Below are 72,089 nucleotides of genomic sequence, written 5' to 3'. Positions count from 1 at the left end.
TTTTCGGGGTATATGAGTATATATAGGCAAAGGAAGTAGGTCGGTGGAGCCACGAGGGGCCCACGAGGGTGGGGGCGTGCCTACCCCCCTGGGCGCGCCTCCCTGCCTCGTGGCCGCCTCGTTGCTTCCTTGACGTCCACTCCAAGTCTCCTGGATTGCGTTTGTTCCAAAAATAACTCTACCGAAGGTTTCATTCCGTTTGGATTCCGTTTGATATTCCTTTTCTGCGAAACACTGAAATAGGCAAAAAAACAGCAATTTGTACTGGGCCTTCGGTTAGTAGGTTAGTCCCAAAAATAATATAAAAGTGCATAATAAAGCCCATTAAACATCCAAAACAGATAATATAATAGCATGGAACGATCAAAAATTATAGATACATTGGAGACATATCAATGGCCAGCTACCATTTCTTGGTACAGCAACTCTCTGACAACTTCGATGGCTGCCAACACACTGGCCAAGATAGGCTCCACCCGGCAAGCAATCCCATCCAGTGTCTCTCTCGAGCACTTGCGCAAGCCATACATCAAGCCGTCTCCAGACTCCGAGTCCATCTTCATCCCGGATGACCGCGCGGCTCTGCCACCCGGCCCTGAAGATCCCGGTCCGGCCCTGGGGGCTACCGATCCTAGCCCGCGGGCTGCCAGTCCGGGGGGGTTGCTGGCTCTGGGTTGGTGGCTACTGTCTCCAACCCGGCGGCTGCTGTCTCTGACCCGGGGGCTGCCGGCTCCGGCTCGGGGGCTGCCGCCCCGAATCCCGTCCAAGTGATCGTCTTCACTGTGGTGACGGCTCCGTCCTAGCCCAGCCAATCCATGCTTTCCTGGAGAGCTGAGCACTCCCCATGGACGAGACTGAAGCTCAGCAAGTGCAGCATCGAGTGTCCGCCTGCAGCATCATAAACCACGAGCTCGTCAAGCGCAATGCGATGAGAGTTTTGCAGCACTGTGTCGAGTAAGACAAGGGCATAGAGATCCTCCTCGACATCCACCAGGGCGAGAGCGGGCACCACGCCGCCTTGAGGTCCCTGGTGGCCAAAGCCTTCCGCCATGGCTTCTACTGGCCCAAGGCCCTCAAACATGCCGAGTCATTGGTCCTCAAGTGCAAGGGCTCCAGTGCTCCAGCAAGCGCACTCACCAGCTGGTTTCAGCCCTCCAAACCATCCCGATCACTTGGCCCTTTGTCGTCTGGGGTCTTGACATGGTGGGGCCCTTCAAAACTGCCCGAGGCGGCATGACACACTTACTGGTGGCCATCGACAAGTTCACCAAGTGGATCAAGGCGCGGCCGATCAAGAAACTCGACGGGCCGATGGTCGTCCGGTTCATTAAAGACATCACGGTTCGCTACGGCGTCCCGCACAACATCATCACGGACAACGGCACCAACTTCGCCAAGGGTGCGCTGGCACAATACTGCTCTGTATCCGGCATCCGGCTCGACCTGGCCTCCAATGCTCATCCTCAATCCAACGGCCAGGTCCAGCGGGCCAACGGCCTGATCCTATCCGGCATCAAGCCACGACTCATCGAGCCCCTTGTCCGCTCACCCGGCAGCTAGCTTGATGAGCTGCCGGCCGTCCTCTGGAATCTCCGAACAACGCCAAATCGTTCGACCGGGTTCGCCCCATTCTTCCTCGTCTATGGAGACGAAGCAATCATCCCGACCGACATCGAGTTCGACTCGCTGCGGGTCACCATGTACACGGAAGCAGAAGCCAAGGAATCCCGCGAAGATGGCGTCGACCTGCTCGAGGATGCGTGCCTACTGGCCCTCAGCCAATCGGCCATCTACCAGCAAAATTTGCGATACTACCACAACAAGAAGATCAAGCCCCTCGCATTCCGCGAGGGCGACCTCGTACTCCAGCTCGTCCAGCAGCAAGCCAGCCAGCACAAATTGGCCTCCCCTTGGGAGGGCCCCTTCATCATCAGCAAAGTCCTATGTGTTTGCAACGCCTACTACCTCATCGATGCACGCAAGCCGAACAAGCGCAAGAGAGACACGACCGGCAAAGGGACAAGCCGGCCCTGGAACGCGGAGCTCCTCCGACCGTTTTACAGTTAGTTGTATGCATGTATGTATCGCTACCTTTTGAAGTTTAATGAAAGTAGCAGGAACCCCGAACGACACTCGGGGGCTACCTTTTCTATCAAGTATCGTACCCTGCACACTTATAATTTCACCCCCTCCCGCCGGTTCGGTTCCTCCGGCTCGGGGGCTAGCCGGCTCGACCGCACACCGTCATCCCCCTTAGTCCACTTCGGCGTGTCCGAGTCGCCGAGCCCCCCCTCGCCCTAAGCCATAGTCTGGCTCCGGATGTTCAGTTGGCAAGAACCAAGGGCCAAATGCACCGGCACGCAGGAATCCGCTAAGTTGGACCGGCTGCGCGCAAGCCGGCTTCGCCGCCAGCCGTCAGCCGGCCCATTGGGTGTTTCGCTCGCGCTCAACATTTGAAAAAGCCTAAGTATTATGCGCCCCTTTTCCCAAGGGCGTACTCCTTGTCACAGACTAGAACCCGGCTGTTCGACTAGCATGAGGGAGGCCCGAAGAGAGGGCAAGCAAGAAAGGGCCTAAGGACGGAAAGCAAAAGGAAAAACACTTACAAAATATTTAGCTAACAAAAAGGCCCACAGCTGGAGTTTATTACATTCCTCTACACCCTCAGTGGTTGGTCTTGTCACTTAACATAAGTTCAAAGAAAAAAAGGCAGGTCGGCCTCAGGCGGTGGCTGTGTTGGGTTGCGCGCTCATCGGCTCCTCTGCAGTTGCTGCGCCGGCATCAGCTCCCTCCGGCTCCTCCGCTCCGGTCGCCGGATCCGCTGAGATGCCAGTGTCATCCAGCGCAGCCTCGTCGTCCGTGTAGGCGCCCGTCTCGGTGGAACTGACGGCCGGGTCATCCAAGGCGAGGCCGAAATCGTCGGGCGGGAGCTCCTTGTCGTCTTCTGTCTGCTCCGCACTGAACTCATCATGCGCGGTGAACGAAGCAAGGTAGCTGGCACGTCCGGCAATCCGGCGCGCCCGCGCCTCCAAGTCGGCCTCCGCCCCAGCTCATTGGGCCGCAAGCTGATCTAGGCTCATGCCCGGGTACCAGGACATGGCGAAGCACAGCGCCAGGTCTGTGCTAGCACGAGTTGCGGAGACTCGCCACGCGTGGAGCCGCGCCGAGCCGGCCTCCAGCCAGCGCGCCAGCTGCATAACACTGTTGGGCACTATCGCATCCGGCCAGAGGGCAGCCACCATGCCCAACCCGGTCGCGTGCAGCCTCGCCATCTGTTTGTCTAGGGCCTTCAGACGGGCTTCGGCGGAGAGCATGAGCTCTGAGAAGGTCCAGGCGGTGTGCGGGTCGACCGTGGCGCCCGCATCCACCTGAGTACACCGGTGCGCGCGCACGACGTCCTCTGCCGTCCCCTGCGTCTCCGGGAAAACTCCTGGCACAAGAAAAAAGGAAAACATGAAATGGTCAGCTATGCAAGGGTTCGGCCGGCTTGCAACCCGGCAGAAGTGTCGAAGAAACACTTACAGAGAAGGACTTCGTCCAGATGTTGCGCCTCACACAACATACAATTCCGCTCCAGGCCCCACGCACGGCTGCGGGCTTCCAGCTCCTTCTCAAGCTTGGCGCCTCTCGAAGGCCGCCTTCAGCTCCTCGGCCTTCGCGGTGGCCGCCTTCCCATGCTCGTCTCTCAGCCGGGCGAGCACCGCCTGGTGGGACTCTGCCGCCTTGGTGGCCTCCGCCTTCAGCCGCTCCACCTCGGCCCGGAGCTGGCTACTGTCGGTGGCCGCCTGGTCGCGGTGCTTGCCGGCTTCGGCAAGCCGGGCTCGAAGATCCGGCACCTCGGCCGCGGTGGCTGCGTGGCAAAACATTGAGTCGGATGCCGGAAGAAGAAATACCTTAAGACTCGACCCAACTGCTTCGCAGTTGGCCAGAATCTTAGGGGCTACACCCAGTGGGTGCGCTGGCGCGCCCCCACTAAAAGCACGCAGATCGTACCTTGGGCCAAGCAAAGTGCCTCCTCCTTAGCGAAGAGTTGCGCCTTGGCTGCACGGTACTTCTCCAGAAGCCGGTTGTGCATGCTGACTCGCAAGCCGTCCAGATGTTGTAAGAGGGAAGTGTTATCAAAAATCACAAAAGCGCATATAAGACCCAACCTGGCTGCTTAATCCCAGATGCTGACACCAGGGCCTCGCGCCCATGTAACATTACCATTGTAACCCTAGGGGTCAGCCTATATGACCCCCCAGGAGGCCTCCATGCAGCGGGGCGATCATCAGTACAATCCATACACCCACACCCACATAGGGGAGTTAGCGCATGAACTGGCATGTCTTCCTTCCTCCCTAGAACAACTCTAGGAGCAAGCCTATATCCAATTCATATAAACCATATTCGGCGGGAGTAGGGGTGTTATCTCTTCGGAGAGCCCCGAACCTGGGTATGTCTCGTGTCTCACACTTGCGCATGCCAACCTTGCCTCTGGAGCCCACCGGTGCCCTTGTGCCCGTCCCTCTTTTAGCCATCCCATGGCATTTGTCATGAGATCACCACGACACCTTTAGTCGCAAACAAGTTGGGGTAGACTAGAGGTGAAGCCCATAATATCTCGCAACCAACTCATCGTTCTAGCACATGTATAGCAGGCTTCCATGCACCCCCTATCCATGGCTAGTTTCTGATGATACTTCAGTCCTCCATATCTCTCTCTACGGCCTCCTCCCATGTCAAGTTCGGTGTACACCGACCTCTCATGACATTAGCAGCATGCTTTAGCCGTCCGCTGTGCACTGATGCTTTTGGAGGCCTATGTTGAATATGCCCAAACCATCTCAGATGATGTTGGACAAGCTTCTCTTCAATTGGTGCTACCCGAACTCTATCTCGTATATCATCATTCTGGACTTGGTCCTTCCTTGTGTGGCCACACATCCATCTCAACATGCGCATCTCCGCCACGCCTAACTGTTGAACATGTCGCCTTTTAGTCGGCCAACGCTGAACGTCATACAACATTGCGGGTCGAACCGCGGTCCTATAGAACTTGCCTTTTAGCTTATGTGGCACTCTCTTGTCACAGAGGACGCCAGAAGCTTGGCACCACTTCATCCATCCGGGTTTGATTCAATGGTTCACATCTTCAACAATCTCCCCATCCTTCTGTAGCATTGACCCAAGATATCGAAAGGTGTCCTTCTGAGGCCCCACCTGCCCATCAAGGCTAACCTCATCCTCCTCCTCCTCCTCATGCCTATTAGTACTGAAACGGCACCTCATGTACTCGGTTTTAGTTTACTGAGTCTAAAATATTTTGCTTCCACGGTTTGTCTCCATAGCTCTAACTTCCTTCCTGTTGACCCCCGTCTGACTATCATCGACTAGCGCCACATCATCCGCAAAGAGAATACACCATGGGATATCTCCTTGTATATCCCTTGTGACCTCATCGATCACCAAAGCAAAAAAGAAGGGCTCCAAGCTGACCCCTGGTGCGGTCCTATTTTAATCGGGAAGTCATCAGTGTCGCCATCACTTGTCCGAACACTTGTCACAACATTATCATACATGTCCTTGATAATGGCAATGTACTTTGCTGGGACTTCGTGTTTCTTCAAGGCCCATCGCATGACATTCCGCGGTATCTTATCGTAGGCCTTATCCAAGTCAATGAACACCATATGCAGGTCCTTCTTTTGCTCCCCATATCTCTCCATGAGTTATCATACCAAGAAAATGGCTTCCATGGTCGACCTCCCAGGCATGAAAACAAACTGATTTTTGGTCACGCCTGTCATTCTTCTTAAGCGGTGCTCAATGACTCTCTCCCATAGCTTCATTATATGGCCCATCAGCTTAATTCCACGGTAATTAGTACAACTCTGAACATCCTCCTTGTTCTTGAAGATTGGTATTAATATACTCCGTCTCCATTCTTTTGGCATCTTGTTTGCCCGAAAAATGAGGTTGAAAAGTTAAGCTAGCCATACTATAGCTATGTCTCTGAGGCCTCTCCACACTTTAATGGGGATACAACCAGGGGCCATCGTCGTGCCTCCTTTCATCCTTTTTAAGGCCTCCTTGACCTCAGACTCTTGAATTCGCCACACAATACGCCTGTTGGTATCATCAAAGTAGTCACCCGGTTCAGTGGTAGAGCTCTCATTATCCCCATTGAACAGTTTGTCAAAGTACTCCCGCCATCTATGCTTAATCTCCTCGTCCTTCACCAGGAGTTGGTCTGCTCTGTCCTTGATGCATTTGACTTGGTCAACATCCATTGTCTCCCTCTCTTGGATCTTGGCCATCTTATAGATGTCCCTTTCGCCTTCCTTGGTGTCTAACAGGTCCTCATATGTCCGACTCCTTGCTTCACTCACAGCTCACTTTGCGGCCTTCTTTGCCATCTTATACTTCTCTATGTTATCTACACTCCTATCCAGGTATAGGCGTCTAAAACAATATTTCTTCTCCTTAATAACCTTCTGGACATCATCATTCCACCACCAGGTATCTTTAGCTCCACTTAAACTTCACATGGACAATCCAAACTCCCCCGAGGCCACCTTACGAATGCAAGTTCCCATCTTCGTCCACATATTGTCTGCATCACCTCCTTCCTCCGAAGGGCCCTCCTTAATGAGTCTCTCTCCTTGAACGCCTGGGCTACCTCCCCCTCGAGCTTCCACCACTTCATCTAGCAACTCTGGCACGCTTATCCCACCAAACACAAATCCAAAAGTGGAAGTCAACCACCACAAGCTTATGCTGAGGGACAACAATCTCTCCAAGTATCACCTTACAATCTAAGCACGCACGCGTGTCTTCTCTTCTCGAGTGGATGAAATCAATCTGGCTAGAGTGTTAACCACTACTAAAAGTCACTAGATGTGATTCTCTCTTTTTAAAGAGAGTGGTAGCTACGATCATGTCATAGGCTATAGAAAAGCTTAAGAAATCTTATCCTTCTTGATTCCTGATGCTATAGCCAAGGCCCCCATGCACCCCCTTCAAAACCTGTGGTAAATGTACCCACATGGCCATTGATGTCTCCTCCTATGAAGAGCTTCTCCTCAATTGGTACACTCCTAACCGCGTCCTCCGAACCTTCCCATAACTCCCTCTTACTGCTCTCATTGTGGCCTACTTGCGGTGCATACGTGTTGATAACATTCAGAACTAAGTCCCCAACTACCAGCTTGACCAGGATAATCCGGTCCCCGTGTCTCTTGATGTCTACCACTCCATACTTGAGGTTCTTGTTGATCAAGATGCCTACTCCATTTCTTTTCGCGGTTGTCCTTGTGTACCACAGCTTGAAGCTCTCCTCCACCCCCTTCGCCTTCTCTCCCCTCCGTTTGGTTTCTTGGATGCAAAGGATATCAACACCTCTCCTCACCGCTATATCAACTAGTTCCTGAAGCTTACCTTTCAGGGACCCTACATTCCAGCTACCTAACCGGGACCTCCTAGGCTCGGCTAGCTTTCTTACCCTTCGCACTCATCGAATCAAATGTGAAGACCCTTGCTCATTTTCCACTACACTCAGAGTCAGTGTAGCGCGCCACTAAGGATGTGAGGACTCGATCCTTGCTCACTTGCCACCATATCCATACCAAGATACGGTGCGTCACTGGGGGGACGACGACCTGGCCCTTGCCCATTTGACACCACACCCGGGTTCTGATGTGGCGCGGCACTGAGGGGGTTACACCCCAAGAAAAATCTTTTGAGTTTCATCTCCATAAGAGTGGCTGAGTTTTGACGTTGGCTCGCCAAGCCTATCACAACCCTCCTCCTTCACCCGGGCTTGGGACCGACTATGTTAAGACAACATAGGCGGAGTTGCGTGCTTTTTGCGTGCTTTGATTAAGCATGACATAGAAAATGCATAGGCTAGTCAGTTGTTTTAAGTTTGTACCTACAATTTTGGGTGCTACGGCCACCATACTCTATGGCTGAAAGAAAAAGGTGAAGAAAAGAAAAAAAACTCAGACAGGCCTAGGAAACTTTACATGTTTTAGCTAAAGTGTAATAGAGAATAATATAGCACGAGTGCATTCAGTGGCGAGAGGTGTGTCAAGGATTGTATTTTCCTTTAAATCTATAATAAATGAAGATCTTTTTTTATTGACTACTGTAAGGCAGCAGCCTCACAGTCCTTTATTAAAATAAAGCAAGCAAAAAGTCTCTAGCATCTAGGTTACAATGGAAGCTTACATAAGGTTACATGGGGTGTGTGCACATACCTATATGCAACAAAATCTGTTCACAAAAAGTAAGCTAGTGTAAAGAATCTATCCATGCAAGAAGAGCAGGTCTTGAACCTATGGGCCAGCAGGGTAATATCATGGATGAACTTGCATCTCCAAGCTGCAAAAGTTGGCCTCTCATTTCTGAATATCTTGCCATTTCTGATTAACCATACATTCCATGCTGCTTGGTATACCACTTCAAAGAAAAACGGGTGCCCAATGTCCCTCTTGGTTGTCAAAAGCCAATCCTTAATTGACAGGTTGGTTGCCCATTGAATTTGCAAATAATTCCAGACCCTGGTGCTGAAGAGACAGGTGAAGAAAAGATGACCCCTAGGCTCCCAAGCTTGCGCATGACATAAATGGGCATGTATTATCCTCCTGCATGGACCTCCATTACCTCCTTACAAGCATATCTCTGGTGTTTAGCCTATCATAAAGTAGTAGCCATGCAAACATTTTAATTTTCATTGTAGATTTACTTTGCCATATTCATTTGCATGGTTCATCAATTGGCAAGTGAGCATGCATCATGGTAGTAGCTCTTGGCTGAGAATTGATCTTTTCCTGGTACCCAATACCAAACATCATTCTCACTAACATCTCTGTGCAAAGAAGATAAACCATTTTGTATGTCTAGCAGTTCTTGCATAGCCTCTTCCGAGAGAGGCAGTTGGAAGAGGGTGGAGAGCTCCCCTTCCATTATGAAATCATTGACAAATAGTTTATCATCCAGAACAAAAGAAAATAACCTTGGGTACCTCTCTCTTAGAGGTACAGAAGAGTTGAGTATATTCCATGAATCATGCCAGAACAAAACACAATCACCTGTGTTAACAGTTAGAAGCGAGTGCATTCTAAAAGTGTCATTGATCCTCATGATATCCTTCCACCAGTATGAACCGCATAAAATGGTAGCATGTGGGACCACACCATCATAGTAAGTGTTCCAGATTAACTGAACCCATGGAATATTAGCCTTGCTGTAAAATTTGAAAAGGTGCTTGCTAAGGAGAGCTCTATTTTGAATGCTCAAGTTGATTATGTCCATGCCACCGTTCTGCTTTGGTCTGCACACTAGAGGCCAAGCAGCTAGGGACTATTTAGGAGTATCAAAATTACCTCTCCATAGACACTGTCTCATAATCCTTTCAATTTGTTTTATTATTCCAGCTAGCAGGCAGATGCTACATAGGAAATATATAGGCATTGAGCAGAGAACAGACTGTAACAGTTGGAGCATTGCCCCTTGGGACATCAAGGAAGAACTGGCAGTTAGCCTTCTTTCAATTCTATCCACCAAAGGTAATAGATCTTGTATTCTTGGCCTTGTTGTTCCAACAGGCAGCCCAAGATATGTAAAAGGCAAAGATCCAACTTGGCAGCCAAAGATAGTTGCAAGACTTGCAGTCTCAACCTAATCCACATTAATTGGTAGGATACAAGATTTGTGAAAATTAACCTTAAGGCCAGTGGACTCAGTAAAATCATGGAACATCTCCTTAATTGCAAGTAGCTGTGATTCCTCAGCTGGAACGATTAGTAGTGTATCATCAGCATACTGGCTAATTGGGAAATCGGAGTCATGAGATGGAATTGGCAGAGACAAGATTCCTCTTCTGAGCATATCATTAACAATTGTTTGCAAAAGGTCTGCAGCCAGAACAAAGAGCTAAGGTGACAGAGGATGACCTTGCCTGACACCTCTTTTACAGATGAATTGCTTGCCAGGAACTCCATTTAATAAAATAGATGATGTTCCAGAGGCCAGAAGCTCCCTAATCCAACCAACCCACTTGTTATCAAATCCCTTGTACCTCAGCATTTGCAAAATCAGCTCATGCTCTACTATGTCAAAAGCTTTTGCAAAGTCTAGCTTCACAAACAAAATTGGTTTCTTTGAAGCATGGCATTGATGGATGTATTCTAGAGCCCAAGCTATGCAATCCTGGATAGATCTGCACATTAGGAAACCATATTGGTTTTTATGTATACATCTGAGAATAACCTTCTGAACCCTATTGGCAAACAGTTTAGTCAAGAACATCATACAGGTATTGGTGAGTGAAATGGATCTGAAGTCATCTGGTCCTTCTGGAGAGAGGATTTTAGGGATCAAAGTTACTGGAGAACCATTGATACTTGCAAGACTGACTTTGCCACTGTAAAAATCATTTATCGGATTAATGAAGTCATATTTAAGAATGGGCCAACATTTTTGACAAAAAGCCCTTTGAAACCATCAGGGCCAGGAGCTCTATCAGTTGGAAAATTCTTGAGGACTTCTTCCTCTTGGCTAAAAGGAGCAGATAGCTCTTCCAAGTCGGGTACTTTGTCAATCAAGGAATTTAGATCAAATTTCATATTAATTCCTTGTGCCGCACCCATTCTTTCCTTGAAAGCCCCCCAAAGCATACCAGCCATATGTTGGTGATCTATAATTGGTACTCCTTCATCATTGTGCATGCAATCAATGGTATTTTTCCTAAACCTTTCAGTGGCCATTGCTTGGAGAAGTTTGAAATTTTCCTCTCCACTTTTATCCATCTTATGGTGCATCTCTGCTTCCAGTGCACAAATTGGAGATGAAGAAGTTTATCAAGGTGGAGTTTTTACCACTTTTCTGAAATTAAATTCAGGCCTGTAAAGGGCCCTCATTTCCTCTAGATTATCAAAAGCAAGAATCACAGAGTTACAAGCCTGTATCAAAATCTTTAGCTTAGATAAACATGTGTGCCACTTTTTCAAGTCATATCTCAACTTCTTGAATTTTTCAGTCAAAATTCCTGCAGATTTTTTTTAAGGTTGGTGCATTCTAGGAGGCCTCAACACAATAAAAAAACCCAGGCATATCAACCCAATAGTTCTCAAATCTGAAAACCTTTGCTTTTGGTATTGAAGTGGCAATACTAACCACACATGGCACATGATTAGAGGTGGTTCTGGCCAGTGGCAAAACCATTGTGTTGGGGTAATCAAAGATCCAGCTGGAGGAGCTATAAACCAATCCAATTGCTCTAAAAGAGGATTCTCTTGCATGTTAGACCAACTGTAGGACCTTCCTTTAATGGGAAGCTCTAACGGCACAAGGTGACCAATAATCTCATTAAAGAGGAAGATATCATTCACATTCCCCCCGGGCAAATTTCTTTTTTCAGGTGATCTAACAAAGTAAAAACCACCAACCATGAGCCATAAATCATCGGTTTAAATGTTCAAGTGATATAGCCAATTACTACCTCCGTCCTGGTTTATTGGTCCCCTCGGCAATTTGTGCCAAATTTTGACCAAAGATTTAACTAACAAAATATTAATCCATGTTAACAACAATTATATCATTGAATTTTTATTTAAACTTAACTTTCAATGATATAGTTCTTGGTGACATGCATGAACATTTTGTTAATTAAATTTATGGTCGAAACTTGGCACAGAATACAACGGGGACCAATAAACCAGGACGCAGGTAGTAAAAAATTCATCTCTTAGCTGACCTTGGCAGGGACCATAAATAGTAACCAGAGTCCATTGACTTGATTATGCATAGAGGTAAAAGATATGATTATGCCATAACTTTTAATTTGAATGACATTGCCTGAGAAAACACTAGAGTTCCACAGAACTTAAATCCCACCAGAAGCCCCAACTGAAGGGGAATAAGGAAATCTGTCAAATCTTCTTGGACAGAATTCTCTGATAGATCTCTGATCAAAGAAACCACATTTAGTTTCCTGAAGACAAATGATTGAGCCCTGGGATTCGTCAATCTTTGCTCTTACTGCCCTATGTCTAGCTTTAGAATTTAAACCTCTTACATTCCTGCATGACACTACCCAATCTCTAGTATTGTGTGCATCCATATAAACACAAATATAACAACCAGAGATAGAGCTCTAGTACATAACAGTAGAGAGTCAAAATATAGTAATAACCAAGTGCATAGTCTAGAAGATCCCAAACAAGGCAAGAAAGCAAAAACTAGCATGACAAGGGACATGCCTCCCAATAATACATAAACGATGTTTATACATAATTGGAAACATTAGCATCTGTAGCATTTCCTGGAGATGCCATAAACTTCTCCACAGTAAGCTTTTCTTGTGGAATTCCAAGAGAGGCACCCAGCTGATGCACTATTGGGATTCGAGTTGGAGGAACATCATCTGGCATAGCTTGCTCCTTCTCAATTTTCTCAACATGAGGAGTATCATTAGATACTGGTATAGATGGTTTCAACTTCTTGGCCCTGGGCTGTCTGAGTGGCTTCTATTTAGCAGCAAGAGGAGATGTAGGTTTAAAGCCCATGAGCTTAGCCAAGCTCCTTGTCACCTTATGTCAGAGAAATCAGCAGGTGCCTGATGACCCACAAGTATAGGGGATCTATCGTAGTCCTTTCGATAAGTAAGAGTGTCGAACCCAACGAGGAGCAGAAGGAAATGACAAGCGGTTTTTAGTAAGGTATTCTCTGCAAGCACTGAAATTATTGGTAACAGATAGTTTTATGATAAGGTAATTCGTAACGGGTAACAAGTAATAAAAGTAAACAAGGTGCAGCAAGGTGTCCCAATCCTTTTGTAGCAAAGGACAAGCCTGGACAAACTCTTATATAAAGGAAAACGCTCCTGAGGACACATGGGAATTATCGTCAAGCTAGTTTTCATCATGCTCATATGATTCGCGTTCGTTACTTTGATAATTTGATATGTGGGTGGACCGGTGCTTGGGTACTGTCCTCCTTGGACAAGCATCCCACTTATGATTAACCTCCCTCACAAGCATCCGCAACTACGAAAGAATAATTAAGGTAAACCTAACCATAGCATGAAACATATGGATCCAAATCAGCCCCTTACGAAGCAACGCATAAACTAGGGTTTAAGCTTCTGTCACTCTAGCAACCCATCATCTACTTATTACTTCCCAATGCCTTCCCCTAGGCCCTGATAACCCACAAGTATAGGGGATCGCAACAGTTTTTGAGGGTAAAGTATTCAACCCAAATTTATTGATTCGACACAAGGGGAGCCAAAGAATATTCTCAAGTATTAGCAGTTGAGTTGTCAATTCAACCACACCTGGATAACTTAGTATCTGCAGCAAAGTGTTTAGTAGCAAAGTAATATGATAGTAGTGGTAACGGTAACAAAAGGAACGGTAGCAAAAGTAATATTTTTGGTGTTTTGTAGTGATTGTAACAGTAGCAACGGAAAAGTAAATAAGCGAAGAACAATATATGAAAAGCTCGTAGGCATTGGATCGGTGATGGAGAATTATGCCGGATGCGGTTCATCATGTAACAATCATAACATAGGGTGACACAGAACTAACTCCAATTCATCAATGTAATGTAGGCATGTATTCCGAATATAGTCATACGTGCTTATGGAAAAGAACTTGCATGACATCTTTTGTCCTACCCTCCCGTGGCAGCGGGGTCCTAATGGAAACTAAGGGATATTGAGGCCTCCTTTTAATAGAGTACCGGAACAAAGCATTAGCACATAGTGAATACATGAACTCCTCAAACTACGGTCATCACCGGGAGTGGTCCCGATTATTGTCACTTCGGGGTTGCCGGATCATAACACATAGTAGGTGACTATAGACTTGAAAGATAGGATCAAGAACTCACATATATTCATGAAAACATAATAGGTTCAGATCTGAAATCATGGCACTCGGGCCCTAGTGACAAGCATTAAGCATAGCAAAGTCATAGCAACATCAATCTCAAAACATAGTGGATGCTAGGGATCAAACCCTAACAAAACTAACTCGATTACATGATAGATCTCATCCAACCCATCACCGTCGAGCAAGCCTACGATGGAATTACTCACGCACGGCGGTGAGCATCATGAAATTGGTGATGGGGGATGGTTGATGATGACAACGGCGACGAATCCCCCTCTTCGGAGCCCCGAACGGACTCCAGATCGGCCCTCCCGAGAGGTTTTAGGGCTTGGCGGCGGCTCCATGTCATAAAACGCGATGAATCCTTCTCTCTGATTTTTCTCTCCCCGAAAGTGAATATATGGAGTTGGAGTTGAGGTCGGTGGAGCGTCAGGGGGCCCACGAGGAAGGGGGCGCGCCCAGGGGGGCAGGCGCGCCCCCACCCTCGTGGACAGGGTGTGGGCCCCCTGACATGGATTTTTCTTCCAGTATTTTTCTTATTTTCCAAATAGATGTTCCGTGGAGTTTCAGGTCATTCCGAGAACTTTTGTTTCTGCACATAAATAACACCATGGAAAGTCTGCTGAAAACAGCGTCAGTCCGGGTTAGTTCCATTCAAATCATGCAAGTTAGAGTCCAAAACAAGGGCAAAAGTGTTTGGAAAAGTAGATACGACGGAGACGTATCAGGCCCAAATAATGGTGAAGTTTCATGTAGTCGACGTTCACATAACACCACTAGAGGAAAGACAACATACATCTCATCAAAATATCGAACGAATACCAAATTCACATGACTACTTATAACAAGACTTCTCCCATGTCCTCAGGAACAAACGTAACTACTCACAAATCATATTCATGTTCATAATCAGAGGGGTATTAATTTGCATAAAGGATCTGAACATATGATCTTCCACCAAATAAACCAACTAGCATCAACTACAAGGAGTAATCAACACTACTAGCAACCCACAGGTACCAATCTGAGGTTTTGAGACAAAGATCGGATACAAGAGATGAACTAGGGTTTGAGAGGACATGGTGCCGGTGAAGATGTTGATGGAGATTGACCCCCTCCCGATGAGAGGATCGATGGTGATGATGATGGTGACGATTTGCCCCTCCCGGAGGGATGTTTCCCCGGCGGAACAGCTCCGCCGGAGCCCTAGATTGGTTCTGCCCAGGTTCCGCCTCGAGACGGCGGCGCTTTGTCCTGAAAGCTTCCTTTTGATTTTTTTTCCAGGGCAAAAGACACCTTATACCAGAAGATGGGCATCGGGGGGCTTCCAGGTGGCCCACGAGGCAGGGGGCGCGCCCAGGGGGGTAGGGCGCGCCCTCCACCCTCGTGGACGGTGGGTAGCCCCCTCTGGCGCTTTCTTCGCCCAATATTTTTAATATATTCCAAAACTAACTTTCGTGGAGTTTCAGGACTTTTGGAGTTCTGCAGAATAGGTCTCTAATATTTGCTCCTTTTCCAGTCCAGAATTCCCACTGCCGGCATTCTCCCTCTTCATGTAAACCTTCTAAAATAAGAGAGAAAAGGCATAAGTATTGTGATATAATGTGTAATAACAGCCCATAATGCAATAAATATAGATATAAAAGCATGATGCAAAATGGACGTATCAACTCCCCCAAGCTTAGACCTCGCTTGTCCTCAAGCGGAAGCCGATATCGAAAAATATGTCCACATGTTCAGAGATAGAGGTGTCGATAAAATAAAATACGGACATGAGGGCATCGATCATTCTTAAAACAGCAGGATATATATATATATATTGTCATATGATTTCTTATGCTAAAGTAACAATCTATTCACAATGTCAAGTATGAATCAGAAACTTCATTGAAAACTAACAAACTATAATCTCAGTCATTGAAGCAATTGCAATTTATCATAACATCGGAAAGAGTCAAAATAAGAGCTTTTCATCAAGTCCACATACTCAACTATCATTTAGTCTTTCACAATTGCTAACACTCACGCAATACTTATGAGTATGAAGTTTTAATCGGGCATAGAGAAAGATAGGGGCTTATAGTTTTGCCTCCCAACCTTTTACCTCAAGGGTAACGTCAACAATAATGCTTTATGAAAACCCACATCCAATTTGATATATCTATCAGGATCTTTCCAACACATAGTGCTTGCCAAAGGATAAAGTGTAAAAAGGAAAGGTGAAGATCACCATGACTCTTGTATAAGGTATAAGACAAAAATAAAAGATAGGCCCTTCACAGAGGGAAGCAAAGGTTGTCATGTGCTTTTATGGTTGGATGCACAAAATCTTAATGTGAAAGAACATCACTTTATATTGCCACTTGTGATAGGGACCTTTATTATGCAGTCCGTCGCTTTTATTTCTTCCATATCACAAGATTGTATAAAGCTTATTTTCTCCACACTAATAGATCATACATATTTAAAGAGCAATTTTTATTACTTGCAGCAATGACAACTTACTTGAAGGATCTTACTCAATCCATAGGTAGATATGGTGGACTCTCATGGCAAAACTGGGTTTAAGGATGTTTGGAAGCACAAGTAGTATCTCTACTTGGTGCAAAGAATTTGGCTAGCATGAGGGGGAAAGGAAAGCTCAACATGTTGGATGATCCATGACAATATACTTTATTTCGGATATAAGAAAACATAACACACTACGTTGTCTTCCTTGTCCAACATCAACTTTTTCGCATGTCATATTTTAATGAGTGATCACAATCATAAAAGATGTCCACAATAGTATATTTATATGTGAAAACTTCTCTTTCTTTATTACTTCCTATTAATTGCAACGATGACCAAAACTATGTTTGTCAACTCTCAACAACTTTTATTCATCATACTCTTTATATGTGAAGTCATTACTCTCCATAAGATCAATATGATCTTTTTATTTCTTTTTATTCTTTCTTTTATTCCCTAAAGATCATAGCAAGATAACCAAGCCCTCGACTCAAGACTAATCTTTATTATATATAGCTCACGGACTCGATTACATAGATAAGGATCAACACAAAAACTCAAAGCTAGATCATACTAAAACTTTATTCTACTAGATCAAGATATAACCAAAAGGATCGAACTAAGAAAAACGGTAAAGATAGAAGTGTGATGGTGATACGATACCGGGGCACCTCCCCCAAGCTTGGCAGTTGCCAAGGGGAGTGCCCATACCCATGTGATTATGTCTCTTTCTTCGGAGGTGGTGATGATGGAGTTGTTGATGATGTAGTGTCGCACATCGAGCGTAGGAGATCCTCCAATTTGTGGATAATGCCCTTGAGTGCGGTGATATGCTCCTTCAACAAAATATTTTCACGTGTGAGATACTTGTTTTGTATGCGAGCTAACTCAATCATCTTGAAAGCTTCAATCTCAGTTGGGGTGAGATGATTGTAGTGAGGTTGAGAGAAGCCTTCTTCTTCTACTGTTGGTACTTGCTCCTTTGCGGCCTCCTTGATCTTGTCACCTTCCTTGATTTCCCCGATTTCTTCTCGCTTCGTCTCTATCTTCATTAGCCAAGCATCGTCGCCCACATCGTTGGAGGAGGGGGACGACATATTGCTCTAATCTGCGACAGAAACAACTCAAAACAAAAACAGAGGAATTTTTCATGGTACGGTGGTCAAAACCTTCAGGAGATTATATAATGATTTTTACCGACCAAAAGAAGTATCATGCAAGAAAATGGAGTCCGGAGGGCACACGAGGTGCCCACGAGGCAGGGGGCGCGCCCTCCACCCTCGTGGATGCCTCGTGTCCTTCCCGGACTACTTCTTATTTTCCTATTTTCTTAAATAATCCAAAACGGAGAAAAATTGCTATTAGAACTGTTTCGGAGTCGGTTTACTTACCGTACCACATACCTATTCCTTTCCGCAGTCTAAAACGTTCTGGAAAGTGTCCCTTATGTACTCCTCCGGGGTTACGGTTTCAATAACATTAGTTTCAACATTTATGGGATTACCTGAGATATAATGTTTGATTCTTTGACCGTTCACCACCTTCGGATTTGTGCCTTCGAAGTTATTGATTTTTATGGCACCGGAACGATAGACCTCCTCGATAACGTAAGGACCTTCCCATTTAGGGAGAAGTTTTCCTGCAAAAAATCTTAAACGAGAGTTGTATAACAAAACATAATCACCTACATTGAACTCACGCTTTTGTATCCTTTTGTCATGCCATCTTTTAACTATTTCTTTAAACAGTTTGGCGTTCTCATAGGCCTGGGTTCTCCACTCATCAAGTGAGCTAATGTCAAATAGTCTCTTCTCACCGGCAAGTTTGAAATCAGAATTGAGCTCTTTAATGGCCCAATATGCCTTATGTTCTAGTTCGAGAGGTAAGTGACATGCTTTTCCATAAACCATTTTATACGGAGACATACCCATAGGTTTTTTATATGCAGTTCTATAGGCCCATAATGCGTCATCAAGTTTCTTGGACCAATTCTTTCTAGATCTATTAACAGTCTTTTGCAAAATTAATTTAATCTCTCTATTACTCAATTCTACTTGACCACTAGACTGTGGGTGGTAAGGAGATGCAATTCTATGATTAACATCATACTTAGCAAGCATTTTACGAAAAGCACCATGAATAAAATGTGAACCACCATCAGTCATTAAGTATCTAGGGACTCCAAACCTCGGAAAAATAACTTCTTTAAGCATCTTAATAGAGGTGTTATGATCAGCACTACTAGTTGGAATAGCTTCTACCCACTTAGTAACGTAATCAACAGCAACTAAAATATGTGTATACCCATTAGAGGAAGGAAAAGGTCCCATATAATCAAAGCCCCAAACATCAAATGGTTCAATAACAAGTGAATAGTTCATAGGCATTTCTTGACATCTACTAATATTACCAATTCTTTGACATTCATCACAAGACAAGACAAACTTACGGGCATCTTTGAAGAGAGTAGGCCAATAAAAACCGGATTGCAATACCTTATGTGCAGTTCTATCTCCAGCGTGGTGTCCTCCATAAGCCTCAGAGTGACACTTGCGTAGGATCTGTTCCTGTTCATGCTCAGGTACACAATGTCTAATAACACCATCTACTCCTTCTTTATAAAGGTGTGGGTCATCCCAGAAGTAATGTCTTAAATCATAGAAAAACTTCTTCTTTTGCTGGTATGTGAAACTAGGTGGTATAAATTTAGCAACAATGTAATTAGCATAATGAGCATACCATGGACCAGTACGAGAAGCATTTATGACAGCCAATTGTTCATCAGGAAAGCTATCATCAATAGGTAGTGGGTCATCAAGAACATTCTCTAACCTAGATAAGTTGTCTGCAACAGGGTTCTCAGCTCCCTTTCTATCAATAATATGCAAATAAAATTCTTGTAGCAGGAGAACCCATCTAATAAGTCTAGGTTTAGCATCTTTCTTTTCCATAAGATATTTAATAGCAGCATGATCAGTGTGAACAGTTACTTTGGAATCAACAATATAAGGTCTGAACTTATCACAAGCAAATACAACTGCTGAAAATTCTTTTTCAGTAGTAGCATAATTTCTCTGGGCACTGTCTAGAGTTTTACTAGCATATTGGATAACATTTAATTTCTTATCAACTCTTTGTCCTATAACATAATTGCAAAGGGTAAATTCCAATAAGGTGGCTGAACTATAGGTGCAGAAATCAAGGCTTTCTTAAGTATTTCAAATGCTTCTACACAATCATCATCAAAGACAAAAGGAACATCTTTTTTGTAAGAGATTAGTCAGAGGCCTAGAAATTTTAGAGAAGTCTTTAATGAACCTCCTATAAAAACCGGCATGACCAAGGAAACTTCTTATACCTTTGATGTCCTTAGGACACGACATCTTTTCAATAGCATCAACTTTAGCTTTATCAACTTCAATACCTCTTTCAGAAATTTTATGCCCCAAGACAATACCTTCATTAACCATCAAGTGGCACTTCTCCCAATTCAAGACAAGATTAGTTTCTTCACATCTCTGCAAGACTCGATCAAGGTTGCTTAAGCAATCATCAAAAGAAGTTCCATACACGGAGAAATCATCCATGAAAACCTCAACAATCTTTTCACAAAAGTCAGAGAATATAGCAGTCATACATCTTTGAAAGGTAGCAGGTGCATTACATAAACCAAAAGGCATACGTCTATAAGCAAAGGTACCGAAAGGGCAGGTAAAAGTGGTTTTATCCTGATCCTCTTTAGACACAAGTATTTGAGAGAAACCAGAATAACCATTTAGAAAACAAAAATGTGTATGTTTGGATAATCTTTCTAGCATTTGATCAATAAAAGGTAAATGGTAATGATCTTTTCTATTAGCTTTATTTAATTTGCAGAAATCAATTACCATTCTATAATCTATAACAATTCTTTGTGGGATCAATTTCATCTTTATCATTAGGAACAACAGTAATACCTCCCTTCTTAGGGACACTATGGACATGACTTACCCACTGACTATCAGCAACAGGATAAATTATACCTGCCTCCAAAAGCTTTAGTATTTCATTTCTTACCACTTCCTTCATCTTAGGATTTAACCGTCGTTGGTGATCAACAACCGATTTAGCGTCTTTCTCCTATTTTATTTTGTGCTGGCATAGAGTGGGACTAATGCCCTTAAGATCATCGAGAGTATATCCAATAGCAGCACGATGCTTCCTCGGAGTTTTCAATAATTTCTCTTCTTCCTGCTCTGAAAGGTTAGCACTAATAATAACAGGATATATCTTCTTCTCATCAAGATAAGCATATTTAAGAGTATTAGGTAATGGTTTAAGCTCAAACACGGGATCACCCTTAGGTGGAGGAGGATCCCCTAGAATTTCAACAGGCAAGTTGTGTTTCAAAATAGGTCCCTGTTTAAAGAATACTTCATATATTTCCCTTCTTTCATTCATAAACATATCATTTTCATGGTCTAGCAAATATTGTTCTAAAGGATCATTAGGAGGCACGTCAATAGAAGCAAGACCAATAATTTCATCTTTACTAGGCAATTCTTTATCATGGGGTTGTCTATGAAATTTAGCAAAATTAAATCATGAGACATATCCCCCAAACCAACAGTAACAATATCATTTTCGCAATCTATCTTAGCATTAACAGTATTCAAGAAGGGTCTACCAAATATAATGGGACAAAAGTCATCTTGTGGGGAACCAAGAACAAGAAAATCAGTAGGATATTTAACGTTCCCACACAAGACATCAACATCTCTAACAATCCCAATTGGTGAAATAGTATCTCTATTGACAAGCTTAATTGTAACATCAATATCTTCTATCTCAGCAGGTGCAATATCATGCATAATTTCTTTGTATAAGGAATGAGGTATTGCACTTGCACTAGCACCCATATCACATAAGCCATGATAACAATGATCTCCTATTTTAACAAAAACAACAGACATGCCAACAACAGGTTTATGTTTACCCTTAGTATCGGGTCTAGCAATTCTAGCAGCTTCATTACAGAAATAAATAACATGCCCATCAATATTATCAACCAAGAGATCCTTAACCATAGCAATACTAGGTTCAACTTTAATTTGCTCAGAGGGTGTAGATATTCTAGCATTACTCTTACGAACCATAGTTGAAGCCTTAGCATGATCCTTTATTCTAACAGGGAAAGGTGGTTTCTCAATATAAGCGGTAGGAACAATAGGATCAACATTATAAGTGATAGTCTTTTCTTCAACCTTAATAGGTTCAAATACTTTTACTCCAATGGGAGGATGATATTTAAACCACTTCTCCTTAGGGAGATCGACATGAGTAGCAAATGATTCACAGAAAGAAGCTACTATCTCATAGTCAAGTCCATATTTAGTGCTAACTTCACGAAAAACATCGGTATCCATAAAAGATTTAACACAATCAAACTTAGGTGTTATACCTGACTCCTTACCTTCGTCGAGTTCCCAATATTCAGAGTTGCGTTTAATTCTTTCCAATAAATCCCATTTGAATTCAATAGTCTTCATCATAAAAGAGCCAGTACAAGAAGTATCGAGCATGGAGCGATTGTTGAGACAAAGCCGAGCATAAATTTTTTGAATAATAATTTCTCTTGAGAGCTCATGATTGGGGCATGAATATAACATTGACTTAAGCCTCCCCCAATCTTGAGCGATACTTTCTCCTTCGCGAGGCCAAAAACTATATATATAATTACGATAACGATGTACCAGATGCATAGGATAAAACTTCTGATGAAATTCCAATTTCAATCGGTTGTAGTTCCATGATCCAATATCATCACATAGCCTAAACCATGTCAATGTCTTTCCCTTCAAAGATAAAGGTAAGACCTTCTTCTTGATAACATCCTCGGGCATACCTGCAAGCTTAAATAATCCACAAACTTCATCCACATGGATTAGGTGCATATCGGGATGTAATGTTCCATCTCCTGTAAAAGGATTAGCTAGCAGTTTCTCTATCATACCCGAAGGAATTTCAAAGTAAACATTTTCAGTAGGTTCTGTAGGTTGAGGAGCAACTCTTTTCTCTACTGGTCGGGGTGAAGATACCCCGAACAAGCCCCTCAAAGGATTATTTTCCATAGTAACAAGTGATAGTAAATTTCAGCATACTATATAAATTTTCCTTACCAAATTCCACCTACCAAAGGCGCTTCACTCCCTGGAAACGGCGCCAGAAAAGAGACTTGATGACCCACAAGTATAGGGGCTCTATCGTAGTCCTTCCGATAAGTAAGAGTGTCGAACCCAACGAGGAGCAGAAGGAAATGACAAGCGGTTTTCAGTAAGGTATTCTCTGCAAGCACTGAAATTATTGGTAACAAATAGTTTTATGATAAGGTAATTCGTAACGGGTAACAAGTAATAAAAGTAAACAAGGTGCAGCAAGGTGGCCCAATCCTTTTTGTAGCAAAGGACAAGCCTGGACAAACTCTTATATAAAGGAAAACGCTCCTGAGGACACATGGGAATTATTGTCAAGCTAGTTTTCATCATGCTCATATGATTCGCGTTCGTTACTTTGATAATTTGATATGTGGGTGGACCGGTGCTTGGGTACTGCCCTTCCTTGGACAAGTATCCCACTTATGATTAACCTCCCTCACAAGCATCCGCAACTACGAAAGAATAATTAAGGTAAACCTAACCATAGCATGAAACATATGGATCCAAATCAGCCCCTTACGAAGCAACGCATAAACTAGGGTTTAAGATTCTGTCACTCTAGCAACCCATCATCTACTTATTACTTCCCAATGACTTCCCCTAGGCCCAAATAATGGTGAAGTGTCATGTAGTCGACGTTCACATAACACCACTAGAGGAAAGACAACATACATCTCATCAAAATATCGAACGAATACCAAATTCACATGACTACTTATAACAAGACTTCTCCCATGTCCCCAGGAACAAACGTAACTACTCACAAATCATATTCATGTTCATAATCAGAGGGGTATTAATTTGCATAAAGGATCTGAACATATGATCTTCCACCAAATAAACCAACTAGCATCAACTACAAGGAGTAATCAACACTACTAGCAACCCACGGGTACCAATCTGAGGTTTTGAGACAAAGATCGGATACAAGAGATGAACTAGGGTTTGAGAGGAGATGGTGCTGGTGAAGATGTTGATGGAGATTGACCCCTTCCCGATGAGAGGATCGATGGTGATGACGATGGTGACGATTTCCCCCTCCCGGAGGGATGTTTCCCTGGCAGAACAGCTCCGCCGGAGCCCTAGATTGGTTCTGCCGAGGTTCCGCCTCGAGACGGCGGCGCTTCATCCCGAAAGCTTCCTTCTGATTTTTTCCCGGGCAAAATACACCTTATACCAGAAGATGGGCATCGGGGAGCTTCCAGGTGGCCCACGAGGCAGGGGGCGCGCCCTCCACCCTCGTGGACGGTGGGTGGCCCCCCTCTGGTGCTTTCTTCGCCCAATATTTTTAATATATTCCAAAACTGACTTTCATGGAGTTTCAGGACTTTTGGAGTTGTGCAGAATAGGTCTCTAATATTTGCTCCTTTTCCAGCCCATAATTCCCGCTGTCGGCATTCTCCCTCTTCATGTAAACCTTGTAAAATAAGAGAGAAAATGCATAAGTATTAAGACATAATGTGTAATAACAGCCCATAATGCAATAAATATCGATATAAAAGCATGATGCAAAATGGAAGTATCAGTGCCACAAGCAAGGGCTTGTTGGACTTCTTGTCTCTGTGCTTCACAGCTGGTGGTGCAGTAAAAGTCATTTGCATTTCAGGTAGGTCACTTGGAGCTTCAAACAACAGACGCCGAGCCACACGACACGCTAGAGAAATAGCTGAAGTTGGCATTGGAGAAGAGGGTCCAGTGAAAACCTTATATAGAAGTGTGGACACAAAAGCTTGTGCCCGGTTTCTCTTCAGTGGTGTGGGCTGATAAAAAAAACTTCAAAGGCCTTGGTACTTCAGCAGTCAGGGAAGAAGCCATGAGGGATTGAAAATCCCTGCTCCATATCATATCAGGGGGAAAAACAAGGTCCATGTAGATTCTCACCAACCCAATCTTAATGGGCTGCTAGGGTGCAGCAATTGGGTTATAGGGCACAATGGCTAGCTCATTATCCTGCTCGATTTTAGCAACCTCCTGTTGCTGGGCTGGCTCTGGCTGCATCGCTTCCACCTGGGGCTATTAGATTTGAGCATCAACCATGATATGAGGGCCATCAACTACTTGCAGGTTAACTGAAACATTAGAACCCAAAGAGGGGTTCTGAACCATTGCTACTTCTTCAGCTTGCATTGGTTTTTTCCCTTGAAGAGGAAAGGGTGATGCAGCAAAATAGAGATAAGTATTTCCCTCAGTTAAGAACCAAGGTATCAGTCCAGTAGGAGAAGAATGCGCAAATCACCAATACCTGCACAAACACTCAAACACTTGCACCCAACGCGATAAAGGGGTTGGCAATCCCTTCACCGTCACTTGCAAAGGTGAGATCTGATAGAGATAGATAAGTAAAACTAAACAAAAGATAAAATATTTTTGGGTTTTTTTTGGTTTATATATCTGGAAATAAAAGATTGCAAAATAGTAGATCGAAAACTAATATGATGGAAAATAGACCCGGCGGCCATAGGTTTCACTAGAGGCTTCTCTCATGAAGGCAAATAATACGGTGGGTGAACAAATTACTGTCGAGCAATTGATAGAAAAGCGCAAAGTTATGACGATATCCAAGGCAATGATTATGAAATATAGGCATCACGTCCGTGTCAAGTAGACCGACTCCTACCTGCATCTACTACTATTACTCCACACATCGACCGCTATCCAGCATGCATCTAGAGTATTAAGTTCATAAAGAACGGAGTAACGCCTTAAGTAAGATGACATGATGTAGAGGAATAAACTCATGCAATATGGTGTAAACCCCATCTTTTTATCCTCGATGGCAACAATTCAATACGTGTCTCGCCACCCCTACTTTGTCACTGGGTGAAATCACGCAAGATTGAACCCAAAGCTAAGCACCTCTCCCATTGCAAGAAGAACCAATCTAGTTGGCCAAACCAAACCGATAGTTCGAAGAGATACAAAGATACCAAATGATGCATCTAAGAATTCAGAGAAGATTCAAATAATATTCATAGATAAGCTGATCATAAATCCAGAATTCATCGGATCTCGACAAACACACCACAAAAGAAGATTACATCGGATAAATCTCCAAGAACATCGAGGAGAACATGGTATTGAGAATCAAAGAGAGAGAAGAAGCCATCTAGCTACTAGCTATGGACCCGTAGGTTTGTGGTAAACTACTCACGCTTCATCGGAAGGGCAATAGAGTTGATGTAGATGCCCTCCGTAATCGAATCCCCCTTCGGCAGGATGCTGGAAAAGGCCCCAAGATGGGATCTCACGGGAACAGAAGGTTGCGGCGGTGGAGAAGTGTTTTCGTGGATGCTTCTGGTGCTTTGGGAATATATGTGAATATATAGGAAGCAAAACTAGGTCAGGGGGGTCACGAGGGGCCCACAAGGCAGGGGCGCGCCCTCCCCCTTGTCGCCGCCTCGTGGCTCTTCTGACTTGAACTCCAAGTCTCCTGGGTGTCTTCTGGTCCAAGAAAAATCATCGCCAAAGTTTTATTCCGTTTGGACTCCGTTTGGTACTCCTTTTCTGCGAAGCTCAAAAACAAGGAAAAATAGAAACTGACACTGGGCTATAGGTTAATAAGTTAGTCCAAAAAATAATATAAAATAGCATATTAATGCATATAAAACATCCAAAACAGATAATATAATAGCATGGAACAATCAAAAATTATAGATACGTTGGAGACATATCAACCATCGAATTAGCCTCTTGCACTAAATGTTGTTGATCTTCAGGCTGGTCATGCTAGGCCTCCCATTGTTGTCCCCAACCATCTTGAGCATCTGTTTGCTGCTGCTACGGCTCATCTTGAGCGTCTGGTTGAGGAACATCATTACAGCCCAGAGCTGGGTATGGAGGAACTGCCAAAAATGCTCAGGCGGCTCCAACTGCCCTAGCATTGGGTGTGGGTTTCCATCCAGTGGCATAACATCCTCATCAAGTGGCAACTGATCAGCAAATGCAGCCGTGAGGATGTAACATGCAGCAGTCCAAGACACAACAACACCCCCAACATTTGCAAACTGACAAAAAACAACATCACGTGGAACTAGTTGATTATCTGGGAAAGAAGCATAGACGAGAGATCTGACAAGCCTATCATCTTCAGAGTTCCAATACTAAAACTGGCCAAAAGTACCCGCTACTTCTGCTAGATTAACTTCATTGCGACAATCAAGTGGAACACCAATAAACATGAGTCAACCTGATCGATGCCCTTGAAGTGCACGGAACCCCCCCCCCCATCATCATGATTGATGAATCTGACGAAAAGCTCATTGCCATGCTGATCTAGACCCAGAGGCCATGGAGGGTGATTGACTAAAGCGTTGTGAATGCCTGGGTCTTGCATCTCATATATCCCAACTCCTTGAAACCAGGTTTGAGCAGGGTGTACCGGGAGTTCTAGCTCATATGTGATGAAGGACAACACCTGTTGTCTTCGGGTGGCAACATCTTCAACTGGTGGCGCCTGTTCGACAATGTCGATCATGAAAGACTCATGGTGGTTGGGTGGAGCTTGCGCTGGAGTGTAGAAAGTCCCGGGACCCGCAGCGGCCCGCCATCAACGATGTCGTGGCCTGCCAGGAGGAAGCGCCGTGGATCAAGCTCAAAATTTTCCATAGGGTCCGGCGATGCTTTGGGTGGCGGCGACGGGCTGGTTGTCGGCGATTGATCCGACGACGATGGAGGAGGGTTTTGTTGTGGAGCAGAGGAGCAAGAAACGTCGTGGCTATCTAGCCAGGGATCAGGGGGAAACGCAGAGTCCGGGCTAAGTTGTTGGTGGGCGCAAGACTTGATGTTTTTGGGAACCCAGAGTTTAATGGAAGGAGATGACCTGTTGTAGCCTTTTTTAACGTGACCGAGTCTGAAACATTTACGACAGTGAACCTTATTAGTGCCATTTTCCAAAATATGCCCCATGCCAAGGCACGTCTGACAGTCCCAAAACCATGCGGCAATATCTTCAACAACCTCATCTAATCCTTCTAGGTCATGTATAATATCTTGTGGTGATTTAGCCGAAGATATCGGAGATGCATCTTGAGATACCAAAATAATCGACGAGCTGCGTTTTGGAGATCGTGGGCCCAAAGGGTCACCGCCTTCATGGGTTGGCCCATCGGAGTCGTCGTCAGATATTACAACTGGATCTTGGGCCGAGCCAGGAAAAGCACAAGGCCCAACATGAAGATTTGGCGAGAAAATTATGCTCGAATTCCCTCCAACTTCCAAAACCCTTGGAGATCGTCATGCTGGTGAAACACACCCAACTGAATTGTCGGGGAAGCTGGAATAGCCACCGGCAGTGAGCTTGCCAATGGCGGTGAGGCTGTAACCATCTCTTGAAGGTCAAGCACACGACCTGCATCACTAGAGACAGTCAAAATTTCCTGAGAGGATGCACGATAACGATACCCTTTGCAAGCATCATAGTTAAGAGAAGTGGCAAAGCGCAGCTTCTTAACTTGTTGGGTAGGATAGGATGAACGCATAGAGGATTTAACCGGAGGAACTTTCATTGCTTCCATCCCTAAACGTGCTCTACACTTAGAAGGACTAACTAAGGTCCATTCTTCTTGACATTCAGACTGCCAAGAATTAAACTCCCGCAACCAATTGGACCCCCATGTCCCCATAGATGATAGAAACACTTGAATTGAGAACAAACAAAATTCCTCTGGTGCAAGACGAAAAACCTAACTTCTTTGCCAGACACATGAAAAGAGAAGACACGGTCATTGAGGCACGATACCTTGAGATCAGAACAATTCCAATTGCGGATTCCAAAGCCAATGAAACATTATCCTTAGTGAGATGAAACGAGTGCCGCGCAAAAGAGACAACCATGATGAAATGCACAACTGATGGGTGCACCGTGCGGCGAATAGATCGCCAAACCTCCTGTGCAAACCCCATCCCTGGAGAAAATCCATCCAGAGGGAGGTGGATGCATGAACCGCCATTGAGATGACAACCAGTTGGGCCGGGGAGGATGGGTGGGTTAGATGGCAAAACCCACGGTGGTATGTGGAGATCACCGGGGTGCTAGGTGGCTAGGGTTTCGGTGGGGGTGGGAGGTGGGAGTCACCATACTTCCATTTACTTGCACCTATAAATGAAGATCTTGTGACAGTGCCTAAGCTGAAACCATGAAAAAAAACTGCCTTCTAATGACCTCTCTTGATTTTGAGCTCCAATTTTTTCTAAGGATGGCGGTAAAGAAATGTATACAAGCATTGTTTCCCAAGCTCCCAAGGTTGCATTTCACTGGTGTGATGACATATAATGGTGTTATTCACAACATGAAAGCATGCGGTCATTGGTGATTTACCAACATGGTGAATTTTGCTTTCACAATACTTGATCTTCTTCCTGGGTAAAGGAAAGTGCTTTTGTATGCATATATTATTTTATTTATATGAATCATTGATTAGTTTGGATATATAATCCATTTACAGTGTAAATATTTATGTATAAATTTCATCGAAGTGTGCTAATCCTTTCATCCAGATGTGCGGTTTCAGTACTATTAGGTGCAAGGGGGAGGAGTTTAGCCTTGATGGGCAGGTGGTGCCTCAGAAGGACACCTTTCGATATTTGGGGTCAATGCTGCAGGAGGATGGGGGTATTGATGAAGATGTGAACCATCGAATCAAAGCCGGATGGATGAAGTGGCACCAAGCTTCTAGCATTCTCTCTGACAAAAGAGTGCCACAAAAGCTAAAAGGCAAGTTCTACAGGACGACAGTTCGACCCGCAATGTTGTATGTCAATGAGTGTTGGCCGACTAAAAGGCGACATATGTTGAGATGGATGTGTGGCCGCACGAGGAAGGATCGAGTCCGGAATGATGATATACGAGATAGAGTTAGGGTAGCACCAATTGAAGAGGCTTGTCCAACATCATCCAGATGGTTTGGGCATATTCAGCGTAGGCCTCTAAAAGCTCCAATGCATAGCGGACGGCTAAAGCGTGCAGAGAATGTCAAGAGAGGTCGGGGCAAAATTTGACATGGAAGGAATCCGTTAAGAGAGATCTGAAGAATTAGAGTATCACTAAAAAACTAGCTATATATGAATAGGGATGCGTGGAAGCTTGCTACCCATGTACCAACCAGAGCCCTAAGTTGGTCGCGAGCCCTAAGTTTGAACTCGGCATTAGAGACTAAAATTCTGAAGAAAAAAAATTGGTTAGGGCTTTTCAAACATTGGTGTTCTCTATTTTGTCCCGCAGAAGATATTTTGTTGTGATCTTTTATCCTTTACTTCGGAGGGGAAGTGATCAGTAGAAATTCATGATTTATACTCGCACGAATTCCACGTGCATCGGTTGTGACGTGTGTTGGACGTGCAAGTTTTTACTGATAATTTGTGCGGGAATCTAGGTTTCTTATGGAAACACTTCATTTTTTCCGTCGATGGAAGTATCTTTCCATTGGGGGCGACTTAATTGCAAGCTGATGCCTGACGCACCGCACGCTCAGTGCATTGTGCACATGAACGAAATATAGAGTCGAATCTCAGGAATGCCCACACAGACCGATCTTATCCATGTTGCCCAGCAGTCTCACAATTAAATAAGAAAGTCAGCCGGCGGGAGGGGTTGCTTCGGGTGAAAACCTGGCTGGTGCTCGCCGGCCGGCGGTGACGGCACCCACGGGCGTCGCTAACCTTCTTGGAAGCGTCGTCAAAAATCTACACATCCCATACTCCCGGATCAAGATCTTCGGGTGAAAGCCAAGATCCTGCTGTAGGGTCGGACGGTGGCGTCGTCTTCACCGTCGTTTATCCTTCTTTAGGGCGCAGTCTTGAAGATCTCGATCCCCATTGGTGCTTCCTTCGGGCTGGACGTGCATGGTGACTTCTGTGGCAACGATGACGAGAGGAGCGATGTCAGAGACTTGGCATTGGTCGAGGTAGTCGGCTCTTCTCCGGCGTGTCCGTGGAATTGCCTGGCTGTTTTGTTGTTGTGAAGTCAAAGCTGCGGTGGTTGAGCCCCTGTGGCATACGATGACACGCGACGGGTGGTCCGTTCGGTGATCTTCTGCGACGCCAACTTTGCCCGGTTCTCTGTAGCTAACCGTCGGAGTCGGAGCTGCGTTGTCGTAGTTGGTGATCCGCCCTGTGAGTGTACTGTGGTTCTGTCGCCAAGAGGGCTGTTTTTTTTTCTTCTTTGATCTTTGGATCTTCACCATGTTGTTTTTCCGCTGCTTTCTGCTAAATCAATATTAAGCCAGCAATTTGCTGGATCTTTCAAAAAAAATTAAATAAGAAAGACACAAAGTAACAAAACATGTATAACTACATATGTTTAAAAAAACTTTATCAAGTAAAATGTCTGGGGTACAAAAATTGAAATGGATTTAGATGACTGCTTTCTGAAATAACATTTGCAAGGACAGGATGGAAAATGCATAGCACTTTGCATGTTACAACTTACAACTGACAGAGGCCACAAAGGCACACTAGCAAGCGCTAGCAGGAAAGACAGTATAATGGAACATAATTTAGCCCGATCTCATCTCATAATTCAAAGATACAGGTGAGGGTGAAACTATGGTGAACCAACTACAATGTACATCAAACATTACCGTCTAAATTTGTTGCTCTTATTACAGAATGACGCTAATCAATGGTACATAAGGCAAAGAGATGGATGGAAACACACAAAGACACTTAAAACTACTCCGTATATGTTAAGAGGCAGAGAATATCACAACCATAGTCATCTAAATGACAGAAAAAGGCGAAAGAATAGTTCGCTTTGTGCTAAAAGATAAAAGAAACCGTTTCGAAAAAGAAAAAAATGACAGAAAAATACTGACAATGGAGGTATCATATCGAATACAGATATCACACCATCTATGTGACCTTCTTCAAGAATTGTACCTTCTCAAACTCTGGGGTGGCATAACTCTTGTCCACCTCCCATGCATGATGAGCCATCATGTTGAATGACGATTTCACCGCCTTCTGGTCAGAGACCTGCCTTGAGAAAGGTATCCGAACAGCGAAGATGCCTTCCTCAGAATGAACGTGCAAGTCAAAACCAAGTCTGTCTACCCAAATCATCTTCACATCCAATGCCTATTACCACACATGGGACACAGTTAATTCTACTGTAGCAAAACAGTTCAAAAGCTTCCAGTAGTTGCATATGGTATCTTATAGGAAAATAAATGAGGTCTTCTAAAAAAATGAAATCAGAAATTTTCTACACGGCTAAATTTCTGTTTCTTCTAAAAAAGAACAAAAAAGATGCTCAATTTATATCCATCTTCAATTTCTTAACTCATATGTCTGATGCACAAGTTAGTTGTGCCTTTTTGCTTTGAAGTGCAAGAAGCTGAATATAAATAACTCTACAGCTCTATGTTAACTTTCCAAGGAAACAAAATATGTGTTTCCATTAGGTTTTCTTTTTCCCAAGAATTGAGAAACAAACCAAGGATTAACAGAATAAGTTGAATACTACCTGAAAATCTGATTCGGCATAAATATTGTATATCCTATGAACATCTTCAGAATGTTCACTGTTCATTTCCTCAACAACGCTTTCAGCAAAGTTTCGAAGCGGATCTGGTTCTGCATCACTGTATTCTGACGGGACTACCCACACACGGCCCTGGATAGAAAAAGTATGCAACATCACCATCTTGATCATTAGCAAATTCCTAGTGCCAAATTGCACTGGCAAAATCCAAGTACAGAAAAATTTCAGAGCATTAATCATTGATGCAAAATGAAAACTACAATGTTCTAAGGTATTGTAGACTCTTCAACATGTATCTATGAGCAGAAAAAAAAATGAATTGAAACACAAATCAGTAAATTCATAACATGCTAAAGATGGATCTTAAATATATGATACTAAAGGCAATTAGCAAAATAGAAGGCAGTTGAGAAACCATTTTTGGTAACCATATAATATTCAGTTAGCATCATTGTTATGTGCGGAACCATATGGTCGGTGGGCCCCAGCCCTGGCCGCACCACCCCCTGGTCCAGCCGAAAGTGGCTAGGATTCTTGTACTGCTACAAGTTATTACGATCAGATTTGTATTAGGTGTAGAGTCCAGATTAGTTATTAGGTTCAGATTCGTATTATGTACAGAGTCCAGATTAGAACCTGTTTCAGAGACCAGATTGTATTTCCTTCGAGTCAGCTTGTCAGCCAAGCTATTCCTCCTATATGTTGGTGCTTCTCCCGAGATTAATAAATCATGAGAATTCAGACTATTACTATCTATTAGGCCGAGTAATTAGAGTTTGTTCCATCTGGTATCAGAGTCATCTACGACGGCGGACGATGACAAAGTCGAAGGTGGCAACACCAACCTCATGCTCAAGGAGCTAACGACCCAGATGAAGGAGGTGGTGGCGCAACGGACCACTGATCAGGCCTTCATGGAGGGCCTCGTCCAGCACCTTGACGCCCTGGAGCAACGACCAGCACTCCACCACCTTCTGCCCTGGTCGACCCTCGAGCATTGGCGCTCAGCTTCACTGACCCACACGCGGTGTTTCACCTGGCAGCTAGCGACTCCTCCGCCTCCTCCACTCTGGCCCATGCCACCACCACCACCCTCGTGAAAACAGGATCTAATCCACGCCTTCCCCCACCATCGTCACTACCACGCTTTCCAGCCTCCCAGTTCTTTCCACAGCAAACTGGCCCTCCGCCAGCCCATCACCAACCCCTTGTTTACCCTCCGTTCAACCCAGCTTTCCACCACGCATCTCTGCCACCGCTGCCCTACCAACAGCCACCCACCAATCCTAATCACCCACTTCCTCAACCACTACATACCCAGCCCACAAATGCAATCTCAAAATACCTCACGCCAATTGCCCCCCTCCCATACCAGCACCTTGGTGCTGGCTCCGGCTCGTTGTCCCAAGCTTCCACAAGCTCGACTTTCCAACTTTACCATGGTTCCGTCGATCCACTCGGCTGGCTTCATAGGTGTGAGCAATTCTTCCGGGGTCAGCGCACGGAGGAGGCTGACAAGGTATTCTTCCGGGGTCAGCGCACAGAGGAGGCTGACAAGGTGTGGACAGCTGCATACCACCTTGTCGACAATGCTCAGTCCTGGTACCTCCAGTTTGAGCGTGATCACGGAATTCCCTCCTGGCAGCACTTCAAAGAGGCGTGGCACCTTCAGTTTGGGCAGTCTGTACACGCCAACCCCTGGGCGAGTTGGCTCGGCTTCCACACCTCCACCATTGCCGAATACGCCAGCAGATTTATAGCGCTGCTGCGCAGGACCAGCTAGCCCTTAAGCTCAGTGCAGCAACGTTTCTTGTACACACCCGGGCTCCCCGAGGGCCTCAAAGTCAATGTCGAGCTTCAGCAGCCGATGGACCTCCACACAGCAGTCTCCCTCTCTAAAGCATATGAACAATGCCATCCGTTCCCAGCACCAATGCCGCGTGGAGGCCGACCCCGCTGCCTGCTGCTCTTCCCGCACCACAGGCCGTTCCTGCTGCAGCTGCTGCCCCTACACCAGCTCCTTGCGCTACACGTTGCCTCACACCCACCGAGACGGCAGAACGACGCCGCCAAGGCCTCTGCTACAACTGCGACGAGCAGTATGTCCTGGGTCACCGGTGTGCACACTTGTTCCTCATCAAGCTCGACGACTTTGCGCCTGGGGATGCACCTCTGGAGGATGAACCAAAGACACAAACTTCATTTGTGGTAGAAAGTGAGGATGTTATATGTCACTGAAATGATGCTGATACATAAGCATTAGGTCTTTGTGGTTGTTTGACACATTTTTCACTCCTGTAAAAACTATACCAATTCTAGAGAAGTGGTCGACCACACACTCTCCACCCTCATTCGAGTGCTCATCAAAAGGAATATTAGAGAGTGAGAAGATTGCCTGCCCATCGCCGAGTTTGCCTACAACCTGCAAGACACTCAACAACATTCCAGTCTCCGTTCGAGGTTGTCTATGGGTTCAACCCACTTTCACCCTTGGACATCTTATCGGTACCTCGCCAAGAGCTCACAAATATGAATACAAGTGCCCGCGCCGAGTTCATGAAGATAATGCACAATGACACAAGACTCACCATTGGGCAAAAAGTTCAACACCACGCCAACAAGATCAACTTCACTTCTCGAAAGAGTGCAAGTTCAAGTTACTTCCATGAGCCGACGGTAGCGACAACGCATACAAGATTTACATCCCGTTGGATAAGTACTCGGTGAGCGACACCTTCAACTTCAACGACCTTGCGCCTTTTCATGGTGATTAGGATCTTGATACGAGGACGGATCTTCCCCAAGGGGGAGATGATGTTGAGCATCCCATGGACATCACCATGGACCCATCATCAACCCCACAAATTCCAAGTGGACCGATGACATGAGCTCGCGCATGAGCCATTGAAACCAAGGTGAATTCATTACTCTCTGAGCTCCCCATGCATTATCTGAGACATTGCTACTACCTCAATCCGAGATCTGGTGCATGCTCTGATACCAAGGAACCACCCATGAAGAAGCAAGGGAAGAAGTCTGAGCCATGTAGAAGGGAGAAGAAGGGGAGGAAGAGTCACCACAAACAGGCAATCGAACAGTCGGGAAGAATCATCCTGGAAAGTCCAGTCACAGTCAGAGAATCGCAAGAGAGACCGGCCAACTGTCAAGCTCTCACGCCCTGGATATCCGAGAGCAAAAACTCAAAGCCTGACAAAGGCCGAACTGTCAGGGCTTGACGTCGGACTGTCTGACCACTTCAGTCCCGGACTGTTCGGCCACCGAGTTTGCCAGTCCGTTGACGCCCGCGCCATCTAGGAGAAAGGCACGCATTAAGGCCCGGACTGTCCGGGCTAATTTCAATTGGACTGTCCGGCCAGCTGCCTACAAGCAGGAATCTGGCTGAATGACAATGTATCTCTCCTTCCCACCTACCCCTGCGTCTGTAGACTAAATAAACCGTACCTTAGGCCAGATCTAGGGTTAGCAAAGTATAAACTAAGAACTTGAGAGAGCTTAGTTATTCCAAAAAAAACTTGAGAGCTTTGGTCGATCTATCTCCTCTAGTAGGTGTCGTGGATGTAAGTCAGATGCCCTACATCTGAGCCCAGCTACGACGCAGTTGTTACACACAGATTTACGAGTTCAAGTCCCTCATGGTGGAGGTAATAGCCCTACGCCTCGGTGCTCAGGAGCTGATTGATTAGAGTGTATAGATTAGAAAGATTGTGAACTCTCGCTATGGAGCTGGGGGGAGGCTTATATAGAGTGCGCCTTCGCCCCATGAATGCTGCCATTACCAAGGGTTTATGGGGGGAGTTTAAGGACGGCCGTCACTGGTAACAGGTGCATTAACTACACTTGATGAGGGTGAACACACGTCCTGACCGTTGTAATTCCGAGGAGTCTCCTGGTCTTCTTTGTCCGAGTGCCGACGGGTTCGGTCGAGTGGAATGCTTCCGTCCAAGTGAACGTTCTGACTGACGTGCATCTGAATGCTATCCTGGCCCTGGGGCCCAGTATAAGGTGTATGGTGTCCTAGGGTAGGGTCTGTAGGTCAGGACCGTTACCCTACCCTTAGTACATTACCCCATCATTAGCCCCCGAATCAGTCGGGGTTAGGAGGGTCAAGTCGGAATGAATTCCCAGGTGAGCCGAGTGCTATGTAACCGCTCGAGGGCTCTTGCTCGTCATTCGACGGTCTCGACCTTGCACGACGCCTCGACGGATTCGGGATCATGTGGCGTCCGAGTGAGGGCTCTGCTCTAAGGAGCCGATTGAGGGGTATCACCGTCCGAGTGAAATGAGCCTTCGTGCGTCGAGCGGCTGGCCAGGCCCGAGCATTTTTGGAAGGGCTTTAAATGACGAGCAATTGGATTGTCGGATCCCGGATTTCACGGGATTCGAAATTGGGAATGTGCACGCGCACGAACGGTTGCGACGCGGTGAGTGGGGGAAGTGGGGCGTGATGCCTCGATTTTCGCCACGTATCGCAGGATCTCCGCCAGCGAGATTCGAGGAGATCCGCGGGCCCGAAAGCCAACGGTGAGGATCAGCGGGCGGAGGGACCAGTGCTATAAGAGGGGCCCCGCGTCAGGGGGGAGGGCACCAGATCACCTTTCTCCTCTTGCCCCCAGTCCTCTGTCTCCTCTTCTCCACTCTGCGTGAGCCCGCTCGGCACCAGAGTGCTACGCGGCGATGGCGAAGGACAAGACGGCGAAACTGGAGAAGGCGAAGAAGGGGAAGAAGATGTCGAGCTCCAAGGTCGCGCCTCCGACGGGCTGGGGTCTAGGGTGATTGGCTCCCGCCGACCACCACGGCAAAAGATCTCAGCGGACTCGTCATCAACGGATTGCTGCCGGAGGGGAGTTGGAGGCTGCCGGAGGAGGGAGAGGTCAAGCTTGCGTCGCGGCCAGGGGAGCGCGTGCTCCTCGTCACCCACGTGGAGCCAGGTTTCTCTATGCCACCCCACCCTTTCTTCCTTCGTTTCTTGAATTACTTCCGTGCTCAACTCCACCACCTTCCTCGAACACCATAGCGTACCTTGCCGCATTCGTTTCCATGTGTGAGAACTTCCTGGGTTGTCAGCCGCATTGGGGGTTGTTTAAGCACATCTTCACATGTCGCTCTCAGTCGGTGAAAAAGGCTTCTCCTGATGGAGAGAGAACCCACGTGACCCAACTGTGTGGTGGATTAGGGATCCAGATGAGGGGTAGGAACGCTTTCCCGACGATGACCTTTCCTGATTCGGTCAGAGGTTGGCAGTCGACGTGGTTCTACTGCAATGATATCCCTTGCACCGGCTTGTCGACTGGTCTTCCCCCTTATACGACCGAGAGGGTCAATCTTCCTTCGTCACTGACGATGGACAAGGAAGTAAAGACGAATGTGGGGATCCTGGTGACCGCTGTAGTCGGGCTGATTCAGGGCGGAGTGACGGGCCTGGATCTGCTGGAGGTTTTCCTCTGACGACGGATTCAGCCTTAGCAGGAACGGCCTCACCCCATGTGGTTCTATAAGGGTCCCAACGATCCGACTCGAGTAGACTCCGAACACGTGGACGAGAAGGTCATGGAAGGGTGGCTCATGAGCATCACCGGCACTCGCGACAACCCTCGGTGGTCGAGGCGGATCCCACTGTACGACAACGAGCACCGGCCAATGGAGGTAAGCTTGTATTTCCGACTGAATCATTTCTGCATAAGATATCCGAGTGACTTCGACTGATCTGACTGTTTGCGTTTCTCGTGCCTCGCAGGAGTTCCAGCAAATGTTTTCGCCCGTGCCGAATGGAGACCACATTCTTGGGAATGTGGAGAGTGACCATGGCAATGTTGATAGTGAAGAGTACAACGAGGAGGAGGAGGATGACTCGGAAGAGGGGGCGAAGCCGAGTCTTCCCCATCTGCTGAGGAGCGCATAGAATGCCGCACCAAGAAGTCCCACGATCCGAGTGGGCGCCAGACCAGTGACGCGGCTCCGAGCACAAGGAATCCAAAGCGCACTCGGACGGCGACGCCGGAGCCAGCAGAGAAGACTGCCAAGCAGCCCAAGGTCGCAACCCCCAAACCTCGGAAGGCCGTGGCCCTGCCTAGAATCAAGGTGACTGTGCCCATCACGTCGGCGTAAGTATTGCACTTTCCTCTTTCGCTTCAGGGAACTCCATTGATTCTTCTTGACCGAGTGAATCTATGAACCAGAGCTGCAACTTCAACGACGTCGCTGATGCAAGTCGACGAGGAATGCGTCGAGGCTGAGTCCGGGGATGTGGCCACTTCCTAGAAAGGTTCAGGCTGTTTCCTTCTGTTTTGCCTTTCGATCCGGCTAAACTGTGAACTATGGCTGATGATGTCAAGTGAACGCAGCGCCCGCAGAGATCATCCTTGTTGGGGACGACGACAAAGAGCCGCCACAGAAGAGCGCCAAGAAAAGGGAGCAAGACGTCGACCGACTCGAGGACCGCTGCTCGGAAGACGCCACCGCGCCAAGTGCCTCAAGCTCTGCCCGAGTCCAGTGCGACCGCGCCACAGAGGCCGAGTGGCTCTTCCCATGCTGGTACTGATCCCATTGCAGCCGCACCAACTGCCCTAGCTCTGACGCCTGTCCCTGCCGTCAGCTTGTTCAGCTTGCATAGTGCCGGAGGACCAGACATGGGCCAGCAAGGAGGCAATGATCCAAGCGGAGCTGATGACCCAGCGCCTGAAGGAGGTGTATGATGCCAGCAAGGTAAGAGGGTACTTGAGGATCTGGTACTGGTCTAGCTTGTTCTTTCCGGGAGTGTTGATCTTCGAGCACTCGGAGTACCTTTTACCGTCGACTGACTCATTTTTTTGTACTCCAGAGAACTTGCGAGCTCGGAGCTCATTATGTGTCACTGGAGGAGGAGAGGTGGAGAAGGGGAACGCAGCCCGTCCGCACGCGGAGGTGCGGACCATGAGAGGTAAGTTTCAGCAACCGAGTGTCTTATTTTCATTTTCTTCCTTTCTTTGAACCGAGTGATTTCACTCGAGCAGATGTGCATAGTGAAAACCATCGACTCCAAGTGCGACTCAGGAACTGCATTTCTTTAGAAACTATGAAGCAGGCCCTTGTCGACAAGGACAATGATCTGGTGGTAGCACAGAAGGTGACGAGAGAGAAAACCGAGGCTGTCGAAGAGAAGTTGGCCGTAGTCGAGAAGCTTGAGGAGGAGAACAAATCGTTGAAGACTGCTGCTGAGGAGGCGAAGGAGATCGCCGAGCTCAAAAAGCAACAAGCCAAGTGGGATGACAAGTTCAAGACCCAGGCGATTGCTTTCGAGCAGGAGAAGAAGACTTTAAGCGAGAAAATCGCCCAGCTTACCCAAAAAAGGGACTCTCTAGAGAAGTACATACAGGATTCTACCGGGAGATGCGCGCCAAGCTCGAAGGTATTTTATACCGGCCGGGTGAACTTTGTTTATTTCCGAGTGAACCTTGTTTGCACATGCTGACCTTTATCATATTTTTGTTTGGCAGAATACTGCCACGACCTCGAGTTGGAGACTGAGAGGATTGAGAGGGATCTGGATCCCACCAGGTCACTTGTCAGGGACAAGACAGCCCTGGGCATTCTTCGACTGGAAGCTCGTCTCGACGACGCCTTGGGGTACATCATTCGTCTGCGGGGCGCGATGGGAAGGATCGACAAGGAGTTGTGGCCAGAGGAGACACTCCATAGTGACTTGGAGGCGATGATGGCTCGCCTTAACGAGCCCCCCCCCCCCCCCCGCCGAGTGCAAGCATGGAAGAGATCCGCCGCCCGCTGTGGAGCCGATGTGGCGATTTCCGTCGTCCGCATCCACTGCAAAGACATGAACGAAGAGAGGTTGAAGTCTCTCAAGGTCGCCAACACGAAGAAGCTCAAGTTCGAAGACTTCATTGAGACATTCATCAAGGCCGTCACTCGGATCGCTGATGGCATCGATCTGGACACCTTTGTTGAGCCTGCCAGTCCCTCAGACGCGTGAGAGAACTTTAAACTTCAACCATTTGCCTCGGTATGCCGAGTGAATTTGTATCCGCTTAAACTCTTTCGGGTCTTGAGGCCGGGCACTTGCATTTGCTTTTGAACTACTGGAGTTATTCGAATGCTTTCCCTTTAATGTCTTTGACTTAGGCGAAAGCTGGTTCACATCTAAGCCCTCGAGTGAGAGGGAAGCCTTCACTCAGAGTGTTTGTTTTAACTTAGGCGAAAGCTGGTTCGCAGCTAAGCCTCCGAGTGAGAGGGAAGTTCATCACTCGGAGTGGTTGTTTTAACTTAGGCGAAAGCTGGTTCCCAGCTAAGCTCCCGAGTAAGAGGGAAGTTCGTCACTCGGAGTGGTTTCTAACTTAGGTGAAAGCTGGTTCGCAGCTAAGCCTCTGAGTGAGAGGAAAGTCCGTCACTCAGAGTGGTTTCTAACTTAGGCGAAAGCTGGTTCGCAGCTAAACCTCCAAGTGAGAGGAAAGTTCGTCACTCGGCGTGTTTTTTAACTTAGGCGAAAGCTGGTTCGCAGCTAAGCCCCCGAGTGAGAGGGAAGTTCGTCACTCGGAGTGGTTTTTAACTTAGGCGAAAACTGGTTCGCAGCTAAGCCCCAGAGTGAGGAAAGTTTGCCACTCGGAGTAGTTTTTGAACTTGGGCGAAAGCTGGTTCTCGGCTAAAGCCCCCGACTAAGAGGGAAGTTCGTAACTCGGAGTAGTTTTTTAACTTAGGCGAAAGCTGGTTCGCGGCTAAGCCCTCGAGTGAGAGGGAAGTTCGTCACTCGGAGTAGTTTTTTAACTTAGGCGAAATCTGGTTCGCGGCTAAGCCCCCAAGTGAGAGGAAAGTTCGTCACTCGGAGTAGTTTTTAACTTAGGCGAAAGCTGGTTTGCAGCTAAGCCCCCGAGTGAGAGGGAAGTACGCCACTCGGAGTAGTTTTGTAAACTTAGGCGAAAGCTGGTTCGCGGCTAAGCCCCCGAGTGAGAGGGAAGTTCATCACTCGGAGTAGTTTTTTAACTTAGGCGAAACTGGTTCGCAACTAAGCTGACAAGGGTTCACCCACAGGGGGATTGGGCTCAAGTGTGTAAAGGTGAACTCAATGAAGTACTGGAAAAGACATGCTTTTATTTATCAAATATCACTCGAGTGCTTTTATTACATCTTAACATGTCGACGTCAAGTATAAAACCGCCAAAGCAGGTTGGCATTCCAAGCGCGGGGCTCATCTATACTCTTCAGCAGGTTGTAGAGCATGTACGCTCTGTTATGCAGAACCTTTGAAACAATAAAGGGGCCTTCCCACGTGGGAGCAAGTTTATGAGACCTCTGCTGATCCACTCGGAGCACAAGATCGCCTTCCTGAAAGGCCCGACCCCTGATGTGTCTGTCATGGAAGCGCCGCAGGTCCTGTTGATATGTGGCCGAGCGAATGAGGGCCATCTCTCTCTCCTCTTCCAGGAGGTCGACGCCGTCCTGGCGTGCCAGCTCCGACTCGGCCTCAAAGTACAATTCCACTCGGGGTGAATTGTGGAGCAGATCACTCGGCAGGACAGCTCTGCTCCATACACCATGAAAAAGGGAGTGTGATTGGTAGACCGATTGGGGGTCGTCCTCGGCCCCCAAAGAACAGATGGCAATTCGGTGACCCAGGCTCCAGCAGCGTGCTCCAAATCGCGCATGAGGTGTGGTTTTAACCCTTGGAGGATCAAACCATTTGCTCTTTCGGCTTGTCCATTCGACTACGGGTGTGCCACAGAGGCGTAATCGACCCGAGTGCCTTGAGCGCTGCAGAATGTCCTGAACTCTTCTGAGTCAAAGTTTGAGCCATTATCGATGATGATGTTGTGGGGGACGCCATATCTGAAGACTAATTTTTCAAAAACTTGATCGTCGTCCGAGAGTCTAGCTTCTTGATGGGTTTCGCCTCAATCCACTTGATAAACATATCGACAACGACCAACAAGTAAGTGAATCCACTTGCCCCTGTCCTAAGAGGGCCGACCATGTCAAAGTCCCCAAACTGCAAATGGCCAGACGAGTGGAATGGTCTTCAATGCAGACGCAGGCTCATGTGATAAGTTTGCGTAGAACTGACAGCCGGTGCAGCACTGGACTATCTCTTGGGCAGCCTCGTTGGCACGTGGCCAGTAAAAACCCGCTCGGTAAACTTTAGCCACGATTGTCTGAGAGGACGCGTGGTGTCCGCAAGTTCCCGAGTGGATCTCCTCAGGGATCAATCGGCCTTCCTCTGGGGAGATGCAGCGCTGAGTCACGTCGGTGACGCTCTTTCTGAACAGCTGGTCGCCCATCCCAGTGAAGGCCTTGGATCTGCGAACAGTTTGACATGCTTTGACCTCGTCCTCTGGAAGCTCCTGCCTAAGCAGGTACGCAATATAAGGCACTGTCCAATCGGGTGTGATCGCCAGAATCTTCATGCCCAAGTCTATAACTGCTGGGATCTCAACTTCAGTCGAATCGGAGGGTCTGCTACTTGCGGGGGCTCTTCGGTGAGAGGATCTTCTTTCACCGTCAGGGAACGGAGGTGCTCAAGGAACACGTTGTTGGGTACTGGTTTCCGAGTGGAACCAATCTTTGCCAGGTCATTGGCTGCTTGGTTCTTAGCTTGAGGGATGTGGTGAAGCTCTAGAGCCTCGAATTTCTTCTCCAACTTTCTCACTGCGTTGCAATATCCCGTCATGGCAGGGCTTCTGATGTCCCATTCCTTGAACCGATCTTTGCCAGGTCATCAGCTGCTTGGTTCTTAGCTCGAGGGATGTGGTGAAGCTCTAGACCCTCAAATTTCTTCTCCAACTTTCTCACTGCGTTGCAATATCCCGTCATGGCAGGCCTTCTGATGTCCCATTCCTTCATCACTTGATTCACAACGAGATCCAAGTTACCGTAGACCATCAGGCGACGGATGCCGAGTGATATGGCCATACGTAATCCATAGAGGAGCACTTCGTACTCGGCCTCATTGTTGGAGGAATCAAAGTGGATCTGCAAAGCATAGCTGAGCCGATCGCCTTTTGGAGACACCAGGACTACCCCAGCGCCCGAACCATTCAACATCTTGGAGCCATCAAAAAACATGGTCCAATGTTCAGGATGACCTTGAGTCGGCTGTTGTTGCTCTGTCCATTCGGCCAGGAAATCTGCTAATGCTTGGGACTTGATCGCCTTTTTCGCTTCGAATTTGATGTCTAGGGGCAAGAGCTCAATAGCCCACTTCGCCACTCGACCAGTCGCATCCCGGTTGTTCATAATCTCAGACAACGGGGCATCGCTGACGACTGATACTGTGTGTTCTTGAAAGTAATGAGCTACCTTCTTCGCGGTCAGGTAAATACCATAGACGAGCTTCTGGTAATGAGGATATCTCTGCTTGGACGAAGCCACAACTTCAGAAATTTAGTAGACTGGACGCTGAACTTTGTAAGGCTTGCCCTCTTCCTCCCGTCCACGGTGAGGACGGTGCTAACAACTTGGCATGTGGCTGCAATGTACAAGAGCAATGGCTCTTGGCTGTTCGAAGCAGCAAGCACCGGCTGGGTGGAAAGCAGGGCTTTGAGTTCAACAAACGCTGCCTGGGCTTCAGGAGTCCACTCGAACGAATCGGGCTTCTTCATCAATCGGTACAGGGGCAATGCCTTCTCACCGAGGCGGGAGATGAATCGACTCAAGGCTGCAAGGCAACCTGTGAGCTTCTGCCCGTCATGAAGGCGTTCCAGACGCTTCATCTGAACTATCGCACTAATCTTTTCGGGGTTGCCATCTATCCCTCGTTCGGAAACGAGGAATCCGAGTAATTTACCCCCTGGCACCCTGAAAGTGCACTTCGCTGGATTCAGCTTGATGTCGTATCGTCGCAGGTTTATGAAAGTCTCAGCGAGGTCAGTCAGCAGGTCGGAACCTTTCTTGGACTTGACCACTATGTCATCCATATAAGCCTCAATATTTTGACTGAATTGCTTCTGTAAGTACTTCTAAACCATGCGCATGAAGGTAGCGTCGGCATTCTTGAGACCGAATGGCATGGTGATGTAACAGAAGCACCCGAAAGGGGTGATAAAGGTTGTTTTTATTTCATCTGGCCCATACTGTCGGATCTGGTGGTACCCGAAGTACGCATCCGGAAATGACAGTCCCTCACATCCCGCAGTGGAATCCACTATCTGGTCTATGCGGGGGAACGGGAAATGATCCTTGGGGCATACCTGATTAATGTGCTTGAAGTTGATGCACATTCGGAGAGACATGAATTCTTGGGAACCATGAGGACGTTGGCGAGCCACTCGGAGTGGTACATCTCACGGATAAACTCAGCCGCCAGAAGCCGAGCGATTTCCTCGCCAATCGCCTTCCTCTTTCCCGTGGCTAAGCGGCGGAGATGCTCCTTCAGGGGCTTGGCCTTCGGGTCGACTCGTAATCGGTGCTCAGCCAGTTCCTGGGTACACCCGGCATATCAGATGGCTTCCATGCGAAGATGTCCCAGTTCTCACGGAGGAACTGGATGAGCTCGGCTTCCTATTTGCTGTCAAGTGTTGTAGATATGTTGGTGGGCGCGACATTGGGGTCTTCCGGGTGAATATGTACTGGCTTCGTCTCGCCGGTCGACTGAAAAGCGGACTCCACAGTCGGTTTCTTGAAGCGCAGCAGATCACTCGGATCAGCGGTCTTCTTGTACTCTTCTAGCTCGACGACTGCCATCTGCTCATTCGCAATCCGAGATCCTTGCTGCAAACACACTTCAATTACGCCTTTCGGGCCGGGCATCTTGAGCTTGAGATACACGTAGCATGGACGGGCCATGAAACGTGCATAAGCAGGCTGACCTAAAATGGCGTGATAGGCACTGTGGAAGTCAACTACCTCGAAGGTCAACTTTTCCTTCCGAAAATGCTTCTCGTCACCAAAGACCACATCTAGGGCGATCTGACCGAGTGACTTTGCTTTCTTTCCGAGAATTACCCCGTGGAACTACATGTTGCTCTCACTGAGGCGAGACATAGGGATGCCCATTCCCTTCATGGTCTCTTCGTAAAGTATGTTCAGTCCACTACCGCCGTCCATGAGGACCTTGTGCAACCGGGTGCCTCCTACTATAGGATCAACCACCAGCGCCTGCCGTCCGGGGGTCGCGTTGTAAGCGGGGTGATCCGACTGATCGAAGGTGATCGGCGTCTTTGACCAATTCAGGAACTTGGTTGTTGCTGGCATAGCCATGTTCACTTCCCGATTGATAACTTTCAGTCGACTCTTGCTCTCAACATCAGCAAAGATCATCAAAGTCGCATTGACGTTGGGGTAAGCTTCCGCCTTATCTCCATCGACGGTGTCGTCTGGACTCTTGTCGCCCGACTGACCCTCTCGAAATTGCTGCATGAGCAATCTGCACTGCCGAGTGGTATGTTTAGGCAATATCAGCTTGTCGTCTTCCGTCTTTTTTAGGATGAAACTGACACGGTTGACCGAGGATGTCATTGCCTGACTGATCTTTCTTCTTCGCGACCAACTTTTCCTTAGCTTTCCCCTTGTTCTTAGCTTGCCCGGCCAGAGCTACGGCCTCAGCTTGAGTCGAACCATCAGCCTTGCGCTTCTGTTTCTGATTGGAATTATTACCTCCAGGACTAGCTTCATTGATTTTTCCTTTGCCATTGCGCAGATGGTCTTCCTCTTCGCCATTTGCATACCGAGTGGCAATTTCCATCATTCGGCTCATAGACAAGGGCTCCGACCGACCGAATTTCAGGATGAGCTCCCGATATCTGACTCCCGCCTTGAAGGCGCAGACAACCTGATGCTCGGTGACGTTCTCCGCCACAAGATGTAGTGGACCAGCATTGAATGTACTCCCTCAAGGTTTCATTCGGTTTCTGAACACAATGTTGCAACTCAGTCAGTCTAGCGGGCCGCTTGCATGTCCCCTTGAATGTTTTGATGAACACTCGGGCCAAATCTTCCCAGCAATAGATGCTGGCCGGGGGGAGTTGGTTGAGGCAGGCCCGCGCCAAACCCTCTAACATCAACGGTAAATGGTTCATAGCGACATAGTCATTGCCGCCTCCAATCTGGACAGCCACCCGATAATCCTCGAGCCATGTCTCAGGCTTGGATTCACCAGTGAACTTGCTAATACCTGCAGCCAACCTGAAGTTTGGGGGAATCTCTGCGGCTCTGATAGCTCTGCTAAAAGACTCGGGACCTGAAACGAAGGCCCCGCTTCCACTCGAACGATCTCTGTCTAGGTTCTCTCTGTGGGCCCTACCCCTGTCCACCAGGTTCTGAACGAGAACAGTTCTCGCGTTGAACTGCGGGTCGTGGTGGTCGACTGGTTCTCTCTGGCGATAGTCGCGGGTCGACTGGTCATCGCCATATGGACGCCTGTCATCATACGGCCGGGACGCGTCGGCATGCGGCTGTAGTCGTCATGGCGCCGCGGGAGCGTGACTTGATCACGGCATCGCTCCAAGTACCGATCTCGTTGGCAGTCGCGGTCATCTCGCCGCGGAGGCGACTGCCTGCTTCTTCTCGGAGCAACGGGACTGTGAGCCGACTGGACGGTGCCAGCCCGGACAAATCTGCTGTGAATCCTGTTGCGCGAGTGGGACACGGCTGAATTCTGCTCTTCAGCTGCTTTGAGCAAAGCTCGAATCTGCCTGATGCCCTCTCCTGCCTCTGACCGTGACGGCTGGATGGAATCTACTATTAGAGTAGCTGCAGCCAAATTCTGAACAGGGGGCGAAATACCTGATAATTTCGTTGTTGATCGCTCAACAATTGCCGCTGCCGTCGACTGGTATTGGCTGTTGTTGCAAGCGCGCTTGATCCTCGAGTGACTTCTAGAGCTCCTCCAGACGAGTGCGCTCGGCCAAACTTGGCATGCGGCCTCCAAAGCCCGAGCCTCGGGAGTCGTCCCAACGATGCGTGTCTGGAGAGCCTACACGTTCCTGCGCTGCAACTCCTCCCTCCGCTGCTGAGTGAGAGGCTGGGCCCGTTCCTGCGCTGCAACTCCTCCCTCTGCTGCTGAGTGAGAGGCTGGGGGTGGTACTCGTCGGTGCGACAGTCCTTGACGTCGTCAACGTTGACCTGCTACGAACCATCAACTCCCACGCCGCCATGGGTATACCCAGGCGGACCGTGCCGGGAATCGGCCATCGGCACCTCTGCAACGGGGTCACTGCTCTCGCACTCGGATCCATCATCCGAGTTCCCATGCAGGGAGGCAAACAAGTCAAGGACGGGCTCGATCGCCGCGATTTGCGGGGCCGTGACCTGAAGGGCCACCGCGTGCCTGATCCACCGCTTGAGTCGCGAGCGCCCAGAACGCTTGCGGCGGCGACCCGCGGAGCGGAGAGGCGCCGACTGGTACGGGACCGACGGTTGTCGAAGGAGAACGCCGAAGGTACTCGCACGGAAGTGCGCTGCGCCGCGGACGGGCAGCGCCTCGACGTCCAGTGGGGCCTCCTGATGCCACGCCGAACCATCAGCGACGAAGCTGAGGGCACCGAAATGGATCTCGCCGCCGAGAATCAAACCGCCGCTGGAAACCATGGTGAAGGTGGAAAAAATGCAACTACGCCGGAAGTCGCTAGACGCCTGCCCCGCGGTGGGCACCAACAGTCGTGGATGTAAGTCTAACAGTAGTGTATGGGGGTACGAATTGGAGGGCAGAGCCCAGCTACGGCGCAGTTGTTACACTCAGATTTACGAGTTCAGGCCCCTGACGGTGGAGGTAATAGCCCTACGTCTTGGTGCTTAGGAGCTGATTGATTAGAGTGTATAGATTGCAAAAGATTGCGAACCCTTGCTATGGAGCTGGGGGGGCGCTTATATAGAGTGCGCCTCCGCCCCATGAATGCTGCCATTACCAAGGGTTTAAGGGCGGCCGTTAGTGGTAACGGGTGCATTAACTACACTTGATGAGGGTGAACGCACATCTTGGCCGTTGTAATTCTGAAGAGTCTCCTGGTCTTCTTTGTCCGAGTGCCGACGGGTTCGGTCGAGTGAAGAAGACCCGGTCGAGTGGAATGCTTCCGTCCGAGTGAACGTCCTGATTGACGTGCATCTGAATGCTATCCTGGCCCTGGGGCCCAGTATAAGGTGTATGGTGTCCTAGGGTAGGGTTTGTAGGTCAGGAACGTTACCCTACCCTTACTACATGACCCCGTCAGTAGGATCAAGGCCTCCTACTTTGGAGAAGAATCCCTACGGATTACCAGGACCTCCTCTCTACGGATTGGAAAGAACTATCTCTCAAGTCCTCCGTCTCTCCTAGAGATTTGGGGATGAACTACCTAGTTACTTGTGTCCTTTGTTGTTCTTGGATCTAGATGTACCTCTTCTATTGGCTTGCGATTTGGTTGAGTATTTGGTGGTGAGACTTGTCCCTTGTGTTTCCTCGTGTTTTCCCCCGATTAGCTCTCGTGTTCTTCCTCAAATCCACCTCCAATTCGTGAAGATCAGGTCACCCAGCAGTTTGCCTTGTATCAGTACATCTCCAAGAACGAGTGGGTTGGAGGAGAAAGCCTTGAGGACCGGTTGCTTAAACTTTCCAGGGAATGCAGTTTCTCGGATTTCAGTGGCGAGGGGATTACAAGACCTCATTTGCACTCCACGGCAGTGGCGACGACCTTTCATACGAGTCGGCACTTTTTTTGTCAGTGGAGATTTCCAGCAGGCGGCCCCGGGCCCTACTAGAGGGACGAGAGTGCTCTCACGATGACTTGCTCCCGCCGTTCTTATTTCTGAGCCGGCGTCGCCCTCCTTGGGGGCGGCAAACTCCCGATCATTATGTTCAGTGCAGGCTTGGCTACCTTGGGGCGAGTCCCTTGCGGACCCTACTTGGAGGATGATGGCTCTTTAGTGAGCATCTCCAGCATGAGGTCCTCCCATTGGAGCGGCGTAGGTTGGCGGCCCTGAGTATGGCGGGGGCACGGCCATGTGCGGGCCCAATAGGGCTAGAACCATGGGGATCCAGAGGGTACCAGAGCCATCTAAGGGACAAAGTTGGCTTGGAACGGTGCTCCTCTAATCGGACCAGATTCCATTGGTGACACGGGGTTCGTCCTGCTATTGCGACGGTGTAGTCATGGTGGATGCTGCCCGAGGTTCATCGGAGAGAACTGTCCGGGATGCAGACCGATATTTGCCACGCCGGTTTGGAAGGGCTCGACCAAAGCTCGAATGGAGTCGACGTCGACATTCTCTACATTGACGAGTGCCCTCAACTTGGCAATGGAGCAAGGATAACACGTGGCGTTGCCAGCAGGTGGGGTCCTTCGACTTTGTCGTGGAGGCCTTTCCCTTGAGAGATACTTCAGCCTCGTTTGAGGCTCGTTTCATCGGGGCCGTCTAGCTTGGCTGGTTAGGGTAACTTCACACACGGTAAGGATTCCCACAGTCGGCGTTAACGTTGTTGTTCAAGAAACAACTTTCGAGAGGGGGTATCCTTAGTACCGTGGTTAGTGATGAGTAGGCAGGGGTGTGTACGGACCATAATTAAAAAAACGGACCGATGATCGAACCGTTAAGGCCTTCGATTCAGGTTTTTGCTGGTCAGACCGCCGGTTCACCGATTCGTTTGCTAGTTTTCTACAATCAAATACTATATTTAGAGTAATAATATATGCTATATAGAATTTAAATAGGGTCAAATGGCAATGGTTTCCTTTGTTATACAACAAAGAAGCGCAACTAAGGTGGTTATCAGATCAAGGATAGGCCACAGCCAACAACCTTGGATTGAATCCCACTACTCCCAACAATAATTTTCCGATTTTCTCTCTACACCGGTTCGACTGCCCGATTTATTAGCCAGTTTCACACAAAAAACGCATGGGTTTCTCATACTAAAGCTCCAAAAAGAATATTAGCCTAGAAATTTCTGGCTAGGCAGTTTTAACTGTTAGTGAGCAAAGGAGCAAAAAAAGTGCCAAAAAAGAGAGCAAAAAAAGTGCGACAAAGAATAAAGATTCAGAATGAGCCAACACAAAATGGGATGGAATAGACAATACAATGACCATGGTACATGGATATATGTTTGTTTCATGCTGTAGTGATCTAAACGCTCTTATATTTCTTTACAGAGTACTTAGCAACAAAAGGCATGTTAGTATAATCATCTACATCTTACTACTGAACTGGTTTACCAAAATGTGCTTCATATACATGATAAACCTCCTATCTCTTTGTTTGTTCTCCCTTGATTACGTGTCGCATCTGATTTTCTTAGTGTTCTAGGCTCGCATCTCTAGTACGGTCTAGCCTAGGACCAGCACAATAACCTTTTTGCTACCATACTTAAGTCTTCCAAGCACATACATCTACTTCGTGCATTTGACAGCACCTGACAATCACTCTACTCAAGCTTTGAGAGTTTTGACTACAGCGGTTGCTGATCATCACCTGCTACCTGGTAAGAACTGGTAAGAATTTATGGTTAGCTTGACGGATTTGTGACTTTCCACAACGCCACATCCTATTAGTAGTCAGTAAGACCATATTCTTGTGTGTTTCTGTTACTACTAACAATGCCAAGATCACAAGTCGATGAGCTGGACTGGGAGAACACGACGGGCAAGGAGCTACACGATAAATTTGCACAAATGATGACTGCACAGGTACAAGACATTCAGTCCAGATTTGGAGAGGCCATGGACAAGTCCAACGAAGTGCTCGCGCGTCTACCACCACCACCTGTTGCACCTCAACAACCACCACCACCTCTTCCTGCACGTCACCTCCCAAATCAACTTGGATGTGCAAAGCGTGTCATCATTGAGCAGGGACAAGGTTCTACTGCTGCTGCTACTACTGACGAGCAGTATGAGGCCTACGAGGGTGAGGACAAGTTTGAGGCTGAGATTGCACAAGAGCAGAACTACGGACAACCACCTGGTTGTCCACACGCCTGCAATCGAAAAGGTAGACAACCACCACCCCCTCAGGTATGAGATGGTGAACATGTGGCCAAACTGAAATTAAATGTTCCGCCATTTAAGGGTAGATATATTCTTGATGTGTATCTTACTTGAGAGTTAGAAACTGAACAACGTTATACATGCTTACAATATCCTGAGGATAGACGGGTTACAGTTGTTTGTGAATTCACTGGATTCGCATCTATTTGGTGGTCCACACATTGTCGATTGCATCCTACTAATATTTTAACTACTTGGATTACTTTTAAAAGATGTTATGCGTACTCGTTGGGTTCCTCCATACTATCAACGTGAATTGCTTCAAAAATTGCAGCCTTTAAGATAGGGAAAAAATATGTAGAGGAATATTATCGGGAATTGCAAACTCAGTTGCTTAGATGTGGTATTGAAGAAAATAATAAAGCTATGCTTGCACGTTTATTGGGTGGGCTAAACAGAGAAATTCAAACCATCTTAGAGTATAAGGAGTATAACATCGCTCGCTTATTCGATCTTGCTCGCAAAGCTTCAAGTGTAAGATCAACAGACCACGGCACGGACTAACTTTTCTGCAGCACGACCTTCATCATGGACGTTGTGTGCGTCTTCTACTTCCACACGTCCTACTGCACCACCTTCTGACGCCAACTTCAAGTCTTCAACAAAGACAACAAAACAGACACCACCACCATCAGCCAAGAGCACACCTGATGGTGTCGCGCAGAGTTCCTCGTCATCCATGGCATCCACAGGTCAAACACGTAATCGTGATATTAAATGTGCTTGTTGTACTGGTGCGGGTCATTATGCGAGCCAATGCCCATCCAAGCATGTGATGATCGTTATTGAAGATGGTGGTATGAGTCCGCTAGTGACTACAGTGAGGATATGCTGACTCTTATTACACGTGAAGAACAGGGTGGCGATGAATTTGATCAAGATATGAAATATATGGCTACTGACGACACCGACAGGTATGCTAGTTTGGTTGCTCAGATGGTTTTGAGTGTGCAGATGACCCAAGCTGAGCAAAATCAAAGACACAATTTGTTCCATACAAAGGGAGTTGTGAAGGAACGTTCAGTTCACATCATCATTGATAGGGGGAGTTGCAACAACTTGGCTAGCATGAAGATGGTGGAGAAGTTGTCCCTCACCACGAGACCTCATCCTCCTTATTATATCGAGTTGTTCAACAACAACAACAAGGTTACGGTAACACGTATTGTTCGTGTACATTTTAGTATTGTTGCATGTGCTGATTTTGTTGATTGTGATGTGGCACCCATGCAAGCATGCTCCCTTTTACTTGGTAGACCATGATAATTTGATATAAAAGTTTGTACACCATGCTAGGACAAATCAGTATACTCTTGTTCATACGGATAAAAATATTGCTTTACTTCCGATGTCTCCTGAACAAATATTGAAAGATGATCTTACTAGAGATAGTAAAGCAAAATAGGAGCAAAACAAGAGTGAAAATCAAATTGTGGTAAAAGAATTTGAGCAACATAGGACTAATAACAGACCATCATCCTCTGTTGCGAATGAGATAAAATTGAAAAGTCCATTTTTACTTGTTAATCTCGATGTTAGCAAGCATGCTTGCTATGCTTTTGTGTGTAAAGACGCATTATTTTCATTTGAGGACTCTTTGTCTCCTGTTGTCGCTAACATTTTGCAGGAGTTCGTTGATGTCTATCCACAAGAAGTGCCATCGGGATTACCACCTATTTGAGGGATTGAGCATAAGATTAACTTAATTCCCGATGCCTTACTGCCCAACTGTGCGCCTGCTGCCATACCATACCAATCCAAAGGAGACGAAGGAGATTCATCATCAAGTACAGGAGTTACTCGACAAAGGTTATATACACGAATCCCTTAGTCCTTGTGTTGTTCCTGTTATAGTATGTGTTGATTGTAGAGCCATTAATAATATTGTTATTCGATATCGTCATCCTAATTCTAGACTAGATGATATGCTTGATGAATTAAGTGGCTCTACCATGTTCTCTAAAATTGATTTGCGTAGTGGATACCATCAAATTCGCATGAAACTGAGAGATGAATGAAAAACAACATTTAAAACTAAGTTCGGCTTATATAAGTGGATAGTCATGCCTTTTGAGTTGACTAATGCACCTAGCACTTCCATGAGATCAATGAACGAAGTTTTACGTGCTTTCATTGGACGATTTGATGTAGTCTATTTTGAAGATATACTGATTTATAACAAATCTTCGGAGGAACACTTGGATCGTTTACGTTCTATTTTTATTGTTCTACGAGATGCACGTTTGTTGGTAACTTTGGGAGGTGCACCTTTCGCACCGACCAAGTATCGTTTCTTGGCTATGTTATTACTATACATGGAATTGAAGTTGCTAGAGCCAAAATTGAAGCGATTGGGAGTTGGCCACAACCCAAAACGATCACAGAAATGGGGAGTTTTCTTGGACTTGTTGGTTTCCATAGACGGTATGTGAGAGATTCCAGCACCAGTGTTGCACCTCTTAGTGAGCTTACAAAAAAGATGTACCTTTTGCTTGGGCTACCGCACAAGAAAAAGCCTTCACGGTATAAAAAGAGAAGTTAGCACATGCTCCTTTGCTCCAACTTCCTGATTTTAATAACACAAGATGGTAAAGTCATTGCATACTTCTTTGAAAAATTGAGTTGAGTGGCCCTAGTTTGAACTATTCTACTTATGCTCTGACTTTAGAAACTTGGCAGCATTATTATGGCCCAAAGAATTTGTTATACATTCTGATCATGAATCTGAAACATATTATAAGTCAAGCAAAACTGAACCGTAAACATGCTAGACTTTTCCTTATGTCCTTAAACACAATAAGGGTAAAGAAAATATTATTGATGATACATGGTCTCATCACTATACTATGCTTTCATAACTTGCCTTTAAAATGTTTAGTTTGGAGCCCATCAGAGATCAATATGTGCATGATGCTGAATTTGAAGATGTAATGCAAAATTGTAAAGAAGAAAAAAGATGGAACAAGTTCATGATGGATTTGTGTTCCGTGCTAACAAACTATGCATTCCAACTAGCTCCGTTCGTCTTTTGTTTTTGCAGGAGACACATGGAGGATTAATGGGACACTTTGGCATGAAGAAGACAAAGGACGCACTTGCTACACATTTCTTTTGACCAAAGATGAGATGAGATGTTAAGCGTTTTGTTGCTCGCTGCACTACATGTCAAAAAGCTAAGTCACGACTCAATCCTCATGGTTTATATATGCCTTTGACTGTACCTAATGTTTGATGGGAGGACATATCCATGGATTTTGTTTTAGGTTTACCTCAAACAAAGAAGGGGAGGGCTACATATTTGTTGTCGTGAGCAAATTTTCAAAAAGACACAATGCTAATGTTGCCGATTTGTTCTTTCGTGAAATTGTCCACTTGCATGGTGTATCAAATACTACTTTTTTTAGATCATGATACTAATTTCTTGGCCACTTTTGGAGGTATTTATGGGCTAAATTGGGAACTAAAATCACTAAACTGTTTTTTAGTACTACCTGTGACGCCCAAACTGATGGACAAACTGAAATAGTCAATAGAACTTTGTCTACTATGCTTAGGACTGTTTTAAAGAATAGCTTAAAAATATAGAAAGAATGTTTGCCTCATATTGAATTCGCTTATAATCCTTCAATGCATTCTACCACTAACCCTCGTACACTCATTGATTTGTTGCCTCTTTCATCTTCAGAGAAGGGTTAATTTTGATGCAAAACAACGGGTTGAATTTATCTTAAAAATACACGAGCTAACTAAGGAAAACATTGAGCGTATGAATGCTAAATACAAACTTGCTAAAGATAAAGGTAGAAAACATGTTGTCTTTGCACCTGAAGATCTTGTTTGGTTACATCGACGCAAAGATAGATTTCCTAATTGTGCAAGTCTAAGCTAATGGCACATGTTGATGGTCTGCAGATTTTACGGTTAGTTCCACATATAACATTGCAGATTTGAAGCCTTATTTGGAAGAGGAAGATGAGCTTCCATCAAGGACAACTTCAATTTAAGAAGGGGAGGATGATAAGGACATCCCTAACACTCTTACACCCATATCCCCTACTACTACACATAATGGATCAATTACTAGAGCTCACACACACTAATTAAATTATCAGGTACTTTCGTTTCTTTGTAATGTTTCCAATGTTCATGAGAACATGACGCTGCCTAAATTGGATACTTTTGTGTTGCTTAGGAATGAAGGGCCTAGCATGGACAAGCGGGATGAGCTTCCATCATGATCAAGCATGGAGATGAAGGCGCACGCACAAGGAACAAGAGTGGAGCTTCAAATGGGGATGACATGATTTTGAAGCTGCGATAATGACGTATGAAGACTTGGACACAATATACAAGATGTCACTTCATGATTTTCTTGCGCCACCTTATTTTTGGGCTAGTCCCATGTAATTTCGAAATACCATATCATAGGTTGTTTTCGAGTCTATATTGGTAGGGAAAACGACTTAGAAAGGATTTTAGTCTCACCTTGTCAAGGGTGGATGAAATTCTTAATTGTCTCACTATAAATACAGCCCTTAGGGTATCGTTTAGACTTGGGTTTTGTTTAGTTAAAAGTTAGCCATGGCAACTTTGTGTACTTTGTTTGTGTCAAACGACCATGCCAAGACCATACAGAACCCCAACTTTCATCAATAATCATTATCTTTTATTTACAAAATTCAGATTGCAAATCTTAGTTCTTGCTTGTTCTTCGATTGCTTGCAGGGAATAGAGCTTCGTGGTCAAGTTGATCGGGCTCCGACATGGTCAATAACCTCTCGGAGTTGGTTTAGCGATTGCTAAGGCGCAACGTCATCGCATGTTTGTAGTCGAATCGTCAAAGTCGACTCCACGGGAATCAATAGTTACTATCTCATTGAAACATTAGGACAACTTTGCGCTATTGGCTCCAAAAGGCAAAATGACAACCTCCAAGGGAAAGTGAGGAAGGTTTGCCGAGTACAGAAGGAGCAACAAGGAGGAGGAAAAGAAGACGTCATCCGTTGTTCAAAAGTGAGCAAAAGCTCTCCGCACGGGGTCCTGCACCCCCATGCCCACAGGGTCAAGCCATAAGCTCTTTGGACACCCCATGCCAATGGGGCCCGTGCGCAACCCCCCACCCCCTTCTTGCCCACAAGTCTGCCTACGAGTAATTATGGGAATGTCCTTTGTACCCCTGACTTATGCCTCGTTCCCTAGGACCTATATAATTCGTACCTCCTTCATTTTCTAGAATTTAGCAAAGCATAAACTAGATCTTAAGAGCGCTTTGCTCATCTTAGAAGTTGGAGAAGAACTATCTCTCAAGACATCTATATCTCCTAGGGATTAGGGAAGAACCACCCTTGTTACCCTTTATTTCCTTAGTTGTTCTTGGATCTAAGATGCATCTCTCGTATTGACTTCAGATTTGTAGATCTTGTCCTATGTGAGTGTTTTCCTCTTGTTTCCCCTTTGCTTACCCTTGTTCTTGTGTTGCTTCCTCAAATCCACCTCCAAATCGTGAAGATCGGGCCACCTATGCGGTTTATATCATCAAGGTTTAGTCCAGGATTTGGTCCACGTGTGGCCACAGGCCCACAATATGTGTGCAGTTTTAGGGATTAGTCCACCTTTCTTAGGGAGAAAAGTCATACTCAAACATATAAGCTCGGCCATCCAATGGTAGTAACTCTCGACCAATTGTTCTACGTGAAGCCGGACTAAAACGCAACCCAGTTGCTACCCATATGGGGTTAGGTCGAAGTAGGGAGATCTAAGCAAGTTTAGAACTGGGACTGTTACAACAAACATGCTAGTAGTACTAGACTAGGACCCTCCCTTTACTAACATCAGAATATGCGAAAACCCAAGTACTAGAAGAAATAAATGTGATCTACCTCGTTGAAGTCTTCCATGTGCAAGATCCGCTCTACAGATATTAGATACAAACGATCTTCATCTATCTCCTCCCCAAATTTGGTTTCCCACCTAGTAGACAGCTTCTGCGTAATTCAGTTCAGCACATTACAAACCATTAGTCCAACTACACAAGAACTGAACAATCTGCCATTCATAATGCATTAAGTTTTGAGAGACTAGAACTAACAGAAACATTCCAAATAAACTAAATGCTAGCTTTTTCAGGAAGAGTCCAGAATCACGGCCAAGCAGATCGATTTGCTCATTCAAATACGCCATAACATTATCATTATTTTCGAGAAAACGCAAGGCTTGCGGCTCAATAGAATAGAGTAACAAATTACAAGCCTAACACTAGGCCGAAACAACCGACCACTCAAGACAAGAACACAATCGATTGTCGCAAAACATGCGTTACAACTGGATGTCATCCACACAAGCACACAGAACAGAGACCCCCAACCCGAGAAGAGAGCATCTGACTGCGAAGAAGGGCAGAATTAGGTCGCTCTTGCATTCGAGGCAACATAGTTGATGACGTCGCAGACCACTGGCCACACACCGCCACGGGTGTCGAGGCCACGGTAACACCATACACCACTTGCGTTATGAACGCCACACCACCACACATCTGCCAGCAACCGTCAGTCAAGATCCATCGAGTGCCCCTATGTGACCAAGATGCCATGACATGGGATTCTCTGCAATCTGCGAGCCATGCCATCCATGGTATTCGTGCGGGTGTGATGCAGACAGACCCACGAGCAGGTTCGTCAACCAAGGGTCAGACAACCAAAAACAACGCCTCAAGGGAGGGAGCGACATCGTCGATGCTGTCGGCATCCAATCCGACAAACCATATCTAGGTTTTCACCCAGGATTAGACCACAAGGGACGGAGGTGGACTTGGGCTACTCGACGACTACGCCAAGGAGGAAACGACGCCCAAAGGCGTCGACATTGGCACAGATAAAGGTCATGCATGGCTTTTCTCGGATCATCATGACCACAACTCATGCATCAACAACAACCCTGCCAAGTCACAACAGCAAGATCCAAGCTCTACCTACAATCACGCTCGCTATATAACATGTATGGCCGCCACCCCGCCAATAGAGGCCAACACACGCCACGCATCAAAGATGAGCACGGACCAGCCACGGCGCCATCCCTAGGAGCCAACCTGTGGCTAGAGGGCCCTTGCACTAGCCATCCCAGATCCACGACAAGGATGCCCAGATATGTGGTATGATGCTTGCACACACAGCAACACCCACGGCCGTGCCAAGTAAAAATCAACAAAGACTACAAGGGAAGAGGACTAGCTGCATGAATACGGGCGCAACGGGCAAGGTAATAAGGCACGCATCGCCGAACACTCGCGAAACGCTGCCAATCACCATGTCAGAGCACCAACGAAGCCCGCCTCCAGTCGAGCACCGAGACGACGTAGCTACCTAAGGTAGTTACCATGCCAGGAGCATCTCCAACATCGCCTACCCACACCGATCTCTCGCCGGTTGTGGAGCAAACCACTGTTCTTCTTGTCCTGACAGCCGTAAGAAACCTCCTCAAACCAACTAAGCTAAATATTGGCTGACTACTCACCGTCGTCGATTTCCGCTCAGTCGGCAAGGGGCCTTTGCAGCCATGCTCCCCTGGATCTGCCGACCAGTACTAGCCAACCATGAAAAGGGTTGCTCCTTTGCAGCCATCATGCTTCCCAAGGCGAGGAGGGACATGAGAGAGGGGGGAAGGAAGGAGGCAGCGGGGGCCCCGAGACTCGTTGCGGTTAGCCGGTCGACCTGATGTTGCCATCGATGGACACGAACGCCAAAGCAAGGCCCGCCGCTCACCCTAGCCACCACAAGTGACGCTGCACGGCAAGCCACACGGCTGCCCCCGGCGACTGAGTCCACGCCTCCCGCCCTATCTGGGGTGGAGAGAGGCGGAGGCAGCGGCGTGGTGATTTTGGGGTTACATCCGAGGCGGGGAGAGGTGAACTAGCAGCCACAACAAACAACATTCACCGACGCAGGAAGTCCATCGGCAACCGCAACGAGCTAAGAAACGCCCCGCGGCCGCCGTCATCAGTGCGGGCTTTGCCCGGCGGCCTCCTCCAGCAACAACGAGGGGGAAAGAGGGGCGGGGGATGCCGGCGGCGGGTAGGGTTTGGGGCGTCGCACGTGTCACCCAAAGGAAGACGAAGAGGAGGCCCGAGATGCAACCACGCCATAACATTATTGTGCCCTCGGCGGCAATTCCTTATGTAATCAACTGATAGTTCACAAGTGCAATGCGAAAATCTCCTTGACAAGATGCAATATCATAATTTTCTTACCTTCAGCTCATATTTATCACTAGGTTTAGTCAAGGCACCAAGAAAAGTACATTGTGGTGTCCTGGCTCCACTTTGCCGAAACTGCAGCACCAAAAGTAGAACAAAAAACGGTGAGTATAATATGAAGATGATACATACCATAGATGTCAAAGTTAGACTATGGGCCCGATATGATTTCGTAATAAAAGTAATAGTTTTGGCACATCAATTTGATGGTGAAGCTAATCACCCTTACAACTAACACTGGTTTCCCATCAAACTCTAAAGACTAAAACCAAATCAAAGGGTGAAATCGAATCAACAAACTTACGAACCACAATGAAGCAAAACAAAAAAGTGCTTATCGTGAAATGCAGCAATAAAATCGAAAGCAGTAAAGTAGTTGGGAATTCGGCCATTGGTTCAACAACAATACATAAATCAAGAGATCACTTCACATTCCGAAAGAATGAGATCTGAGGAACAAATTCACCACAGCTACACGGTTACCAATAGCAGACCAAAAGTGATAAGTAGAATGAATCAAATATCACTGGACACCCTACAATGTGGGAACATTCTCAAAATGACAACAATCTAACACATCAAAGTCCAAACTGACACGGGAAATTCATAGGGTCAAAGTTTCAACTGCAAAACATCTCTTAGTTATATCCAACACGAGATGACAGAACAAATATACTTCAAGATAAGGGACGGAAAAAAAACATCAAGACAAACCTCTGGAAGGATCATAATTCTTGTTTTTCAGTCACAGTGCAATTAACAGCGACAAAAATCAATTCTATTCATCAGAGAAATTCTACAACAACAACAACAAAACATATAATCTTCGATCAAGGGTTGTCTTTCCAAAAGAGAAATAGTTCTGTAGTTCTGATTAAGGGCACACAACTGCGTCTCCGAACTCTAGCTCGATATTCATCGCAAAATGAGCACCAAGGACACTAGGAGCCTCCGAAAACGACATGACTTCGGTGTACTACTAGTGGGGAAATTAGATCTTAACCCACATTTTATTCCCACGGGCCTTTGGTGGTCTAAAACTCTTAATTGGCGCATAGCACGGTGGCGTCTTCGACTATGATGAAGTCGAACTGCCGCATTCCCTCACCTCAACGTGAAAACTTGCCCGCGCATCAGGCACGGTCACTCCCGCTGTGGCTAGGCAGAGCGCGGGCGCGCCAGCGGCGTCGGCGACAAAACGAGCGCCGACACCGAGCGGCCAACCGTCGGCGCCCACGACGGACAGCGTCCCGGAAGGCGCGAGCTCAACCACCGTCCGCGCCACCTCGGCTGCCGACGGCTGGGTCCGCTGTGCCGACACCGACGATGCGGGGGACGATACCGCCGCGGCCTCTGCGACCACCCGGACTCCACGCTTCGCCGTTGAGACTGCGAGCGACGAAGCAGACGGCTTCTTGAAGACGAGGGCGCCGCGGGAGGGGAGCGGGGAAGAGAGGAGGGAAGGAGATGCCAACGACATGGCGGAATTGGAGAACGTTTGGGTAGAGATTTCGTGGGGATATTGTAGGGGTGAGATGGTAGAATAGGTCTCCAAAAATTTTTCCCAGCGAAATTGGGAGCTTTTTTTATTACTCCCTCTATATAAACGCTCTTATATTTGTTTATAGAGGAAGTATTAATTAACGAATGAGGTAAATACACCAGGAGTCTTAGGGGGTGTTTGGTTCAGAAGTCCTAGGACTTTTTCTAGTCCTAGGGACTAATAAAAAGACTTTCTAGTAGGGTCTTTTTCTAGTCCCTCTCGTTTGGTTCCTAGAAACTTTTTAGGGACTTTTTCTAGTCTCAGGGACTAAAAAGTCCCTGAACCAAACACCCCCTTATGGGATCGTCAGTTTGATGCATATTGTAAAATACTACGTGTTTTTTTTCATTAAACATGCGTGAACGTATACGTATATGGATGTAATCGCTACCTACGTGGCATGCCAATGTGGCCAAGGCCCGGTAGCGGCCGAAGCGCAGTGCACGTCATGTTATGTTTCTTGGTATTTAATTTGGACTACTAATGTATATATCCTTTAGGATAAAAATACACATTTTCTAAAAAGTTAAAAGTACACATTCTGGACCATATTTTCTTTTATTCTGATTTTCAAATTTAAAATTGTTTGAACTCAATCAAATTTTCACTGATTTGTCTGAAAGAACTTTATGTACATTCATTCTGCACTATATTTTCTTTTATCAAGATGTTATATTTTCAAATTATTTGAATTCAAAAAAATTAGTTGATTTGTCCCAAAAAAATATGTGCACGCGTCCTGACCAATATTTTCTTTTACAGAGATTCAAAAATTTAAAGTTATTCAAATTCAAACATAATTTCCGTTGATTTGTCCAAAAATTTACGTACATTCATTTTGACCTATATTTTATTTTATCTAGTTTTTTTAAATTTAAAAATAATTGAATTTAAATAAAAAATTTGTTGATTTTTCCAAAAGAATATATTCATTCTGCACTTTTTTTAATATAAAATTATTTGAATTCAAACAAAAGTTACTTTTTCCTAGATTTTTTAATTCATTTTGCACTAAATATATATATATCCTTTAGGATAAAAATATACAGTTTGAACTATATTTTCTTTTATCTAGGTTTTAAAATTTAAATTACTCAAACAAAAACAAAATTCCCGCTGATGTGTCCAAAAATTTACCTACATTCATTCTTCAATACCTTTTATCGAGATTTATAAATTTAAAATTATTCGAATTCAAAAAGAAATTTAGTTGTTTGGCCAAAAAGTTTATCTACAATATAATTTGTCTTCTTACATAGAAAAAAGAATGTAAATGCAAAAGATAAATTGTGTTCATCCCGTGAGGTATCATTGTGGCCGGGTGGTTGGCGCTCGTACATGCAACGACCTTATGAGAGCAACTCTAGCAGACCCCGCATCCTCCCGACCCACAAAACGTTTTTGCAGTTCGCGAAAAAACGCCTTTGCGGGCTGGCGCGGACGGCCGCAGTTGTAGACCCCGCATAATGGACCCGTAAAAAAGGATATTCCCAGAATATGTTTTCTTACGGGTTGGGATTGCGGCGTCTGATCTGGCACAGCTCCTCCCGGACCGCAAAACTTAAATTTGCAACTTAATTTGATCTAGCATATTGCATCGCTTTGCTTTATTAACATTGGATACAAAAGGCATCACCAAATCTTTGCTAGAATAGCAAGACCAAAGAAAACAAGAACTACAAGTATGCATTTTAGAAGATTTTCAACTTCTATAACTGCTCCCACTAGTTGGACTAATATCTTCTCCATGCATTCGTTGTTGATATGTGGATTCTTGATTTTGCATTCTTCTTTCTTCATCTTTGGTTCAGAAGAAGTAGATGTTGCTTCCCCTCTAGTTGCACATGCAGCCGCATCATTGCCTTCGATTGTACTAAGGAGTGCACTAACATCTATTAAATTTCTTTCTATCAACAAATCAATGTATTGCCCTACCCCAAACCAAAATGAGCATCCTTCGTCCTACACAAAAGAATGAGCAAGCTCGAAGTGAGCCACCGCAATTTAGCTAAAGAATGAACTATGAGACGAGCTACCGCAAGTGCACGTACCCCGTCGTTTTCGCATTTGAAGAACACCCATCCGGGGTGCTTTGGCGTGCTCGAAGTGAGCCGCAACACTTTCCGCGTGCAGTCGTCGCACTCTATGAGTGGCATCGGCAAGCCACAAAGTCGATGCGCGAGCGCCGAGCCCGGTGGACGGCCGGACGAGTCCATGCCCGCAAACCTTCGGCGACGGCGGGCGGACGAACTCGTACCTGCATGCGGCGATGCGCCCTTGCCTGGGCTGCGGGAGAGGCTCCCCGACCACTCCATCGCTTGGGGCAGCAACCGGCGGTCGGAAAAAGCCAAATCCGGCGGCCCGCGGTGAAGTGCCGCAAATCTGCAAATCCGGCGGCCCGCCGACACAGGGGGGAGGTGGGGAGGCCTCGTGCGAGTGGCGGCCTTCCGGCGTGCTCCTGCCGGCTGCGGTCGCCGGAATCTTGGGCGGCGGCCGGCGGCGGCGCGAGGGGGGAGAGGAGAGGTGGTTGGTGGGAGAAAGCGCGGGATGAAATGTCCCCCCACCAACTGCTTCCGCTTATATGCAGGGCCCGCAGCCGCGAGGGGAAACCCGCGTTTTCCCGGGTTGGGCTCGGGATTTTGCCGCGCCCCCTAAAATTTTTTGCGGGCCGGGGCGGGATGGGGTCTGATCGGACTGGTTTTTCTGCGCCGACCCGCATTTTGGCGGTTATTTTACAGATCAGGGCAGAATGCGGGGTCTGCTAGAGTTGCTCTGAGGAGGTCACTCGTTCGAACCAGGGTTCTCCTTTCTTGCACACCCTTTTTTTGATTGGATTTCTATTTTAATTCATAATGTCTGTGTTATATATAAAGTTAATTGTGCTATTTAAATGTCAAAGATGATCCAGTGGAGTGGCTACCTATTTGATTCGTATCGCAGCAGGCCGTGCGTTCGAATGTCACCCCCGTGATAGCATTTTTTATTTTATTTGACGATTTGATGCGTAAATAAATAAAATGCAAGGGTGCTTTCTGAAGAAAACAAATAGTGCATGTGGATTACCCGCGCCACGTGTGCGCAGGATACGGCCGGATAAAGAGAGGACAAGTTAAATGACCAGAAATATATATTTTGCAAATTTATGCATCAAACTAACCATCGCGTGCAAGTTCTACGACTCCGGGTATATTTACCGGTGTATTTACCTCTTAACGAATCATCGTATGGCTACAATCCATCCCTTGACAAGGAATAAGGAACTCAGGGCTTACATCAAGCCAGCTCTCGGTTCCATGAAGTGAACAAACAAAGCTAGCTTCGATCTCCTCTAATTCCTTCAAGATAGCATCGCTACCAACATGAGTAACCAAAAGAGCTCTGTTCTCTTCTAATTCCTTCAAGATAGGCGTCGCAATTGAACATGAGTTGATGCGCGATTTTCATAGATTGACTAGCTCCAAACAGTCAATCTGGTCACATTTGAGAAGCCACAAAGTTGAGTAAAGATCATCCCTTTCCGAAGAGCCAGAAGTACAGCAGTGAAAGGACCAGTCATAGCGTGTAAGAGCAATTCCAACGCAGTGAGCCAAACGGCCCAAATTTTATCTGTTTTTATCCGTTTGGTCACCTGTCCGCTTAGCGAACATGCAGCAGACACGCGCGGACGATGGATGCACCCAATGCGCAACTCAAGAGCGAACAAGCGCACAACAACGACACCAGGCGAGCACGAACAACCAAATTGAAATGGCCACGACCTCTGCAGTCGCCCCGCCTCTGTGGCGCGGTGCTGCGACGTTCCCCTCTGCTCCCCCTCGCGGCACCAGGCCCCGACGCGGCGCTTGGCAGCGTCGCGCGAGGACGACTCGTCACCGGCGCCCTTCGAGATGACCGTTGAGGGCGCTCTCAAGTTGCTCGGCGTCGACGATGCATCCCTATCGCCATCCCAAGGCCCGACACGTCCGTGGGGGATGGGTCGTAGTCGCCAGAATAGGCCTCTGGGTCGAACTGCTCCAGCGACATGTAGGCGGTTGTGCGGACGTATGATGCACAGGGGCCGAGTCGCCGCCGCAGGACCTTGTCGTCACCGAAATTTGTGTTCTTGACCTTGTCGGTCGGGCCGACGAGCAAGTTCGTTGCCTTGAGGTCGCGGTGCATGATGTGGAGCGCGTGTAGGGCCTCAAGCCCCAGAAGCGCTTGCTGATAACCCACAAGTATAGAGGATCGCAACAGTTTTCGAGGTTAGAGTATTCAACCCAAATTTATTGATTTGACATAAGGGGAGCCAAAGAATATTTGCAAGTATCAGCAGTTGAGTTATCAATTCAACCACACCTGGAGACTAAAAATCTGCAGCAAAGTGATCAGTAGCGCAGTAGTATGATAGTTTGATAGCGATGGCAATAGTAGTAGCAGCAATAGTAACAGTAACAACAATAGCAATAATTCTATAATGGTAGTAACTTAGCAAGAACAATATATGAAAATCTCGTAGGCATTGGATCGGTGATTTCGTTGGATGATATTCATCATATAATAGTCATAACCTAGGGCGACACCGAACTAGCTCCAGTTCGTCAATATAATGTAGACATGTATTCCGTAAATAGTCATACGTGCTTATGGAAAAGAATTTGCATGACATCTTTTGTCCTACCCTCGCGTGGCAGCGGGGTCCATAAGGAAACTAAGGGATATTAAGGCCTCATTTTAATAGAGAACCAGAACAAAGCATTAACACATAGTGAATACATGAACTCCTCAAACTACAGTCATCACCGGAAAGTATCCCAATTATTATCACCTTGGGGTTTACGGATCATAACACATAATAGGTGCATATAACTTGCAAGATTGGATCAAGAACATAGATATAATGGTGAAAACATAAACCGTTCAGATCTAAAATCATGGCACTCGGGCCCTGGTGACAAGCATTAAGCATAGCAACGTCATAGCAACATGAATCTCAAAACATAGTGGATACTAGGGATCAAGCCCTAACAAAACTAACTTGATTACATGATGAATCCCTCCTCACCGACCAGCGAGCCTACGAAGGAATTACCCACTCCCGGCGGTAAGCATCATGGAATTGGTGATGAGGATGGTTGATGATGACGAAGACAGAAGACCCCCCCCCCTCTCCGGAGCCCCGAACATACTCCAAATGTGGCCTCCCGATGAAGAACAGGAGGTGGCGGTGGCTCCGTATCGTAAAACGCAATGAAACTTCCTCTCCTTTTTTCCTCCAAAAATAGGAATTTATAGAGTTGGAATTAGGGTGAGCGGAGCCTCGTGGGCCCCACTACCCACCAGGGCACGCTAGAGGGGGGTGGCGTGCTTTGGTGCCTAGTGGGCAGCTGGCCCCCCCTCAAGTGGGTCTTGGTTACGGTATTTTTTTATTTATTCCAAAATAATTCTCCAAAAAGTTTCGTCCAATTCCGAGAAATTTTTTTCTGCACAAAAACAACACCATGGTAGTTCTACTGAAAACAATGTCAGTCCGGGTTAGTTTCATTCAAATCATGCAAATTAGAGTCTGAAACAAAAGCAAAAGCGTTAGGAAAAGTAGATACGATGGAGACGTGTAACACCCTGGATTTTGGCTTTTTCTTTTTGCTTTGTTTTTCCTTGGATTATTGCTTTGCTTTGTTTTTCCGTGCCTCTGTGATCCCAAAACTTGGGAAGATTTTGCCTTCCTAGGTTTCATAGTGGCTTGTCATCCTCAAAACCATCTCAAGACCTTGTCATTTTCATTTTAGCCCAATCCCAATTTTCTTTTTATTGGAAATATTCCTTTTTCTATTAAAGGAATAATCCTTTTTGCCCTAGGTTGTGAAACAACCTATATTTATGTCACTCCCAAAATTCCCAAACAATTCTCATAAATTGTTCGGGTCATATCTTCCACAGATATGTCAAAACCCTTCCTTGGCATCATCAAAGATAATTCACAAATATTCATTTTCTCATTCTGCCCTAAGTGGCTTTTTGAGAAGGAAGTGTCATTTATATTTGCTTGATTGACCCCAAACTTTTTGGACACTTTTTTCTGTCTATATCATTACCTCATGCCAAAATTCAACTCAATTTGTCTAGTAAATATTCCTGAACAATTTTTCAAAGTTCCTGTCTGAGGGAAGCCATTGTGAAGGAAGTACTCCCTCCGTCCGGAAATACTTGTCCTAGAAATGGATAAAACGGATGTATCTATAACTAAAATAAGTCTAGATACAACCATTTCGATGACAAGTATTTCCAGACGGAGGGAGTACTAGCTAGGGTAATCCAAATGAGTTGAAATTTGCAAGATCCTTCATATCATCAAATCATAGCTCTCCTCAAGAGTTGAGCTCATGTCATCACTCTATGTGAGCTCAGCATCAAATCTTGGTTTCTGGTCAGATTTTCAGGTGGTGAAGCAACTATATTTTATATTGCTTCAATTAAGCTGAAAATTTACCAGGAAATTATCCTATCTATATCAACTCTGTCTACAAATTTTTGGCTCATTTTTTCTAGCCAATTTTACTCAGCTATTTTTCTTAAATTCTGTCCAGAGAGCTGCATTGTGAAGCAAGTACCATTTTGGTATTTCCAAATGGCATAAAACTTTTACAGAAGCTTCATATCATCAAATAACTCATCTCCTCTAAAATTCAGCTCAATCCAACTTGATATGTGAGTGCTACTTCAAAATATCCAAATCTGACCATTGGGCCACTCTCTACAGCAAGTGCACACTAGAGAGCTCCATTTTGTCTGATATGTGGCCACCACGGTTACCTTAGCTTGTGATCAAGCTAGGCCAAAGCCCAGAGTCATTGCACTGTTCTAGCTCTCACAATTCGCATCAAACAGGTTGCTGCTGAAATGTTTTGGAGTCTCCCGCCAATCTCTTCTTTGCCCCTGGACCAAATTCTTTCTTCATTTGGACTAAGGGCAATATGGACTATCTACTAGACATGGTCGGTCTGGCCAAAACGCGCCGCTTGCACCAGTGCACACGGTGATCACGCTTGCGCCATGCAAATAGCGAGCTCTGGCTCGTTCCGGCCACTGTTCTTGTCCGCTCCCTCCGCGTCTCGACGTCCCTCCATGTCTAGTAGCTCCCCCGTGAGCCTCTGCATCGACCCATGCCTCTGCCTCGTCCTGGTTTGCCATGAATGCTTCGCCGTTGAGCTACCTGTGACGCTAACCTCCCCTGTCCTCCATTAGAGCCACGCTCAAGCTCGCCCGTGAGCTCTAGAGCCCTCCCCCGCGGCTATTTAAGCACCCCCGAGCCCCTCCGCACTTACCCACCTCCTCCCTTGCCTTTTTTGCCCACCGAAGTGCCCCATCTTCGCCGTTTCTTCTTCGGCCGCTGCGGCCATCACCGGAGATCCCCTCCATCCAGCCGCCTCGAGCCTCCTCTCCCTTCCCTGACACCTCCACTACCTCCCCCTCCTCCCAGAGAGCCGCCCCACCCCTTGCCCCCTCGCCGGAGCGCCTGCATCGCCGGAGAACCTCGCTGCCCGTCCGCCGTGGTCCTCCTCTGTTCTCCTCCCCGTCGTCGCTCCTCCACTCCTCCCCGGCACCTCCTTCGCCCCTGAACGGACGCGGCAGGCCTCTGCGGTCCTGCCGGCGCCCTCGCCGTGGCCGAAGACCGCCAGAGCCGGCCGGCCCCTCGCCGCGCCCCTCCCCTGCCTCTGCTCTGTTCCACGCGAGGAACAGAGGCGCAGGAGGAAGGCGACAACGCCAGCGGCCCCTCCCCCTGCCCGTGGGACCCACGTGTAAGTCACTCACCGTTGACCCAGCCCGGGCCCGCGTGTTTTTAAGTGGAAGCGTATTTCCTCAAATAGGCTTCCGCCTCTGGTAAACGCCTTCCTCTTCTACTTCGGCTAAAAATACGCTTTCCACTTCAGAAAGCGTATTTCTCTAAAAAGCGCTTTCTGTTTTTCCTCCCAGGGACTTGGTTGCAGAAAACTTTTTGCAGATAGGTCCCTGAGCTTCTACACCTTGTATCTCTTCAACCGTAACTCCGATTGAGGTGAATCCAACGCCTACTTCTTCGTCTCACCGAGCTCTATGTTTTGGTATCATTTTCACTAGGTGGTCCCACTGTGAAAATGACCTTTATACCCTTGCCCTTATCCCCCTTCGAGAGAGAATCGTTCCGCGACTTCACCGCACTTCTTCCCGGAGTATTCTTCATCCCCAGGCAAGCCACGACAACCACTTGCATGATGGATTTGCAGTAGCCATGGTTTTCACTTGAATATTTAATAAATGACTGCTCGTTTAATACTGCTAGTACTGTTTCCGTTAAGCTTATGGATACATGCTTATCGTCATGCTATGTTCTTATGCACCTTGTTAGTATGTGCTACTTGCTAGTATTATTTCCATATGTCATGCTTGGTAGTAGTATACTGGCGATAGTGATGTTCTTCGATGCATTATTATCGTCTGTTATGAAAGTACTTGTGTTATATATGATCATCATGCCATCTGCACCTAGTGGACTGGTGCTTTATTATTGTTGCTGCTATTGATTCATATGGTTATGTTGCTCATCCATGTTTATGTTAATATCATGCTCACGTGCATTATTATTGCATCATATTATGACTCAACATCTCTTGTATTCAAGTTTAACCGGACAATAATTAAACTTGAACACCTGTTGGCTGAGTCATAGTGCCATCGAAATTGAACTGACCAGTGCAGCCACATTTGCCTTTATGGGAAGGCCCTAATGTGTTCTATCGTCGTGCCTCTCGCCAGTGCCTCCAACTAGGGAATGTTATGGGCGCGCGCTACCCTAATCAGGTAGGCGGACATAAGCCTTGTGTGCCCATGTTGGTTTGACCGCTCTTGTCCCTGTTTGGGACTGTTTGTTTTGCCATGACAGTGGCCGTTGGATGTCCGGAGTGGCATCGGGGCCACCCATGACTTAGCCCAAAGGGGAGTTGGTCGGACTGGCCGGGAGAGTGTCATGGCAATAGATCAGGTTTGTCGGAACGCCGTTGGTCCACCCGAATGGGAGTCCGAGGCCATGGGTTCCGTGGTGTGGGTACAGTGTGCTAACCTCTGCAGAGTGTGTTTAATCTATTGATAGTCGTGCCTGCGGATAAGGGCCCAGTTTGTACTAGGTCATACTATGGGTCAACATTAATAATAACCTGTTTAATAACAACCCCGGTTCGATGATGAAAGAAGTGGTTGATCCTTTTGTGATCGCGAGAGGATCACAGTGGTATCGAGGATACCAAAGATGGTTGAGGTTTATGGTGTTATGCGAGAATCAAGGGTAAAGATCAAGCTCCTTGTGGTCATGTAATGACTACTACGGTATTGTTAATACCAAGCTTGATTTGATCCCGAGGTGATCGTGTGATGACCATGATGGTAAGTGATTCATTTGGTGGTTATGAGGTAACCCCGAATAGAGTAAGTTGGTGCATGATAGTATTAACATGTTGCATGCTAGTATCATCATATGTTCATGCCATGCTCATCTGGTATTGTTCTAGTGCTATTTTGTTCACCATGTTCATGTCCTGCTCATATTGTTCTAGCTGGATCATGTTCATATTGTGCATGCCATGTGTTCTGCTAGTATCATGTTCATCTTTGTTAAGTAACCTGTAAATGCCATGGTGTTGTTTGTCTTGATTGCTTTGGTTGCTGTGAGCTTGCAAATACATTCCATGTACTGACCTGGCGTGTCATGCCAGTTTGCAGGTCATGCTTGTCTGCTTGCTTGTTTGCCGAGGATCTTATGTTTGTGAGCTAGGATAAACGTTCCAGCCAGCGCCCCTGCGGAGTGGAGTCCATCGTCGTCGTCGTTGTTCCGCTGCTAGAATCTATTCTGCTGCTATGTGTTGTTCTGCTGCTTGCATAGAGCAACCTTGGTAGGCATAGTGTCACCGTGCCGATGTAATCCCCTTGTATCCATATCGATTGGAATAAAGAGCTGATTTGTTCTATGCCAAGCAGTGTCGTATTCCAAAGACTTGCCTCGATCTCTGGGCTTGAATACGAGGCATTCCGGTCTTTCTGAGACGGGGTGCCACAAGACGTATCAAGTCCCCCAAGCTTAACCCATTTCTTGTCCTCAAGTAATTCAGCTGACAAACTGAAAGTGATAAAGAAAATTTTTTACGAACTCTTTTGTTCTTGTGTTCATATATATGCTTAAATAGCACCCAAGTTTCCAGCAAAGATCATGACTAACCATGCAAAGAATAACTCTTCGAAATTATATTCACTCATATCAATGGCATAATCAACTAGCGAGCAATAATAAAATATCTCAAATGCCAACACTTTGTCAAAACAATCATTGTATAATATGATAATAATGTGTGATGAACCAGAGAGAGAGGGGATGAGTTTAGTAGGTGGGGGAGAGGGAGCAGGTGAGATGAGAGAGACGAAGGGGGTGAGGATTGGATCGATCAACTTTCTAACCAAGTCATGCCCCTCTCACGGTGGCTACAGGAGTTTAAGTACCCACAGTACACGCCCGAGTGGGCCTGATGATTACAAGGCCGATGGCCCAATTCAGCCCCAACACTTGGCCCAGCACTCCTGTGCATCTCTGTCACCCTGTATCCCTTTCAAAGGACTGAACAGGAGGATCAGGTGTGACATTCGCCCCCTCTTGAGCGGCGTCGGCGTCCCAGATAGTGGCGTCAGGGAAACGGCGGCGCAGAACGTCTTGATCTTCCCAGGTGGTGGCGTCGGCGGGTAGAGTGGACCACTGGACTCGGAGCTGCACCATGGAAGTCGCCCCTTTCTTCACCTCTCGGCGCTCCAGGATGCCAATGGGACTGAGCGGCAGAACAGTGAGGTCTGGAATCTTAGGCAGCTCGGCGAAGACCAGCGAGTGTTGGGGTGAACGGCTTCAGTTGCAACACGTGGGAGACCGGATGGATGCGGCTATCCGGTGGTAGCTCCAGGCGGTAGGCGAGGACGCCGATGCGCTCGAGGACGGTGAAGGGGCCAAAGTACTTGTATGCTAGCTTGCGGCAGGGGTGGCTGGCGACGGAGACTTGAACGTACGGCTGGAGCTTGAGGAGTACTTGGTCGCCGATGGCGAAAGCGCGCTTCGAGCGGTGCTTGTCCTTGCCTCTTGAAGCGGTCTTGAGCTCCGGCGAGCCGGGCGCGAAGCAGCTCAGTGTGAGTGACCCAGTCGAGGTCGCCCGTGTTGGTGTCAGGCGAGAGTTTGTCGGATAAGGTGGGAAGCTCTCCCAGATTGGCTTCTCTGCCGTAGAGAGCCTTGAAGGGTGAAC

General features: G+C 46.7%; 1 protein-coding gene across 1 annotated transcript; it reads right to left on the bottom strand.

Annotated features, from left to right (window-relative positions):
• Positions 1-31,066: 31,066 nt before the first annotated feature.
• On the bottom strand, positions 31,067-60,778 carry LOC123164487 (glutamyl-tRNA reductase-binding protein, chloroplastic). Its single transcript, XM_044581997.1, has 5 exons — positions 60,373-60,778; positions 59,259-59,339; positions 56,896-57,000; positions 32,046-32,195; positions 31,067-31,657 (listed from the first exon to the last, which is right to left on the bottom strand). Exons 1-5 carry the CDS (start codon positions 60,742-60,744, stop codon positions 31,433-31,435), a joined length of 933 nt encoding a protein of 310 aa, XP_044437932.1. The 5' UTR covers positions 60,745-60,778; the 3' UTR covers positions 31,067-31,432.
• Between the last annotated feature and the right edge of the window lie 11,311 nt (positions 60,779-72,089).

The sequence above is a fragment of the Triticum aestivum genome, chromosome 7D (genome assembly GCF_018294505.1).
Source record: "Triticum aestivum cultivar Chinese Spring chromosome 7D, IWGSC CS RefSeq v2.1, whole genome shotgun sequence".
In the NCBI taxonomy this organism is placed as follows: Eukaryota; Viridiplantae; Streptophyta; class Magnoliopsida; order Poales; family Poaceae; genus Triticum; species Triticum aestivum.
The sequence above is the reverse complement of the archived record's forward strand: the minus strand, read 5'-3'. Positions and strand labels throughout refer to the sequence as shown.

Bases quoted from the DNA above. Each gene is read 5' to 3' on its own strand.
- LOC123164487 (XM_044581997.1), bottom strand. From the start codon at position 60,744: ATGTCGTTGGCATCTCCTTCCCTCCTCTCTTCCCCGCTCCCCTCCCGC. The intron at 59,340-60,372 runs GTGAGGGAATGC...TTGGTGCTGCAG, and splicing joins GGGCAAGTTTTCACGTTGAG to TTTCGGCAAAGTGGAGCCAG. The intron at 32,196-56,895 runs GTAGATCACATT...TTTTCTATCCAG, and splicing joins ACATGGAAGACTTCAACGAG to GGCCGTGTGTGGGTAGTCCC.